We start from the raw sequence: 63223 nt of genomic DNA on the forward strand, positions 1-63223 counted from the left end.
TGAAGGGTATGAAATTCTAGAAGAACTAAGCTCGTTATAAGTCTGCACCATATTAGACGATTGACGCAGATAAAATTCCACCTAATTCCACGAATCACGCCTACAACCGTCAAAGAAACGGTTGCATTGCACCCAGAAAAACCAAAAAAAAAAGAAAAGAAAAGAGCACTTCTTTTTCCACAAAATCAGATATTATAGTAATTTTGTTTGGAAAATGGAAATGAAGCGAAGAACGTTCCAAGTTGCAAACAAGATTATTTTATTTCATGGGGCTGCTAAAGATGGGGTGTTGTCCCTGGTTCCGGTCTCGCTGCCAACAAGTTGCGGGCAGGGAATTAGTCTGTGGGGTCCACTTTCTGCAGGAAACCAAAAAAAAAAAAAAAAAAAAAGTTGGCCAAGAAACATTCTAAGTTCCTAACCAATATGGACCAGCCACAAGCAAAAAGAGGCAATAATATTTATTTAGACTTTCAAAAATTGTGAGATTTGCAGTCAAACAGGAAACAGCTAGCCAAGTGTTTTTCTTTTTTCTTATTATTATTATTTTTTTGGGTTTCATAAGGAAATCATCAGATTTCGCGGCGCACCAACGAAGGATGTTACATCAGGTACAGCACCGACATATAAAGTATAAACCGATAGGATTAGAGTTGGATACTTCTGTACACACTTATTTCTTGATGTCTTCTAATATTTTTGCAACCTATGATGATTTTTTTTGTTTTTTTTGCAAGAAAAAGAAGATAATTCTTTTTCTTTCTTTTTGTAAAAGTTAGAATGCATACGGGTGTTAACTGCTACTCTATGTATTTGGTAAAGAGTTTTGATAAAGTAGAATGGAGTGAGCACACAGACACCCTTTTTTTGGTTACATTTTTTCAAAATAAAAAATTGGAGCTTTGCACTTGACATGCCCATTTTGGGGTTAGTTGTGATCTTAACAAGGCCATTGATTAGGCAAATATTTGCCATATTCTTATCAATAAAATTCCAGGCTAGTTAATACATGATCTACCAATTTGAAGAATGCATGTTACCTTTTTCTACGTTACGTGTACAAGAGGCTGATGACACTTTGGTTTACTGGTTAAAGTTAAAACTCTAAAAGGGAGAGAGATGTGTTAGATAATTCAGGAATGTAAAGCATCCCAATTTAAATATTGAGGTCAAAATACAAGAATTAGAAGGCAAAAATAATTGACAAAATGTGCAATTTGTAACATTAACACGAAATTAATCTTGTTGATTGGGACATGAGATATGGTGGGAGCAGTGAAGGTAGGGGATAGCCAAATCAAACAAGCTCCCGTTACCTCATAAAATCCAATGGCCGCTATAGGTAAAGATTTGGATAGATATTGTTTATGCCTTAGGCCATGTTTGATAACCTTATTTTATAATTAAATTTAATGGATTCAAATTTTAATATGTTTAGATGTATTTAATAACTAAAAATTAAACATCTGAATTGATCGAGTGGTATTAAATTTTCTATACAAAATTTGCTCCTAATAATAAGTGATGAGCTATTCACTTGTTACTTAACTAGTTTTGTACCCATTCGTTGAACGGGAATTGTCTAAAAATAATAAATTATTTAGTGTAGTTCATAAAAATATTTGCATAAAATACAAACTTATTGTATAATCTATTTTAGCCTTTCTTAAATACATTGTTATTCAAAAATAGTCTTATAATGTAAATTTAAACATCTAATTCAGTGATTAATAAATTCAAAAATGCAAAAAAAAAAAAAATCGACAATATGATGACATTCAAAAACTTGAAAATAGGGAAGATCAAATCTTGGCTGATCTTCTGTAAACAAAAGAATGGCCAACCCGTTACCAAAACATCAATTTTGGTACTTAATATAAATGGCTTAAAGGTGAATGCGAAAAGAAAAGAAGCCGAATGAAATATTAATAAAAGATGAGAATTCAGAATCAATCAAGTCATAAGAACACAACAACCTTCTAAATCTGTTCATGGCTAATAGAAACCAAAACGAAAACATAAGATGTATTTTGCTATTAAGTCAAAAAACATAAAAAATCTAAATAGTCTGATGTATATTACATGACGTGAACTGCTGTATAACAATGAACTTGATGTCTTGCCATTTATGTAATCAGTGACATCTTCTTGTTCTTTAGAAACTTTCTACCAAAGTCTAAAAGAAAACATTGAAAACTGCACAAAATTTTTTTAACCCCAGAAACCTAGAAAATAAAAAAAAATTAATATGTTGTTGAAGATAATTAATAAATTGTCAAAGGCAATTAAAAAATCAGGTGAAAACACATAGCTCAAAAGGCCACTTTTAAATCACTAACCAAAAAAGCAATATGTGTTCTACTTGAATTGAAGAGTGAATCCATAAATTGAAATAACAAATTAATTACAAAAACCTTACCAGAAATAAAAACCAAACTGTAACTTTTGAAGACTTAGAAAATTCAAATTCAATGACCTAGTTATGAAGAAGGTGTAGGAAATTACAGACCACATACAGCGAGTATAAACAAAATCCAAATGCGGTTCTTGCATTGAAGGGAATAAAAACGAAGTTCCAAATCCGGTTCTTGCATTGAAGTAAAAAAAAAAAAAAAAACTTTCCAAAAACATTGTGAAAAAGTGTAAACATTTGCACTGCTTGATAAAGTGATGAGTAATAGATCGATAACCATATATATGAGTAAAAATGTAGAGCATTTTCGATAGCGATAATCTGATAAAAATAATTTAATATTTGAATTGATATTTCGAACTTTTGAGTTGAAGATGAGAGAGAGTTAAAAACATAATTCAAAATTATTTATACTAATCCCCATGAAATTTAGGCTTGACGATTAAGGTTAAGAAAAAAAAATGTGAGAGAATGGAAAAGATAATTATGAAAGGATTATCTAGAATTGTAAAGTCAAGAGAAAAAAGAGGGATAGAATAGCGTAGGTTATTAGGGGGTTAACTCATAGAGCGCGTTGCACCTACTTGCTATGTCAATAAACCACGTAGGAAAGAGATAAACTAAATGGATAAGGATGAGAATACGACTTTATTATATATATATATATATATATATATATATATATGATTGAAATTTTTTCTTTTCCATAAATTTCGTGCTATGCACTATGTCTTGATAACGCACTTAATAATAAAATTTATTAAGGATCCTATTAGGAAGCTACTTGTCGTCTCATTAAGCCACGTAGGAAAGAGAAAACATGAAGGGATAAGAATGAAGATACGACTTTATTATATATATATATGTGATGTGATGTGATATACAATCAAATATATCAAATTTAGTACTTAATAAATTAATAATTTAATGAATTCAAATTTCAAATTTTAAACTTCAATTTTATCAAATGTACCCTTACTCTTAGATTGAATGGTTGAAAATTTGTCACACCATTTCACCAACTTAAGCATTAAATGCACAATGAAAATGTAGCAAAATTTGAACCATTAGATCTAATATACCAGGTTTACCCAAGTTTTTGTCGCAGCTATATAGTGTACAATCCAGAGGCAAAGTAAATCAAGGTCCACAAGATTCAGATAGTCAAAATGAATTTTAAGAATTCCAAACATTTGGGAAATTAATGCTGCCTTTTGAGCAGAATCTGTATAATCAAAATCAAGAATTGTATACTTAGTGGTGGAGTCAGGACCTAAAGTAGCGGAGGGGGGGGGGGGGGGGGGGAGGGAGGGCAACCGTCTATTATTGGGCAACAATATTGGTTGTAGCTAGAATTGGTCAAAGTTTAAAACAACTATCTTGGTGGTATGAGTAATTACAAAATGCAAAACTGCGTAATTTCTCATATGATATGTAATGTATTATATTATTAATTGATAGTTAGCATAAAGTGAGTGATATTAAGAAATCTAGTGTGGCCAATAAATTTGTCAAACTATCTAAATTATCTAGTGAAATTCTCTTATATGTGTTTTCTTGAAAAGCAAAAATTAGAATTAGCATTTTCACTCATTTTATTGGTTCGGTGAATAACTAATATTAGTGTTTTACAAAATTATATGCATAATTAGTGATTATTAAATTGCAGTGTTTTCAATATCCAAACTAAGCTACACAATTACAAATCATCGAAGAGTGAGTTGATAAATCAACCAAATGAAAGAGTAACGACACAAGATAATTCAAATTTAGTAAGGAAAGAAATATTTTGTAATGCAGAAGTATTATAAGTGTATTTTTCTTGGTTCTTCTTTCCCCATAATTATCACTTTTCTCTCTTAAATACATTAAATATAATTGGCTATCCCTTCCATATTACTCTCAATCTAATATGGTATTATTTGACTTTTTTATACATGTATTATCTTCTTTCTTACTTTTTAGATTTTGCTTCACGTGTTTCTTATTATACATGGGATTTTGATTAATTTAAATTTTAGTAAGTACCCCTTTTTATTTTGTTCGAGAGGGTGCAATATACAAGTTTTGTTGTTTGAGGGGCTGCAAACTATTAAACTATAACTAGATTAAAATACAATTGATAATAGTTTTAAGGTATAAAAGAGGATTTTAATAATTTTTTTGGGGACAATTGTTCACCTTCAAATGTATATAGCTCCACCAATGCTTCTCGTACTTGATGCACGAGAGAGCTCTAAGAAACTCTCTTTGACCATTGGATCAAAGCTCAACGGTTAAAGAGATAATTTTCTAAAGAGATACATGTCTAGATGGCAAAAATAATTGGATTAATGAATATGACTTTTATGGGGTTGTTTTCTAAGCAAAATTCATAATGACAGGTAACTTTCGGATTGAAATGATTTAACGAGAGAGTGTTGACACTTCAGTCAGATATTTTATTATTCGGACAAAAGTAAGAAAATTAATCGAATGACAAAAATAAGCAGCATGACTATCAATAAGGACATTTTTGGTGTAATAGCATGCAGAATATTAATCCTTGAAATTTGAAAAAGAACATCAAATTTTGCTTCTTAGATGTCGAGGTAGGAAAGGAAAACATAATGCATCTTCTAAGAGATTTTATTTCTGTTTTGTACAAATCATTATGAAAAGCATCAACCTCACTGTTTTCAACCTCTTTACAAACACTGCCAAAATTGGACAACCACTTTTGAATATTGAGAACGTCTCTTGTTTATTTACAAAATATTGTTGTCCATGGAATATTTTCTTCATTTTTGTCATTTTGGGATTTATGGTTGATAAGATGTAATATTTTTGTTTTAGGCTAACAAAAAGAAAAAAAAATAAACGTTTCATGAGTCTCTCTCTCTCCCTTTCGTTTCTTTAGCCTTTTCGAGACAAAATTTCCCCCTCCAATAATATTAGTTGTACAATTCCTTTACTACTAAAACGTCAATCTCATCGAAATGAAATCATTCCTATCTCATACCTATTGATAAAGAAAAAAAAAAAAAACACACAGCCACTTCTTTGCTAGGATAGTTTTATGGTTTTATATTAGTTTGGATTGTTATTTATTAGGGTGGTACTAGAAAAACCTATAGCATATTTATTAGTAAATTTATGGGTTAATTACACTTTGTCCCTTGAACTCCAAATATATACACTTTACCTCTTATGGTCAACTTTTTGATAAGGTTAAGATGAAATTATATTTTTCATGACCAAAATATCCTTGGCTAATTCTTGAACACACATAATAATTGTAACATAATAAATACATATTTCTTTAATAGTTGCTAAATGCATCTAAACACAATTACGCCATAGATTTCGATCTTTTAACCTTAAAATGAATTAGATAATTCACAAAAAAGAAGTCTAACCAACTCAATGTATTTATCTCAATGCCAATAGTAATACTTATTTTAAACGAAATAAAATTATTTAGTACATTTGGAATGAAAATTATTTGCTTATATATATATATATATATATATATATATATATTTTGTTGTAGCACTTTTAACGTGTTTTATATGAAATAAAAATAGGATTAAAAATAAAAATGTATTGAAAAATGTATTAAAGAATTTTCATTTTTTAAAATGTAGAATGCAAACATAATACAAAGTAAGGTATTAATGTGATATAAAATTATCAAATAGTATTTATTGGCTCATGAAAATCTTTTGATAGGTGCAAAGTAAATAAAAAATATCAAAACTAATTCGTTTACAATTTAAAGGAAGGAAGATAAACAATGGAAAAATTTTGCAGATGTTTTAGGAACTTTTAAATTCTTTTTTTTTCTCCACAATACAATTTCTCAATTCTTTGGGATTATATCATCTTTTATTTTTTTAATTTTTTAAATCATATGACTTTGTATTTTTTTCTAATAAAATGTTTCATATTTCGATTAAAAGTATAGCATTATTCAAGAAGTATTATGTAAGGGCATTAATGTCCTCTTGTTACATTTTTGGATGGACAATTCATCATTAACATTTGGCTAATCAATGGAGGGGGTAAAGAATATATATTTAAAGTTTAAGGAGACAAAGTGTTATAACAATCAAGTTCAGGGGGACAAACTGTAATTAATCCTACATATATCTACGAAATGAAAAGGTGCTTACAAATCGTGTTTGAAATTGTCAAAAACATATTATCTCTAAAACATGCCAAACAAATGGAGCTCGCCAAAAAACCGTATTTTAATTAAATATCAAAAAGAGAAATCGAAGAATCAAAATACATCTGAAGGTATCAAATTCTAGAAGAACTAAACTAGTTATAAGCTGCACCATATAAGACGATTGACGCACAAAAAATTCCGCCAGCCACAGCCACGGCTGCCCTTTTGGTTGGTGCTGCCTAATTCCACGAATCACGCCTACAACTGTCAAAGAAGCAATTGCATTGCACCCAGAAAAAGCCAGAAAAGAAAAGAAAAAAAACACTTCCATTTCCACAAAATCATATATTATAGTAGTAGTTCGTTTGGAAATGAGGTGAAGAATCTTCGAAGTTGCAAGCAAGATTATTTTTCTTCCCATTGAAGTTGCCCAAGAGACATCTTAACCAATATGGCCTTCCCCTCCACAAGCAGAAATGTAACAATAATATATTTGTTTATGTTTAAAAAATTTGAAATTTGCAGCCAAACAGGACACACACAGCTAGCCAAGCCAAGTGTATTTATTTTTTATTTTTTGGTTTCGCAAGGAAATCGCAGCGCACCAACAGGGGACGTTACGTCAGGTACGCCACTGACATGTGAAGTATATATAAACCCATAGGATGAGAGTTGGATGTTTCTGTACTCTTATTTCTTCATTTATTTATGCAATTCTTTATTTCTTGACGTCTTCCAATATTTTTGCAACCTATGGTGATGTTTTTTCACAAGAAAATGAAGAGAATTCTTTTTCTTTCCTTTTGCAAAAGTTAGAGTGCATATGGGTGTTAACTAGTACCATATGTATTTGGTAAAGTATTTTTATAAAGTGGGATGGAGTGAACATATAGATACTATGTAGAAAGGTGGGCAAAAATTGTTGTGTTGAATACGTATCTTTCTGAGTCATATATATATAGTGTCATAAATATATATATATATGCGCGCGCGTGCACATATATAAACATATATTTTTTCTATTTTGTGTAGTGCACAGGATAAACATATAAAATATAAGGGGTATATATGTGTAAGTGTGCATGCATGTAAACGTACACACACATAGGGGAGAGATTTTTTCTATTTTGTGTAGGGCATAGGATAAGTATATAAAATATAAGGAGTGGATCCATTTCAAATTTTAAATATTGTCATTTACAACCTAAATTCAGGAAAATGGTGGATACAATAAAGAATCCAAAACGGATCATCTCCTTCAAGTCGCAAGTTACTTTCTACCACATCGTTTCAAATGAAATTTTAGCATAACATTTCTCTAATTTGGATTCAATTATGTAATTCGTTCAATTAGTGCATAGACATTGTACTATATACTCTTTTTATAAATATTTTTCTAAAAAAGTTTTAGTAAGACCTCTATCAAAAAATCCGTTTAACTTCTAAGGAATCATTAAAAATATTCATAATTTTTAAAAACAGTCATAATTACAAAAAAAAAAAAAAAGAAAGGCTCATGTCATTATTTGAATAAAATTGACAGTAAGGACCACATTTGATTATTATAGAAAATTTCAGCAAAACAATTTTAACAAGCGAAATGGAGCTCTGCAATTTGTAACTTTAACACGAAATTAATCTTGTTGATTGGGACATCGGATTGGGATCCAGCAGCAAAGGAAGGAGGACAATCCAATCAAGCAACCTCCCAATACGCCATAAATTACAAGGTCCAGAAGATTCGGATGGTCGAAATGGATTTTTGAGAATTCCAAACGTTTGGGAAATCAATACTGGCCTTTAGTTACAGCAGACATCTGTATGATCAAAATCAAGAAACTGCATTTGACGTTAACCAGCATTAATGCATCTCTCCTAAGAAAAAAAAAAAAAAAAAAAATCTGCGACATGCAAAGTTGAAAGTTGAAACAGCATGCATGCGTGGATCATATCAATCAGCCAACTCAGATTTTACTGCAAAGAAGTATACGTGTATGAGTTGAGGAATAGAAATGTTGTATAATCAAAGAGGTAATTTTCAAGAAAGAAAGATACATGTCTGGATGACAAAAATAGTTGGATTCATGAATATGACTTTTATGGGGTTGTTTTCTAAGCAAAATTCATGATGAGAGGCAACGCTTTCGGATTGAAATGATTTAATTTATGGAGGGTTGACACTTCAGTCAGATATTTTTGGTGTTATAGTATGCAGAATATTGATCCTTTAAATGGGAAAAAGATCATCAAATTTTGCTCCTTATGTAAAGATAAATTAGACAGCAAAGAGCACCTGCAAATGGGTTTTAGCTTGACAAAAATAAAATAAAATAAAATAAAATCATCTCATTTTGAATCAGTAAAACAAGTCCTGAATCACTTTCATTTTCTTATTTAGAATTGTCAGTTTACTTTAGAACTTATCTATTGGGCAAGTCAGGGTGTCAAAGACTTTTAATTAAGGGTTTCTTTGACGACGGGTGTCGTTGGACACTCGTTAACACATCAAAAATTCATTTGACCTATCATGTATATACACATATTAATAATTATTAATTTTTCTTACATTTATATATTGTCTTTCTTTAATCTTGCATACCCTCCATTGTATTTATTTGCTTTTCCTAATAATTTTATATTTTCAAAAATATAACTGTTAAAATATATTTTAATGAGTGCCTAATAGACACGCGTCTGACCCTTAAAATTAAAGGCCTCAACGCTTATATTTTCAATTTTCTTTTCAGTTATAATTTAACATTGGGTTTGTTTGGATAGCTTTATTATCCCAAATAATATTTCGTTTGCATAATAAACACATTTTTCAATCCACATTTTTATATTCCCAATCACCTTTTTATCTCACATACATCACATCACAAAAAGTGCTACAGTAATTATTCCAAATAATATTTCAAATTATTATTTTTCATTAGGTAGACACGTCGCCCAATTTCCTCCAATCGTCAAACATGAAATGTGAAAGACAATATCATGTTTTAAGGGATTTGAAAGGCAATTTAATATGTACCACAAACAACTAGCAATATTCCAAAAAAACCAAATATTGACTCCCTATTCAATTAATATATGCAGCCAAACCTCTTCAAATAACTAATAGCCCCTCTGGATTGGTATTTTCTATGCTTTAAAGTTTGGGATCTTTATTACAAATTTCGCCCTATATCAATTGATTTTTTCTTAAAAATTAATTACCAATAAATCCACAAAAACAAAAAAAATATTGAAAACAAAAAATATCGTCGTCTAGTTGCCATCATTTGATTTGGCTGTGACCTGTGACGATTGGTTTCGCTGCCACATCATGTGACCTGCCAACGTGGCAGATATTTTTTTAATTGAAAAGAAAGGACAACCTGGAAAAACGAACCGCTGGATCAGATTAGGATGACAAATCGGATATATCCAACGCCCGAAAGACTCAAAGAGTCAAGAGCCAAGTGGGATAAGAGCTTATAAAGTCGTTTCCGACTTCTAAAGGCCGTTTTATAAACTTTGTTTATTTGACCGTTTTGCCCCTTGCTGACGAGTTTGCTTATCTCTGTCCAAATGCCTCCGTCACCACTGATCGTTTACCTCAGTCAGCTTATCGGCATAAATTCAGCACCGGAAATAATCGAAAATCATCGGGGGTAAAAAAATGAAAGTAAGTCCAGAAGTTTGGAAATGAAGCACCCACGCGCAACTGAAGCACGTCCCATGCAGCATATGATTTTTTGCCCCTTTTGACCATAAAAGTAAGCAAATGAAAGCTGGATATGGATGCAGCTCCTACAGTAAGCATAAGAGATTATAAAATTACCAAAGCCAGAGTCATTAGCTGTAAGCAAATCTATAGAATCAATTGAAGATAAAATTTACTCAAAAAAAATCTATAGAATCAATTGAAAATAAAATTGCATCATATACAATAGGTTTCTTAAGAAATTATTTATTTAGAGTTCAACTATATTAGATTAAAATTTGAATAGGAAAAAATATAATTTTTGACTCGACAATTAGAAAGTAAAACCCTTAAAATACTGAGCACTGTTGGATTTAGTTTTTTTTTTAATGTGTAAAACACTTCAATTTTACTTATAGAATTAGTGTAGTTTAATAGTTAATGGTCTTTACTCCGAGTAGAAGAAAAAAGTGGGATTTTTTTCGGCTTTTCACATTCATTATTTGTCCTCAATTCTGGGGTTAAGGCATCTATTTGTATACACTTTTAATGACAGTCAAATTTAGTTTTAATACACGCACAGTAAAAACTAAAGTTAGATTAATATAGAAAACACAAACTATGCATTTTCAAAGTAGCAAAAATCTTATGGAATCTAACATAGAAAAAAAAAATCAAGAGTAGTACGAAATCAATTTTTAACCAAATAAATTTCATCAAAGAAAAACATGGATTTTTTATATGGTACACAAGCGACAATTCTGGTGCCTTTTCCTTATTTTTAGAAGCTCTTTTTACACTTTTTAACTTTTGAGTACTTTTCCGAGCTATATAATATTAAGCACTGTTGGATTTTTTTTTTGAGTGTATAAAATATCTAATTCTTACTTATAGAATCAGCATAACATGATAGTTAAAAGCCTTTGTTTTGAATAGAGTTGAGTTCTTATACATCAACACACCATTCCCTATTTTTCATTTCTATTCAATTAACTCAAAAAACAAAAAAGTTCTTAAAATTATAGTATTGTCTTCTTGTTAAATCCTAAATCAATTTCATCCACTAAAACTTTTTTCCTTTTATTCAATGAAGTTCTTATGTTTGAAATTTTCTTACCAAACACAAGATATGCATATGAAATCGCCCCACTGTAAATACAACTGTAATGATGTGAATATGATTTGAGTCCCGAATTGAAAAAAAAATTATTGTTCAGCTGAGTCCAATATAATATGGTTTTAACCTTTTACAAAGGGAAAGTGTAAACACGTGTGTAAAATAGCGCGTGGAGTGAGAGTCAAATTTGGGCTCGTGCTCGTTTTGGTTGCCGATGGGTCCTCAACCGCGCCTATAAATACCCCCACTCCGCGAATTGATCTCACCATTTCCACCTTCTAACATCATTCCTAAGTCCTGTAAAACTCTCTTAAACACACCAAATATTTAGGCAACCAAAAACTATATATATACATGATTCTGAGCATGAAGGAAAATCTAGCGGTGAAAGTTAACGGCGGCACCACCGCCGGAGAAATGCATGCAGCTACAGAGGTAACCGCCGACGTTCATATTATCACCTCCGGTGGAGTACGCATACCGGCGAATTCCGCCGTTCTTGTAAGTTTTAGTACATCTTAGAGGTTGAAATGATTCATTAACGCATTGATTCAAATCTTTCTCCTGTTAAATTATGCGAATTCTCATATTCGATGAATAACTGATTAATCTTATATGCAAGTAGCTACAAATTTTGGATTACGATGTGTGATTTTATCGCATTAATTTAAATTTCCGGATTTGGAAAGCATAAATGCTTTCAGTATTATTGCCTTAATTTTTTTTTTTGCTGATTTTGCATTTAATCAGAGATTTATTGGTTCTGGTGCAATTTTTTAAGTTTCGTTTATTCGTGTTAAAATAGGATTTACTATTTTTTCTGCTGCATTTTGCCTGGTAATGTTATTTAGATTATTAATCTAAGTACGAAATTCTCAGGCATCTGCTTCGCCGGTTCTGGAGAGCATAATAGATCGGCCAAGGAAGCACCGGAGCTCCGATAAAACCATTTCTATTCTCGGTGTCCCGGACGACGCCGTTTCCGTGTTCGTCCAGTATCTATACTCCTCCAAGTAAGTCCCCAAACCACACGCCAATAAATTTTCTATAATTTTATATTACTAGTATTCATTTCTTTCGCTAATTTATTATGGAATGCAAAAAAAAAAAAAAAAAATGAAAACGATAACTAAACCTTTCCCAACCATTACCGGTTAAAACAATTTTCACCAGAAATACAGAAATTAAATATCTTTGGCAAAAAGTTAAGCCGTCTAAGTCTGCACTGGAGGCCAAGAGGCACGTTTACAGCAGTTTGACGTCGCCTAATTTCTAGCAGTAACTTAGGATGAAGAAAAAAGGAGAACAAATATTCCTTGATTTTGGAATCATGGATTGTGAAATGATGATTTTGCCCCCGGGATGCTTCAGGTGTAGTGAGGAGCAGATGGAGAAGTATGGGATACATCTATTGGCTTTATCTCATGTGTATTTGGTGCCACAGCTGAAGCAGAGGTGTACCAAAGGGTTGGTGGAACGGTTGACTGTAGAGAATGTGGTGGATGTGCTTCAGTTGGCAAGGTTGTGCGATGCGCCTGATCTTTACCTCAAGTGTATGAAAATGCTGTCGAATAACTTCAAGTCTGTTGAACAGACTGAAGGATGGAAGTTTCTTCAAAACCATGATCCTTGGCTTGAGCTTGACATTTTACAGTTTATTGACGAAGCCGAATTGGTATGTGCTCTACCTATAACCTAGTAATTGCTGTTGGATAGTATCTTGTTAGAATCATATAGTAATCTGTAGCGAGTATATCCAGTGTTTTTTTTTAATGACATCCTTGTTGGTAAAAAGTATATGCTGCTGAATAAATGATGCGAAAATGATGTGTTAGGAATATAGATTAAGTCATAAAGGATACCTACGCTATTAAAAAGATGTCCTTTTTTGTGTTGAAGGGGATATTGATGAGAAAATGGAATATTGTCAACATAAAGAGCAAAAGACCTTTCTCAACTATCTTGTGGCCAATAAGACCTTGCGTAAAGGATAAGAAATTCATGTTAGATGATTTTTGTAACATTTTCAGCATGGTGGAATCTTATGTTTATCATAGTTATTAGAACAATGAACGCACGAGAAAAGGGATCAATTCTGTAAGGTAGTGGAAGTAGTTGAGCCAATAAGGAGAGAAAGTTACTGTACACAGAAAAGTTGACTTTGATATCCAACTCTTATGAATCTTAATGACTTGGTCAAATTACATGCAAGGGAAGATTCATTGGACAACGGACAAAAGGGAGGCGTGTTTTTTATTTCTATGAATATCATTTCCTGAGTAGTGATAGTAGTAATTGTGAGTATTGAAACTTCTTGTAACAGAGGAAAAAGAGGACTAGAAGGCATAGACAGGAGCAGAGCTTGTATTTACAGCTTTGTGAAGCAATGGAGTGTTTAGAGCATATATGTACAGAAGGGTGCACTAGTGTTGGACCTTGTGACAAGGAGCCTGGGAAAAACAAGGGGCCATGTAGCAAGTTTTCAACGTGTCAAGGTTTACAGCTTCTGATTAAACATTTTGCGACGTGTAAGAGAAGGGTGAATGGAGGATGTCTACGATGCAAAAGAATGTGGCAACTCCTGAGGTTACACTCCTCAATTTGCGAACAACCTGATGTATGCAGGGTTCCTCTGTGCAGGTAATAGAAGTCTTCATAATTGACTGTCTCCCACTATGTGGTTCATGTTCATTTATCTATAAAGCGGGTCCCATATTAAGTGTTCTGTCTCCTTTAGCTATCCCAACATGTTTACTGTGCTAAAGTTGGATCGAATTTGGTTTGAAAAACTGACAAAGCAATTGCTAGCTGTTTGTGGGATCCGCTCTTGTCCCTGTTTTGTTTTAGGTATTTGATTTCATGAATTCAACTGTCAGCTAAGGGTGGATTCTAATAGATATGGCATTCATCTTCGTGAAATAGATAATAGGATTGAGTAGAAAGAAACGTGATTGAGCCAGCGACTTGTACACTTCCTTGGAAGATTGAATAAGCTGACGTCTAGATATATTCACCAACTTGGTTTTGACATTTCGTTTAACCGTGTTGCTAATTAGCTTGATGGAAATTAGATGTTTAATGAATAATTCCATAATTTCTTGTCACTTTCATCTAAAAATTTCCTCTGAAATGTTATTAATATGTCTTTTAAGTCCGGCAGTAAATTGGACATTGATTTTTCTCCTGCGTTGTTCTCTTAGAACTTTCGGTAATCGCGTGTTGGTTGCTGCTTGATGGCGCTTTATAACTTGACCAGTTTATGTGCCTCTAGAAACATTATTGTTGTCCATCATTTGTTTACTAGGCAAAAAGACGTGGTCCACATGCATACTGAGCTAATTTCAATTAGTATGCATCATATAGTCACTGTTTCTGAGTATCTATCTATTTCAGTTTGATGTTTAACCAAGTAGCAAAACTTCATTGCATTACAGGCAATTCAAATTGAAGGCACAGCAAGAGAAGAAAGGTGAAGATGCGAGATGGAAATTACTGGTGAGAAAGGTAATTTCTGCGAAAGCATTATCTTCCTTGTCCCTGCCGAAGAGGAAGAGAGAAGAGGAACCAAGGCTGAACCTAAGCCATCCTGGAATGAGAAGCTTTACGCTATGAGATAAAATGTTGAATATTCAAAAGAAGGACAAGAGTATTTAGATTTGGTCCAGTCCAGATGGCAAATATTGCAAGTGATGGCGATTTTGTAAATTTACCTGCTCAACACCCTATTCTTTGTTTAGCAGTAGATGGGATGATCTTTAATGATGGGGTCAAATATCTCTCCTGTATGAAAGCTGCTGTCTATATGGTTGCGAGTGCCATTCTGTTCTGGCTTTGTCTTGTTTCAAATGGAATCCACCCTTTTCTTTTAACCTCGGCCTTTTCTCCGTCTCTATTTCGAACAACTGATTTGGGCAGAAATATGCGGTTGCGATAATCAGTACATATGAATCAATTAAGGTCTAAATAAGATGATTGCTAACGATGACTTTGGTGAAGGGTATCTAACTATCTATGTGAGAGGGTTCTCGAACTGGTTATGACCAAATAAATTTAGACAATTTCAGCACAACCCTTAATTCATGTCTTTTTGGTTAACTTGTTCGGTTGGTTGGGACTATTGGAGGCTTGAGAGTTTTAGACATTTGTGTCCAAATAAACAGCCGTCTGGGACACTAGAGCCTACTCATGGCTCCACCATTTTCTATATAATTTTTCTCCATCTGGGGTCCTTGCTTTTGTAGCCATTTTGTGAGTAGTCGTGAGGAATTCCTAATACAACTAACAGATCGAGCGGGCACGAAATGAAACACGACAGATTGCTCGCTCCTGATCAGTCGTTTATTCTGATCACCGTCAGGACCTACTTATCAGAACTGGTCATAGCGTATAATTAATATTCTTGTCAGGAAAAAAGGAAAAGGAGGAAGGGTTTGATAGTTTTAATGAAAATTTCCATACAAAAGTCTTACTATAGATTACTTTCATCCATACAAAAGGTACACTCAGATGGCAAATTCCTAGTTTTGTTACTAATATTGTTTCTTTAAGAAAAATGATATTTTTAAAAGAGGCTATTTCTAAAAGAAAATTGTTAATCGCATTTTGATTATCATTTTTATCATATGAGTTTTATTTGATCAGGCTACATGATAAAATAAATAATGAGAGTGTGATTAACAAAAAGGAAAGTACGATTAACATTTTCTTTTATGATATCAACTCATTAGTTTCATTTTTTTTTCTTTTATCTAGTTGAATCAAAGAGATTTAAGGTCTTCGCCGTAGTTAGCTGACGTCTCAATTGAACTGGCCTAATTTTAACATGGGATAATTTCAGAAACCTCCCTTAAGGTTTCTGACAATTTCACTTAGCTCCTCCAATTTTAGAAAATTACACTAACTTCCCTCGATTCAATAAAATGACTACAATACCCTCTACTTAATAGATAATTTACCACATATGTGGTATACAAAAGCCAAACCAAAAGTAAAAGAAAATATAAAAATCTGCAACAACTCGTCATCATCCCTAATCCTACTTTAATTAACATTAGTTTCTCTGTCTCTCTATTTTTTTCTATCTCTCATGATTCTCTCCTTCTTACCTATAACCCTACAGTCTCTTCCACCCATCAACTACACCTCCATGCAAACCTACCCGAAGTGTTTATTTCTTGTTTATTTCCTCTTTCTGTAATACGTAATTATCATCTCCCTTATTTATTTCTTCTCGTATTATAATTTGCATATATTAAAGAATCAAAATTTCTAAAATTACAAATTGAGGGAGCAAATGAAAATTTCATGGTCAAATTAGATGGAGATGATGAAAATGATTGTGATAGAGAGGGAAAAAAATGAAATTAATGGGCTATGGTTGGAAGGGAAAATTGGATAACTTTGGATTATGCTATTATGTCTATTACGCACTAGAATCTAATATCTTCATTTAGTTTCATTTTTGTTTGATTTACAAGTATTGGTAGTGGTTTGTCATAAAGATTAGTTTCTTTGTTCCTAACGCCATTGGACTATGGGGTTGCTCTTAGTATAGACATCAACAATGGTTGGCTAGGTCTTCTATTCAAGGAAGGTGATATGCGATAGGTGTTGGGTTCATAATTTGAAGTGTGAGATTAGTCAATAGACAAAATATAGTGTTAATTTGGGGCGGGAAGCTTTTGAGGGTATTTTAGTTGGTGGTGGTGGTTATGGTCTATTTGTAAAGTGATTCGAGTAGAGTTTGAGATTTTAATGATGTCAAAATTGATAGAATTTGGGGATTAAATTGAAGTGCAGTTTTGGTAAAATTTGAAATTTTAATGATACCAAAATTGATAGAATTTAGGAATTAAATTGGAGTTTGCTTGAACGGTTATGAGGTTTTGGATCTACAATTATCGTGGAAGCATGGCAAATTTGGATAAAAGTGTTTGTTACTTTTTTGTTTTGGTTAAATTGATCGCTAAATCTTTTTTTCACTTTCTTTTGATGTTATGATATTGCATAAGGGTATTTTAGGATACTTAAGTATAATTCTAGCCTAATGGGTCTATAATGTTACTTAAATAGTAAAAGCAAGGGAGGTCAGTGTAATTTTTTAAAATTGGGAGGAGTTGAGTGAAATTGTCAGAAACCTCAAGGGAGGTTTCTGAAATTATCCCTTTTAACATCCAAATCAATTTGTTCAGAATGTTCGGTTTTCGTCCAATTGCATCAATCGTGTAGAACATATCCGCGTCAAGATTTCCGACTCATCTGCAAACTTCATTTTCAGACGTAGCAATATGAAACGTTGATAATACAGCCCGAATTGTACTACGTGCTGGACCATTTCCACCACAGAGTAGGCTTGAGTCACATCAACTAGTGTTTTTCTTTTTGATTTTTTTTTGGATCCTTCAAGGAAAACAAAAAGGAAAAGGAAAGAGAAAGATAGAGGTATTTTTGACAACCCGTTTGGTGAATGAGTTTTTCGGATGTTTATCTAAAATTTTACTGTAACTTATTATAGAAGTAATTGTAGGAAAAATTTTTAAAGTGTGTAAATTTTTGAATATTTTGAAATTTATAGTTTAAAAATTTTGAAAATTTTTTTGAAATTACTGTAGTTAAAGTTGTTAAAAAACTTGTAGCAGATAAATTTGGACAAAAACTTGTTTGCCAAACAAACCTGAGTTTTAGCAGATAACTTGATTGAAATATATTTCGAGTTCGGCTTATTAAGGACATTTATAACTCCAGATCATAAGACCTCGTAAAACATTTTTTAGCTCGAGCTCGACTTCTTTTACAAATTATTTTGGAAAATGAATTATGTAAAAATTTGTAATTAAGATACAAAGACATTTTATACTCGAGTTATTTCAAGTTTTTGATTTACTTAGAAATAAATGGTAATTTTGCTCAAATATACGAAAGCACTGTCCAAATGGCATTTCTGCTTTTAATTCAATTAATTAGTTGGAAAACTCAGCTCAAGCTGAGGTATTTTTGAGCCGAAAAAAAACGGTTGGTGCTACTTCAAATCCAAGTCACATCATTAATTGGCTTTGCCCCACTTTTGCATTCATTGTGACAATAAATCTTCAAAACTGTCTCCTTTATTGTCAATGCCAGAGATAGCGTATCAATTTAATTATCAATTTAATTGGAATACTGCTGTTAGATGATCAGGATTCATGCTTTTGTGTCTAAACATTTTCCTCGTGTTATACATCCATCTGGCTGCTGCATGTGATGCTTCACTACTTAGATCAAAGCAATTATCTAGCTCAGCTGGCCACCCGTATGCATTTCCTGTTCAGGATTTCCTGAAACATTTTGGGATGTGGTTTAGTTTAGTTGAGTCCAGCCCTATCACCCTCCTCCCAACCCCTAGTATAGGACGTTGTATTAAAAAAAAAAAAGCAATTATTGGGGCCCATAATTGGCAAGGTTTTTTTTTTTTAGATGAATTTTTGAAGTTTGGAAAAATTAAAACCAAACAAAATACATTTTAATTAATTGTACCATTTATCCCCAAAAAAAAAGGGTAAAAAGCTATCTCAACTAAGGTCACGTTTGATAATCCAATTTAGCATTTAAATTTAATTGATTCAGATCTTATTGTGTTCATATGCGTTTGATAACAAAAAAATAGAACATCTGAATTAATTAAGTGGCACTGAATTTTCTAGGCAAAACTTGTCTCTAAAATTAAGTGATAGGTTATTCGCTTGTCACTGAATGTGATATATACTCAAATGTATCAAATTTAGTACTTAACAATTCAATAACTTAATAGATTCATACCTCAAATTTCAGTTTTATCAAACGCATGTAAGACAATAACATAACTAAATGAAATTATGGAAGAAAGTATTTGCTTGAAGGACTGATTCCATCTTGATAGCGAACCTTTTACTAGAGACCTGTATTAATTAAGACATATTTTATTAGGATAAATAAAGGTTTGGCTGATTATACTTTTAGTAATATATATTAATTCTTGATAAAGTTTTTACTTTTGAGGGTTAGCTCACAAGTCACATCTTCCTGTTCGTTTCTCTTATCCACTTAATACCTATACTAACTGTAATTAACAGTGCCATTTATACTTAACGCTTGTTAAGTTGTTTAATAATGTTGAACTATAAAATTTTTGACAAACTTGCACTGGCCAACATCACCAATCTTACCACTAAGCCACTCAAAACGTGGTTTAATGTGTAAAAATTCCATTTTAATATTCGATTGGTGACGTAGTCTTATTTAAGTAATCTAATCAAATATTAGGCACTTACTTTTTAATAATAAATTAATCCAAAATAATATTGCAATTTGAAATTGGCCATTTGATGTTTGCGTGCAAGCTGCATTAATTAAACAGTTTACATCGCAATCTTAAGAAGTAGAAAATATATTATTGTCTTCTTGAAAATAAATATATCATTTTTTTCTCGTATAGAACTTTGCTTAGGTAAACTTCGACTTCCAACACCAAACGGGACGTATAGCTCACAAGAAATTGAACGGATAAGTCAGTTTTTTTTTTGTTTTTTGGGTCAATTCCTTTACTTGCTGGACCAAAGGAGAAAAAGAAAGAGATGATTAATAAATTAATATTGACAAAGATAGAGATATCTTTTTTCTTTTTTGACTCATTCTTTTTTTTTAAAAAAAAAGTGGGAGGAAGCAAATGAGAAAGGAGAAAAAGACAGATGCGTAAAATGGGTATATTTGTTATTGGGAGGTATTTTCACGTGAGATTGAAACAGAAGATGAGGAAACGGTAAGAGTTGAAATTGAGAGAAAAAAAAAACAAATGATTTTGTGGTCTTGATTTTCTATAATGTATTTAAGAGTGAGACCACAATTTATACAAGGATTGAAAAATGTAGGAAAAAGTTGAATGGATTTTCCATAGTGCCTTAGCAGTTATTTCGTAGTAGGAAAATAAAAAAAGAATTAAAATATGATGTTTATGAAGGAAAAATCGAAACATAATTAAAAGTAAGATAGAAAGTGGAACAGAAAATGAGACAGAAAATTTGGGTGCATTACATGATTGAGGAACAGCAATAAAGTCAAGCAAATGACAATAATGGTTTGAAGTTTTATCATCAGTAACTCGATCTTGAAAAATGACCGGTCAAAGGAGAAAAGAAAAGAAATCCGAAAAGAAAAGAAAAAGAAATTGAAAGAAAGAACAACATTTTTTAATTCTATCTCCATAATTCATTGTGGAATATAATCAAAAACAAATTCAAAAATGAATTTTCAATTGTCGAAGAGGCCTTAATTTAGTAGTCAAAGTTGAGACCTTAAAATTTAAAGATTTTGGGTTCAAATCCATCTTTCTTCTCCCTGTTTCTTAAATCACTACTAGAAAAAAAAATTTTAAAAAAATTGTCAATTATTGTGAACCTAAAATAGTGTAGTACAGAGATCTACTAAGAAAGTTGATTAGAGAATAACAAGAAATGTGAACCAAATTTTGTGTTCCAAATGAGAAATGACCCAAGATTTTGTCAAAGGATATAGCATTCAATTGAATTAATATTAAACCAATTATAAGACCTATAACAGTATCCTCTCTCAATTTGACTTGAGATAAAAAAAAAAAAAAGAGGTTGTAATGACAAACCACACATATTTATTGAATTAATATTTACTTCTTTTTTTTTCCCTTTGTTTCAGTTAGACTAACTTCGAATTGTGGGAAAAGAAATTTAGAATCCGATAGTTGAATTTAAAAGCACAGCTTGTAAACACCCAAGAAATGGCCATTATGACTAAAGACTAAAACAGTGGAGAGCTTGCTTTGATTCTCATAATTTAGCTTAGTCAAAAGGGCTCAAATATTGTCAAAATCAAATGAGTTTAGGTTGATCTGGTTCTCACAATCCAGCTTAGCTTAATTTTATTTACAAAGAATGAAGGGCACAAATCTCGTCTTATCTTCTTTATCCTCAAGTGAGAGGTTAATGGGAGGCAAATAGACAATTTCTAACACATTGAAAAGGATGCCATAATTCATTACCACAGAAATAGGTGAATGCTCTTGTGATCATGATTCCAAAGTTGCAAAAACATCATTGAGAGGCCAAATTCGAAAAGATTAATGACTATATTTGCCCCAAAATCATTAAAGCACTTCCTCGTCAGGAATCTTCTTATGGCCCTACTTGGATCTACTTTATTTTTTTTTTTCTTCCAAAAGCATGTTTCTTGAAAGTACCTAGGACATCAAGAGTGGTGCAACAAGGGGATACATTGCATCATGACCAGGGGAAAATTTGAGACTGAAAACATTTTTTTTCTTAAGACTCTCTTTTGGGCTAATCCTGTCAAAATTGAACTATGAGATACTCCATAAGGATAAGTCGAGAACATAAGGCACAACATTTTGTAAGAATTCAAGGAGTATCTCATACTCTATTAAGTATGAAAACTAAAACCTAACCTTTTCTCCCCTTGCCTTTTTCTCCTTCTCATCCTTCTTTTTTATTTATTTATTTGTCCTGTTTGGATTGCAATTTTCTGAAATTTTTGTAAAATATGTACTGTAACGATTTGATATGTGTGAAGTAAAAAGGTAATTGAGAAATGTGTTTATGTAAAAAATTTTTGGTTGAGAATGGCTTTCCAAACAAGTTAAAAAAGGGAATTGCCATTGTGGTGTTCCATTGCTTGCATTTCCCATTGGTTGGTTGAATGAGGAATAAGATGGAAATTAACCAAAATTTCCATTGTGGTGTTGTGCTGTCAAGATTCTTTTGGTTTCATTAAAGAGCAGCACGGGTGCCGCATTTCTTGAAATCGTGCAACCATTAACCAGCCAAAGTTACACTCAATCAATTGAAAAACAAACAGCTTTAGAGGTGGCATGGGCAAGTAGAAGAAATATTTCCAACTTTGGCATAGCATGAGGGCAACTCTTTGAGATGTCCCATCCAATTCTTAGGCAGATACTTGCCCCTTGTTTTTGTTTACCAGAAACAGCAGTATTCAAGTACCTAGAAGAGAAAGATATATGATTTGTAGCCACACAGATCCTTTGTGGATTTCAATTAAAAAAAAAAAAACCAAATTAGAATGTTGTTCAAAATAAATCACAATGTCTGTGGCGATCATTGTTCTAAATCTAAATGGATGAATACAAAGTTGTTAAAACACTTTCAAAAATTATGCGTGCACATTTTCGACTTATTGCTGTAGGTCTTACAAATTAAATTAGAGTAAATCTTATATATCCTAACAGTGTATACACTAGCACCGTTTGATTCATGACATGTGTGTGAAAGTTAAATTTTATATAGTTATCATTCATCCAATGCTGACAGTGTATACGCTGTCACAGTAGAAAGATTAATCCATTAAATTAATGTGTTATTTTTACACAAATTCCAAATATCGCCTTAACAAATGTAATTCGATTGATTAACAAAAAACGTAACTTAATTGATAAAACACTTTACTTGTAATCGACGAATCTCAGTTTCAGGGCCCCACCGTTGAGTCCCTTCTAAAGGAAAAAGGAAGTGGAAAAAAAAGGCACAACATGTTATGTTATTATATACACGAGGATGTGTTTTTAGACTCAGTCTAAGATCTTATTGGAATCATTTTTCCTATAGGTTTGGGTCTCCTACCAAGAAGCAACTCAGATGTTTGCATGACATATTAATTACCGATATGCTATTATCTCCTTCCCCCCCCCCCCCCCCCCCCCCCCCCCCCCCCCCAGCCCCCCAAAACCTGGCATTATACTTCTGGCATTATACTTTTGGCTGTTGAACAGAAAAGTTTGTAACCAATACGCTGTGATCATTTTATTGAGTGGCTTAATAATGATGAATTTTTCTTCCTTTGTCCATCACACTTTGAGTGGATTGGATGGGCCAAAGCCTGATGCTGCTTCCATATTTCAGTGCTTCGGCTCAGAAGCACACATGGATTCCCGTAAAAGGGGCCAGAACTCGGCCCCAGCAAAAGAATTTTTTTTTTGGTTATTGTTTTTGTTTTTGTTCTGTAGAAGCAAAGAATTTCTAAAACCTCATATCAAGACGTCATTTAGAGTTTAAAATCTTTTATCCCTTTTAGCGGCTAATTTGAGCAAATCCTTCAATCGTAAAGAATTTAAATAAAAAAGTTACTAATAGCAGCTTTAATTTGTACAATGTGATTTTTAGTTTGAGCTTGTTGAATATAATTTGCCAACCACTAATTCTCAAGAGCCAAAAAGAATGATTTTTTTTTTTTATATACTGACAGTGTATGTAAGATTAATCTCAAAATGAAACAATAGTCATGCTAACAATATTGCGCTTTCTATCATCAATTTTTAATTGCACATTGATATAAGGTATTATAGGTTTTGTCATGCATTTGGTTAGGATTGGAGGCAAATCATATTGTTACAATTCAAACTTTTAATGCCGCAATAATTTTGGCTAAAAAGACAAGATTATCGCTCTCAAATTAAAATTGCTATAGCATTTTATTTGATTTGATCGAGCAAGTCTTGATTTAGTGATTAAAGTTGAAGTTTCAAGAATTACAGTCTTGGGTTCAAATACCTCTGTTGGTTCAAATACCCCTGCTTCATCCCCATTTTTTAGATCCCACCCTTTTCCTACTAAAAAAAAAAAAGAAAGACTTGAGAAAGGTAAATTCATTCTATTATCAAGAATTGCTGTGTCATCAAATTTTGAGTTCTGGATTAATCTTTCCTACACTGACAGTGTATACACTATCAGCATTAGATGAATGACAACTTTTGCACACATGTCATGAATCCAACGATGATAGTGTATACACCGTCAGTGTAGAAAAGATTTACTCGCATCGATTTATCATCCCGACGTGTGGTTGCTACTCCGCAGGCTAACAGATTTTAGCCCCGACACTTCATCGGACGGCCCAAAATTGCTATCACAGTACATTATAAGTAGTCCCACAAAATTGCTGGTCGGGCTCAAATTTGATTCCAGAATGCAAATCTTTGCACAAAGCGTCCGTTGTATATGGCATTAGCCCAAAACTGTTTAACTTTAGGGATAATTTTATAGACCCCCCTGAAGTTTCTGATAGTACCACTGACATCCCCCAAAGTTCTGAAAATATTCCTGATGTCCTTTTTTTTTTGGGGTAACAATTCTGCCCAAGTCATAATAAGCAACACTAAAAATCTGATTTGAGGAGTGAGAAGATTGTTTCATTCCACAAATGGCAATAATAATAATAAAAGGTGGGAAACAATGACCAATATTTTGACATAATTTGTAGTTTACCAGGCACCAGACTTATTTTACTTTACTTAGGGCAAATATTTGACATGATCAACAAGGAAATTTCCATGATTTAGACCTAAAAGTTCACAACTACTAACCCTCTTTGCTTTCTTGAACTACTAACCTTCTTTGCAAAGCAAGAATAATATTTTGTTAAAGTCTGACTTCTTCAATCACAACAAGATGCATGTTATTAGCACCATTTTTTGTGATGGAAATTTTTATTTATCATTACTGAGATATCAAAAATTGTTATTTTTGTTATTGAAGGGTAAGTTTTATATGTCCACATTTTTTTGTAATGCAATCTGTTTTACCCTTTTAATGTGATATAATTATATATTTTTAATTATGTTTTTCATTGTTCATCCCTTCTAATTTATATTTTCTTTGGATTGATAATATTCTCCTGTTGTCTTGTGATCAAGGGTTGAACTAATAGGGGGCCAATGAGGGCAGTTGGGTTCCCAAGTATTGAGATTTTTCTTTTTGCTCTTGGGAAATTTTGAGAACTTTCATCTAAAGTTTTTCTCTTGCCCCTCCTAGATTTTGATAAAGTTTCATTGCCCCCTTTACCTAGCTTTTGCTTTATGAAAACCTCAACCAATTACTCATCTTTAAGTATTTTCACTTGGGTATTTCATTAATCAATATATAAAGTTCAACTTGCTATTAATTGCATTAGGATTACATATAGACTCGTTAAAACTTTGTCTATTATGTTAAGAAAAATTAATTAAAGTTGAATTGCCTTCATCTTTCAATTAATTATTTCATTTTTGATATGCCAAATTAGAAATTGAAGTATTTGGTTTTACATATATATGATCCTTTATGTGTGAAGTTGAAAATAATAACTCTTCTTAAATGCATAAAACCAACACATACATCTAATTAGTAACATTATCTGTGTATTTTATAGTGACATTATGAGATATTATGGTTTTTCAAAATTTGATACTAGAGAATAGTTAAATATAATTTTTTTTCCCTTAAAATTGTAAGAATGAGAAGATAGAGAAATCAGTCAATAACTAATTCAAATTTCAAATCGGTAATGAATATGCAGCTTCCTTATTGTGTTTCATATAGTTTTTTGTTGTTTTGTTAAATAATATATAGTGATATAAAAGAAGATATTGATATAGAATTTAATTAAATTAATTAATTTTTTTTTTTACTTTAAGTTGTAATCTGACATCAAGATTAAAATATCTAAGCTATGCCACTACCTGTGATCATTGCAAATATCAGTCATGGATAATGTAAGGATTTAGTCATCCATCATTAGTTATATAAGATGAGAATGGTGTACATGGAAGGAAATGAAAGGAAATTCATCATTTCCTTCATCAAATACGTCTTCATACTTTCCCATATTACTACAACTACAAGACGAAGATAAAAAAATGCACAGAGGATCAACTGCCCATTGCAGAGCATCTTTGTACACAAAACAAGTGCTAATTGCTAGATGATGCGGTATCTGGCAAAGTTGGTTTTGGTATGGAAGTCTCGTGCTCTTTAATTGATCAGTTACCAAGCTTGAACTTAATTGCAGAATTCAAACAAAACAACGACAAAGATGGCTTCAAGTTACACAGTTCCACTCAAAGAAACAAAAAAGATACTTACAGAAATTAGGGGGAAAAGAAAGTTTAAAGCTTCACCTTACAGAATTCCAGCACAAATGAAGAACTAGTAATATACAGAGTTATGTAAAGTGATTTTTACCTGACTAAATGTGCTAACTTGTTTAATCTCTAGATTCAATGGATATTGCTAATGATCCTCTACTACTTGTGATGGTCTCAAATTCCTCAGCCATCTCGCGTGGAGCCAGGAAAGGTTTTGGAGGCATAGGCACAAGATCAGCATCTCCTTCAAGCATCTCAACGATTTTGTTCATCGCTGGTCGATCATCAGGCTTCATCTGTATGCACCACAAAGCTACCAGAATCATCTTCCTTTCTTCTGCATTGGCAAATGCCATGTCTATGTCCTGTCCTGCCTGTAATCGGTCATAAGCCCAAGAAGTGAAGTAAATCTGACTAACATGCTCGGCACCTGGATTTCTATTTTCCCTTCTGCTTGCCATTTCCATCAACAACATTCCAAAGCTATAAACATCAGCCTTGTATGAGACTCCTCCAATGTTCTTGTAGAACAACTCTGGAGCCGTGTACCCCATTGTCCCTCTTGCAGCAGGGAGGGATATGAAACTTTCATTGTTGGGATATAATTGAGCAAGCCCGAAATCAGATATCTTGGGATTATAATTCTCATCCAGAAGAATGTTATGGGGTTTGATACCAAAGTGTAGAATCCTCATGTCGCAGCCTCGATGTAGATAGTGAATCCCACGAGCCACCCCAAGAGCAATCTCAAACACTTTCTCATAGCTCAAGGAAACAGATTGTGACTGTCCCTTTGGGAAACTGTACTTGTCAAGAGAGCCATTGGGCATGAACTCATATACTAAAGCTCTTTTTGATCCTTCAGTGCAGAAACCAACAAGCTGCACCACATTTACATGGTGAATCCTTCCCATAGTAGCAACTTTGCTCACGAATTCTAGCTCACTAGTCGTGGTGTTTTCCATTATCTTCACTGCAACAAAAGGCCCACTGCGAAGTTTCCCTTTATACACAGATCCACAGCTGCCTTCACCCAGCTTCTCTCTGAAGTTCCCTGTCATTTTCCTGATCTCGCAGTAACTGTACTTAATTGGCATGAGGCTAGTTTGACTTTGAAGGAACTCTTCAATGGTTTCATCAGCTGATAAATGTCGTCTTCTCCATTTAAACACCACTAATACTGCTAAGCACGTAATTCCACATACAAATCTTAGTCCAAGTAGGGATCCTGCAGAGATAATATAGTGAGAAGACTTGGAGTTGGAGTGAAATAGGCTATAGCAAGGGATCAAGTTTTTACCTACAGAAATGAGCGCATAAAGTCCAATTATGGTACCCCAATACTCGAGTGTACCTGCATTTCTCAACGAAATAATGAGGTCAGAATCTTTAATTAATCATGTGATCTACCAAAGGAATTGCAGAACTTTAGCTTTCACACTGAAATTGCAATAGTTAAGGCAAAACATAAATTTTAGTCAGTCTATGGTAACTCTTTGAGCACATTCCAGTATTTGAATTCAACTAATCTATTGCCATGTTCTATATTAGGCATGCCTTTTTCAGTCAGCTTCTCTTAGCATCCAATGTCTAATCTGTTGCATATGTTCTGAATCGAAATGTGGATTACTGCTCATTGATCTAGACTGAAATGGACATCAGACTCTCAAACAACTCTAAGAGTACTTAATCAATACCCAATCCTCCTTGAAGCATCACTAGAGTTCACCAAACCAAGATCAGTTTGCAAAAACGACTCAGACGAAGTAGAGTGCGATTAGTAGTCCAAAAAATACTAATGCTCAAGCTTTTCTAGCTATTCAAGTTGCTTGAGCTCGGTGAGCGCCAACTAGACCTCAATTTTTGACAGACAAGCCTGCAATTAGCTCAATCCTTTGCATATTTAGTCAAAAGCATTATAAACCTACTCAGATCATAAGGAAACCAATTAAGAAAGAGGGAAATATTCCAATGGTACTTACAGCGTAATGGAAGTTCAGAAAGTGGTTCGTTTTCATAGCAATAATGGCGACAAGTAACAGTGTTATTTTCGACACTGCAGAAACCATGATGATCGGCTTCACATTCTTGACATAACACCCTGAACCACGAGAGCTCAAATCCATAAGCCAACAACTCATGAACACTCGCCAAAGAAGTTGTAATATGAATATCCTTCATGGGCCCGAACTTTGAGACCTTGGTGGACATCTCAACCCCACAAGACTCCTCCAAATCCGATATTCTGAAATCTTCCCCAACAGCAATGTATCTATGGACCCTGGAAGAGTTGGAAAATGCAGAACTACTCCCATTTCTGCAGAAAGTATTTTCCATATATCGCGAAGCATTTACAGGTTTTAAGCAGTTGATGTATACTACTGGGATGTTGTAATCATAGAGTTTGTCGTATACAGAAATTGGAAGATCGAGGTAATCAAAAGATGAATAAGTTGGGAAAGAGCAGGAATCGTTGTTGTCTACACCGGGGTCAACTGCTCGAATCGTGAAGTTTTCGTAAGTGATGGCCTGGACATGGAACTTCTTGGAATTTAAGGTTAGAATGGTGCGATTGTTTTGGCAGTCGAGTTCGTAGCTCGGGTCACCACAGTTCTTGGGATCGCCTTTTAGACGAAAAGGGTAAGATATATTATGGAGATTCCCACAGGAAGATGGAATGCAAGAATCAGGACTATGAATACTGCTCTGGGCTCTGGAGCTGCTGCTTTGAACTACGAGGCAAAACAATAGTAGAAGAGAGATACAGAAGCTTTGCTTTGACATATCTTGAAGGGCTACCAATGGACTGTAGAGTATAGTCAGAAATGGAGGGAGGAAGTTTTGATCTGGAAATTGTTTTATGGAGCTCTATGAAAATTTCAGGTATAATAATTAATACAGTTCAGTTCTGCTAAGCCAGTTCCATTGCTGTTAAGGAGCAATTTGGTCATCATTGACGGCTTGCTTTTCTTGCACAACCTCCGGGAACTTCCTCGATAGCTATTATTAGTGTTTGAAAATTGATGATTTAGGCGTAAACTGCTGATCCATCGGTCCCCACTTTAATTTTTATCTTTTTTTCTTGTGTTAAGAAAGAGCATAATTAATGATTACCATAAGATAAGATAATGGTCTCGCTCTTTATTTTCATATTCTTCCTTGATACCTTATATCTCTGACAAATCTCCCACGCTCCTAATTTGTCACAAAGATATCTTGCAATATACATAATTAGGGATGCTAATGAGAACCAGCCTTTAAAAGAACCACGCCTAAAGAAGCTTAGCTCATGCTATATAGAAGTAGTATCTATCATGCATTTTTTTGACATATTTAACTGGCATATACGTAAATAAACTGTGTATTTTTTTTTTTTTTGTCAAATGATAAACTGTGTATTTGTATGGTGGTTTATCTGCCAAATTTTATTTAACTACGTCATAAACGCGTTTTTCAATAATCTTTTATTTTTTCAATCATTTTTTAAAATCTCACGTGTATTATATAAAAAAAATGCTATAGTATTTTTTCAAAATATTATTCTAAATAATCTCCTATCCAAACACACTCAATACTTCACATTGCTATGTTTCCATTAAGAATTTGTTAGCTATTATTATCAAAATTTTCTTTCAGAACCATCTAAGATGATGAATGAAAGAAAAAGTTGAAGAGTCCTCATAAATAAGTCCTTATTGACCATTTAGATACTCTTCACGTGCCATTGTTAAAAGCGTAGTTGTTAGGATCGTGATTCGGATTGTAGGATCGTATAATCCTATGATACAGATTAAGGTTAATGATCCAGATCGTAAATAGGATTGAAATTTGGCTTTAAATTAGTAAGATTGATAGGATCGCGGTTCAGATCGTATGATTGTATGTTTTTACAATTCTACTATTTTCAAAAAATTAGGTAACGACCATATCTTTGTGTAGAAAACTCGAAATTGAGTGCTGTTTGTTGCGTTGTAAACTATATTAAAAGGGCTTTAAATCCATGTAAATAACCCACTCCTATTCCAAACTTACAAATTTTGATGAATCCTTAAATTTGACTCATATGTTTCACTAGAGTGAATAGATAATGATTTTTGCAATAGGTTATCACTTAAGGCTAGTGTTTGATGTCTTTATCATAATAAATTAATATGGTTTTGAGTCTTTAGGCTATAAATTTGAACCCAAAATACATGTTTTTTTGTGCATAAAGTCACTTCTCAAAATTTTTTTAAATTATTTGTCTATTTTATATCGATTTTTGAGTCAATTAAAATATAGTTGAAACATTTCGCTATATATGTAATATTTAATTATCCTATTATATAAAAAATGATGTAATAATCGATCAATGAATCATAATTAACTAAATGTATGGTGTTTAATTGTTTTATTAATCAGATGATTTATACACATATAAAGTCAACTTTTCTATGTATATTGTCCCATAATTGAATTTGTATTTAGAACAAGAAAGAACAAGTTGTTTAGTTTAATCAAAATACATTTTGAATATATTACAAGTAGTCCCAAATTTTTATGTAATTTTCAAATTGCCTTAAATACTTTATATAGCACAATTTTAACCCTGGTTGACAATATCATTATATTGATTGCACATGAATTACATTATATGTTACTATATTTGTGAATTTCAAATTTAAAAACTATAAATATGACAATTTATTACATTTTTGGTCGAATTTATTGGTTCTACGATCTGATCCTACCAACTAAAAATCGATTCTATATAAGATTCCAATTTTGAAAACCTTGGTTAAAAGCTAACTTTGTAGACATCAAGTTGCAAGGGTAGCTGTATGCAAGTTGACGAGGTGGATATATAAAATAATAAAAGTGATAATTTCAAAAAGGGATAATTTTGAAAACCTCCCTTGAAATTTTTGAGAGTCTCACATTCCTCTCCTGAGGTTTCCAAAATATCAGAAACTTCCCCTAAAACTAAATGGGCAATCTCGAATCCGACCTAATTCAAAAATAAAAATAATAAAAAATTGGAAGTTGGAGAGAGAAAACAACTTGATACCACAAATCCCCTTATTCTCTTGCATTAGTGAAGTTCCAGGAAAAGGACAAGTAATAACTTTCAATAGCAAATCAGCATATTTGTAGCCTCTCACTCGTTTGCAGAGTATAAATAAATGAGTTAAGTACACTGATTTGGGATCTTACTATATAAAGCAACCCAAGTCATAAAAGAAACATAGAATTAACTAAGAATAATTTGGTGGAGGCTTAGCAAACCAAGTCATACGAGAAGTAGAAAATTCGCTAAACATAATCTACTATACACAAACAACAACTATATCTGTGAGAACTCAAAAATTTTCACATTTGCTCAGCATTATTTTATTTCTTTGCCTATATTTTATACTTTCTTTGGAAATATTAAATTTTCTATGCATTTTTAGAAGTAAGTACAGTGTTAAAATCATTTTTCCTAGTATGAGTTAGTGTACGTTAATTTGAAATGCATTCTAGACGTGGGACCCGCTAGTGCGCTTAGTACGATAAACTTTTTGGCGATTAATTGAATTTTTTATTTGGAGATATTATTTTACAAGGTGCTAGGAGATAATTAGAGGTTAGTTAGATAGATTAACCATTGGAAGAAAGAAGATAAGTTTGAACCATTAAAAGTGCAAAGTGTCGCGATACGATTGGAAGTTGGACTTGCCTAACTTTCTTTACCTTTACTAAAACCTTAATTTTGACCAATTTTTGCTTCATTCTTTACCTTCTTGGCCGAGCTTCTTGAAGAGAAAAGCCAAGGGAGAAAACTTCATTTGCCAACTTCAATTTGCTTCAATCTTGAGTTCTAACCAAGTAAGTTGCAAAATACACCATCAAAGTTGCTAGATAAGGGGGATTAAAGCTTCTAGTGGAGGGATTTGTGAAAGGAAACCCTAAATTATCATCTTTATTGAGGTGTTAAGGTACTTTGCTTACAAACTTCCTCTTTGTTCATGCTAATGTCAAATTAGTGGTTTGTGGTGGTTAAATATGTTATTGTATGGAAGATTTTATGGTTTGAGGTAGAATTAGCTAAATTTCTGTTTTTTTTTTGGGAATTTTCTGTTTTTATATGATATTGGTTGGCCATGAATGATGGCTTGATATGGTGAGAAATGAAGCATTTGTGTGTTAGTTGTAGTTGTTTGCGGAAAATTTCAGACTTTGTGCGAAAATTCCAGCTTAGGGTTAGTAATCTGCCCTGATTTTGCACTACATATTCGTCCTTGAACGAGGCCGAATCAGCCTTTTCCCAAAACATGAAAGTTGTTGGTAATTGAGTTGTCTAGCTACCTGTAAAATTTCAGCTCAATTGGAGCACTGTAACATGTAAAATGACCAAAAAATCCTTGACTGCCCATGAGCCCTGTTCCGCGGACAGCTTTCTGTTTTCGTGGAGATTTTCATTTTTTGACCCTGAAAATGCATTATTTGGCTTTGGAGGTCTTCATAAGAAATGTAGGTATATGTCTTGGCTTCGAAACGCCATAATATTTGTTGCAATCCGATAAGTGTACCTTCAATTGTGGTTGTTATACCGAAAGATGTATTTTATCGCCTATAATTTGTATATGAAATTGTGGTTGTTTTGGAATGTGAGTTGGTGTTTGATTGTAGGATGGAAAGTAAAGAAAGTAAGGGGAGATGCTGTCCACTTGTTTTCTTGTAGTTTGAGTGCGTAAAAGTGAGATTTGACATGTGATTTGGTGATGCGTTGGACTTACTTTGCTTGGACATACTTAGGTCCACTTAATGGTGTTATTTGAGCTACCTTTCATTTGAACTTCTACATTTTTGCATGGTGAATGAGACAACCGTTTTAAGCATGATACTTATCTACAAATGTCAAGTTTTGCACTTCAAATGGTTACTCATTTCTTTCCGAAACAAAGAAGAATTGCCTAGGGTTTCTTGGCCGAAAACCTAATTTCATCACGCGAGGCTTTAGGTGTGAATTTAGGGTTTCTTTATTTTCCTTTTCTCGGCCGTAAAATCTACATGTATACTTTTTACTTTAAAACTCACATTTATATATTGTACTAGTAAGTATTCGGATTTTCTTTGACTTACTTAAACTCTTGATGGTTGAACTGTGATAGTTTCTCTTGGTTATTAGGGTTCCTTGGTGATTGAGGGTATTACCCGGAGGGTTCCTTTGGGCGTTATTTTGCGTAAATAGGTGAGTATTCCTTGTTTGTTATATTTTCATTGACTATGTGACTTGTTCTTGATTATATGACTTGTTATGAATGAATGATAACATGTTACAAGGTTTCAATGATTGCTTAAAATGAGTTTTCTAGGCGAGTATGTACTTTATCGCACTCGACCTAAATGAAATGTGAAATTTTCAATGATTGAATGATTATATGTGCATGAATGTAAGTCTCTTGGCTAAACTGGACCCTGCCCTTCGTTACTGATCGACTCGAGCCAGAAGCGGACTCGGTCGGGTGATTTAGTGACCCTGGGTGAACGTTGGGTATACTCGAGTATTACCTTGTAGTCTGTTGGAGCTTGGCCAACGTCCAGGAGGGGGTGAAATGAAATGAATGAACGAATGTCAATGTAAATGAAGGATTTTACTTATCAAAATGCATTTTCAAACGATTGGAGGAATAAAGAAATGAAAGGAGAATGAATGAACGAATGAATGAATGGCTCCATGTGAGCACGTATCCTTTTAATGAATGTTATTATTGTTTTATATTGTCATGTTTCTTGAATTACTTGCTATCTATGGTTAACGTATTGAACTCATTGTTTGTTTATGTGTTTGGAACCTCACCGAGCTTTTAGCTCATTCCGTTAGTTTTGTTTCCTTAACAGGGGATGCGAGCAAGGACGAGAGCTCTGTATAAACTAGTTTAGTCTAGTTTTTTGGATTCTTTTGTAATGGTTCTCGCTCTAACACTTGGCAAGGGTTGGATGTATGAGGATTGGGAACCTTTGTATATTTGAATTTTGTAATTCCTTTGGAGATAGGAATGTATATAAGTTTATGTTTTAAGTTTGAGATCGTTATTCGCTTGTTTTGTAAATTTTATCTTCAATTCCTTGAGGTGAATGACTGAGTCCCGGCAAGAGTTGGGCAGGCGGTCCACCGAACCTTTTGGTTCGGCTTAGGGTAAGGTGGGGCTGTCACAATATCAATATAGGCTACCAAGGAATATTGAAAAATTCCAAAATTCTTACAGACTAAACTGGTAGAGGTTTAAAGAACTCTTCAATTCTTAGACACAGGTGACAATCCAGAACTTTCTATGCCATGTATCAAGCTTTTTTGCCATATATCAAGAATGGCTTAAAGAGACTAATTGAAATCTTTCTAGGCCATATATCAATCACCAAGTGGCGCTTGAATTTGGTGCCATTTTGTTTATGGCATTTTAGATATTAATTAAAGGAATCTAAATTTAACTGTATTTATAACTAGCTTAACTAAATTTGTCTAGATAATTGCGAAATATCCGGCAACTTATGAGAGTATTTAAGTCTTTTCACCCATGATGATGTAAGAGATGGGACCCAATATTCTAGCGGGGGAGGTTTTTGATAAACCTCATGGAAGAGGAGTGAGACTGTCAGAAATCTCACGGGAGGTTTCTGAAATCATCCCTTTCAAAAATCTCCCCTAAAGTTTCCAATAATTTCAGTAAACTTTCTCAAGATTTTAAAAATTATACTTACCTCTTTGCTACCTAAAATGACAATATTAGTCTTACCATTTGAATAAATCTCCTTGTCGGGCATATATATAGAAAAAATGGGATTTATAATTATTTTTTCTTTTCCTTTTCTCTTCTTATTCCTCTTTTTTATAATTTATGAGTAAAATTACATAACTATAAACTATAAATATTGATTCTAGTCGCTATCATTATCAAATGTTGAACTATTGATTTTGTTTTTACAACTTTGAATGTGATCCAATTTTTTGTTTATCTTTCTTTTTCTTTGTATCAAAAGCAACAATAACTTAAAAAGAAATTGTCCAAAACTACTAATAATGATTGATAGTTCCAACAATTCAAAAATTTACAAACTCTAAAAGGATTATGTTAATATTTTCTTCTCCAACTTTGAGGGAATATATATACCCAATAAAACACTATGTATAGTAGCCTATCATATTGATAAAACTATTGTAATAATGGCTTGTTAAATAATAAATATAGGTATTGAAAATTTGATTATTTTTATATTTGTGCTATATATTTTACAATTATTTTGGAAAGTACTATAAATATTATAAACTGAGGACATTTTAGGATGTTCATTTATATTTTTGACCAAGTCTAAGGTTTGTTACTAAATGTGTCAAATTAAGGGAGGTGATTGTAATTTTTGAAACTTTAGGGGAGCTCAGTAAAATTATTAGAAACCTCAGGGGAGGTTAAAGCAATTATGCCAGAATAAGATCAATTCTCAAAATAAAGAGTCAAACATTTTGGCTAACGTGCGTGGATTGGTCCTACGCGTTTTCGTTTGTTTCCATTTTCCTGTCTTTCTACTTCTGCTAAGCAAGGCCCCTGTTGGTAATTGCATTGTCCAGATCAAAGTTAATGGTATTGCAATTTCTATATTGCTAAAATTCTTTGTCGATTCCAGGCACCGGATCCAAATTCCGAATCCAAGTATCACTTGAGCTACATCTCTACTGAGCCTAAAATTTAATCTTACCCTGTATTCTGACGAGAATCACTGGAAAGAAAATGCTAAAAAGACGCAGAGGAAGTGTTGGTAAAGCCATGGCTATGCTGCTTTTCGGCCTCATTTGGTTATCATTTCTTGCAGATGTAGGGATTGTAGCAGCCCAAGATGAATGCTTGCCCACCCGGTGCGGCAACGGCACAGAAATCCGGTTCCCCTTCTGGCTAAAAGGGCATCAGCCGGATCGTTGCGGCTATCCAGGCTTTGAGCTAACTTGCTCTCCCAGCAACGCCACAGAGATGGAGCTCCAGTACCCGATTACGGCTTCAACCAACAATATAGTGATCCCTTTACGCGTTACACTTGGGATTTATGAGATTGATTACAAATCCCAGGTGTTGACCAGTGATAGAATTACTGTTCCTGAATGCCTCCCCAGGCAGGTTCCTCAGGTGAATTCATCTGCCTCGCCATTCGGGGTAGTTAGTGTCTTCAGTATTGATGGCTTCAGTTTGTTTAATTGTTCTACTTCTTCCAACAACGGTACTAGAATTCATTCCAGAATTGGATCGCCTGTTCCTTGCCTTAGTTCCCCTGCATTCCAAGTCCTTTACTTGGATTCCATCTATAGTATTTCTGACTTTGCGCAGCCATCTTGTGTAAAGATGTACAACATTTCTTATGTTCCAAAAGCTGTGTTTACTGGGCAAGAGCAATATGAACATTATAGTCCTTATGATTATGTTCGTCTCAATTGGTCCAAACCATCTTGTGCAAATTGTGAGGCAAAAGGGGAGTATTGCAGCTTAAAGATCAATGGCACAAATGATGAAACGGAATGTGTTGACATTCCTATCCAGCCTGGGGATGGTACTTGTCTTCATCGTGTATACTTTTCCATTCATGCTTCAAACTAATTTGCCTTGATATGTCTATACAGATTAAGACACACTTGCGTCAACTATTTAAGTAGAATAAGATAGTTTATGTCATAATTTGTAGATATGTTGGCACTTTTAGTTCTTGGGTATCAACGCCATATGCAGAATGGTTTGACCAGTGTGTTGCCTGTTATGTTGCAGGTTCATCCAACAAAAAAGCAATAATTGCCGGTGTAACAGTAGCTGTGGTCGTTGTATTCACAGTTCTCCTTGTGTTGTCTGTCGTTTTCATATCGGAAAAAAGAAAGAAAGAGGAGCAGAAAAAGTTTGAGAAATTTCTGGAGGATTACAAAGCTCTGAGGCCTATAAGATTCTCTTATGCTGATATAAGAAAAATAACATGTCAATTTAAGGAGAAATTAGGCCAAGGAGGTTATGGAACAGTGTACAAAGGAAAGATCTCTGATGATACATTGGTTGCTGTTAAGGTCCTCAGCAATTTTAAAGGGAATGGCGAAGAATTCATCAATGAAGTAGGTACAATTGGCAGAATTCACCATATAAATGTGGTTCGGCTGGTGGGATTTTGTGCAGATGGCTACAGGCGGGCACTCGTGTATGAGTTCTTGCCAAATGATTCCCTCCATAAGTTCATATCTTCCGGGAAGCAGCTGGTTCGTTGGGAAATGCTGGAACAAATTGCCATTGGCATAGCCAAAGGGCTTGATTATCTTCATCAGGGATGCAATCAAAGAATTCTTCACTTTGATATTAAACCACATAATATCTTGCTAGATCAGAATTTTAGTCCTAAGGTTGCTGATTTTGGCCTGGCCAAATTATGTTCGAAGGAGCAAAGCATAGTGTTCGTGACTGCTGCCCGAGGGACAATAGGCTATATTTCACCTGAGATGTTCTCTAGAAACTATGGTAATGTATCTTACAAATCTGATGTTTATAGTTTCGGCATGTTGTTGCTTGATATGATTGGAGGAAGAAAGAACTTTCACGCTGGGGCAGATGATAGCAGTCAAATCTATTATCCAGAGTGGGTGTATAATCAACTGGAGAAAGGAGAAACCTTTTCAATCCAAATTGATGAAGAGAAAAACAGTAAAATATTCAAGAAATTGGCAATTGTGGGGCTTTGGTGCATTCAGTGGTATCCTGCTGACCGGCCTTCCATGAAAGCTGTGATTCAAATGCTGGAAGGAGAAAACTTGCCCATCATGCCGCCAAACCCTTTTGCTTCCTCAAAAGTTGGAAAGACTGATGGAAGCTTTTCCACTTGGGAGGGAGATAGCATTTCTGAAGCAATTGAGGGCAATTGTTAACCTTTTTTTTTTTTTTTTCCTGTGGTAGTATATCGTTTACTAATATTCAGCATATATCAAATACATTCAGGCTAGAAAATGCTGCTTTCTTCAGAAATGTTCCCACTTCTGCTGTTAGAATTGTTTCTGATAGTGTTAGTTTAATCATAGCTGTGGAATGTGGAGGCTCCCTGCAATGGAATTCAAGTGTTTTGGACCTTTGGTACTGTGTAATGGGTGTATAGATGAGGATTTACTGATGTACATACGGCTGTTGTGCCTTGATTAATAAAAAGTTACTTTGCTAAAAAAAAAAAGTCATCTTTTCAGTTCTTCGTTTACTCATAGCTAGTTTGGGAGTTTAGAATAGAAAAGAAAAGAAGAGAAAGGGTTAGAAAAGAAAAGAAAGGATGGGAAAGGTTAAGTTTCTATCTAAGTTGTTCGGGAGTTTTAAAAAATATCTAAGTTGTTTGGGAGTTTTAAAAAAGAAAAGAGGGTAAGTGGTTTTCTTTTGTTTGGAAGTTGAAAATAGATGAACAGAAAATATGTTCAAATAGGTTATTTTACAAAATTGTCCTTTTTGTAAATAAATGTGAATTAAGTAAGCTAAGGGACTCATCAGAAATTAAAAATTTTTGTATCATGATTTTGAAGGTAATATTGTCATATTGAAAAATTCACTTAAAGCACCGTCCCTTCCTTCCTTTTTCGCCCAACTTTGGGCGGAAAGTTTTCCAAATACACGAGAGAGAAGTGAAGTCTATCCAAATTCTTTCTTTTCCTTCTCTTTTTGGCTTTCAAATGATGGAAAAAATTTATAATCCTTTCAAAACCTTTCTTTTCTATCAATTTCCTTCCTCCCAAACTAGCTATCAGTCTCTGGAATCATTCATCTTAGCTGCAAACAACATCTGGGAACTGTTCACAGTAGTCACCACTTACCAACGAAATATGTAGCAACAGCCTATCTTGTTCAAACTCCATCTTCTGATTGTATCGCAGGCAAAGCCCAAAAGATTAGTTTTTTTCAGAATCATGTATTGTAGGAGCCACCTTGTTTTGGACCCCATGACATGGAGGAAACACGAGGCCATTTCCTCTTGTGCAGGTAATAGAACCCTTCATAATTGACTGTCTCCTCCTAAATGGTCCATATTCATTTGTATGCTGACAACCTTAGCTACCCTAACATGTTATTGAGCTAAAATTGGATCCAATTGGGTTCGATAAACAGATGAAGTGATTACTAGCTGTTTGTGGGATCTGCTTCTTCTTCATTTTCTGGTTTTAGGTATTAATCTGTTCTTCTTCTTCTTCTTCTTCTGCTTCTTTTTTTTTTGTGAGGATCCAATCTTTTGATCTCAGGAATGCTACTGCATCTATTCTAATGCAACTGTCGGATTAGAATGGATTGCAATGCATGTATTCAAGTTATCTTTGTGAAAGAGGTAAAAGGAGTCGGTAGAAAGAAAAGTTAAGAATGACACAATAATAGAGCCAACATTGACCTTGTAATTGTCCTGGTTGCCTGTTCTTCATCTGCCGCTCCAGAAGCATTGGGGGTTTACAGCCTTCTTTAACAAGAGGGTAAAATTGGTTTGATGAATGTTGAATTTAACTTCCTTTTAATTTAGAAACCTGCAATATAGCCTCTTATGATTTCGATTAAATTAAAAATTGGAAGAAAAGCGTTCAAATTAATTATCGTACGTGAAATGTCAATATTTCCTTTGTTATATGACCAAAAACACCTCTAAAAATATGACAAAAAAATACCTATAATAAAAATTTTTTGTATATATATTATTCAATAAAATATTTTAAAAACATATCAAAAATAGCTAATCCAAATCGAGTCACGGTGACATTAAGGAAGGCAAACGAGCCTTCTACAGTTCTACGTCTACATGGACACGACATCCGTACTACATTCATCAGAGTTAAATAAGCTAAAACCAAGGAGAGCACGTCCACTTTATTTATTTATTTATTTATTTTTATTTCTGTTTTTACTCGGTAAGAAGTAAGATCATTTTTTAACAGATGCTTCAAGGGATATTCTTATGCATATAACTTACCATTTCAATGCAGATTGACATTTATTTTTCTCTCTTTTATAATCAGTTTCCTAATTTAGCTTGATTTTGTTCAAAATGTTAACACCTCAATTAGTGGATGTGTTGGATACCTGTTACTCAAACTCTTATTTATAATATATACTCCCTCCATTCCTTATTAGATGACCTGAATAACTAATTCTCTTAGATTAAGAAAGTTGGTTATTTTCTAAAAGTCAACAAAAGATGTGTAATGGTAGAGCGTTGAGTTTAGTGTAAACTCTTTTGTTTTTCGAGTCACATTTTAGATTTCCAAAGTTGCTCTCGCAATCACTTAATTAACTTATGATATCTGATCATATGTTGCTTATATTGCTAACCATAACTAACTTTCAACCATAATCACTACAAACATTTTAACCACCAAGTACATCAAAATTTTATTTAAAAATTTTTAAAAGATCAAAGTTTATTCTTTTATTTATAAAAATTTTATACTAATTTGTTTCATATAAAAAAATGATTTTTCATAAATTGTGCACACATATCGAGTGCACCTTATCACCAGCATTAAATGAACATGGGACCTTTGTTGATATATATATATTTTTTTGTCAACACAGGGGTGTCCGGGTTAATCCTTACGGGGTCCGACTAATCCCCTGCGGCCCGGGTCTTGGTGCCCCAACCCGACCCAAGCACAGTAAGTGCGCGGAGGAATCTAGTAGCGCAGGGACTCGAACCTGGGACCTAGAGGTTTACCAGGAGGAGGTGCTGCCGCTGGACCATTCACGCGAGAGCTTGTTGGTATTCAGTAATACACTACTGTACTTTGCATCTCACTGAATTCATTGACCAGGTATTCCTTGACCAGGTTCATTTATGTCACTGCTCACGTTTCACCAGGATTTATTGTACTCCCTCCGTCTCATTTTGACAGTTCTATTTCTTTTTTCACACAATTTAAAAAAAAGTAGTTAACTTTGTTGGAAAAGTAAATTTATAGATTGCTATTTTTCTAAAATACCCTCACATTAAATATGGTGCAATTTTATGGGAACTTGAATTGATAGTAAAAAAAGAATCAACTCTCATTAAATGGGATAGGTTTATAGTAACAACTAATTATATTGAATAAGGGTATTTTAGGAAAATTAAAATACAACTATATTCTTCAATTGGAAAGTGGACAACAATTTGGGACAGATGAAAAAGAAATACAGACTATCAAAGTGGGAGGGAGGGAGTATGATGTGCACATATGGCTAAATCACAGAGACCTCCCTAAAAGATTGCTGTAATTGCAAAAACTCATCTTAAGATTATATTTGTGAAAGTAATCCTATAGTTTAAATTTCAACTTATAAAAGTACGAACGAAACTATTGTCATAGCATATGTTAGACAATATAACAAAGTTAAACAAAAGTGGTAGTTCGGATGACTAAAATAACACATACTCCTTCCGTCCCATTTTGATAGTCCCGTTTTCCTTTTTCGTCTGTTTCAATTGATAGTCCACTCTCCAATTGAAAAATATAGTTGTATTTTAATTTTTTTAAAATATCCTTATTTGATGTAAGTTGTTGTTACTATAAACCTATCTCATTTAATGAGAGTTGATTCTTTTTTACCATTAATTCAAGTTCCCATAAAGTTGTACTCTAATTAATGTGAGGGTATTTTAGAAAAATAGCTACCTAAATTGATTGTTCCAACAAAGTTAACTATTGTTTCTTAAAGGGAAAATGACCTGTTTCATCCCTTACATTTCGTAAAAATATTCTTTTCGTCTCTCACTTTTAAAATGAAGCAAATTCGTCCCTGACATTTAAAAATTAAAACTATTACATCCCTGAACCTAATTTTCAATCTGAATCAAACCATCTAATAACCCAGTAATAAATTTTGAAAATAGAATTGATAGATCATTCAGTCAACTTCATCATATTCATATGACATTTATTAATCCAAAAAAATAAAAATTATAACATAAAAGGTCATTCTTTGTTTTGGAATAGTAAAGTTTTTTTTTTTTGGATAAATCTTTTCATGCACCGTTAGTATATCTGCTTGCGAATCTAGATGTGTATCATAAATATAAAATTTGATGTTTAAATTTAAATTAAAATGATATGGCTGTACATAAAACCATCAGTGTATATAATGATAATGTAGAAAAGATTAATCTTTCTTTTTTATGTTATAATTTTTTATTTTTTATTTTTAGGTTCATTAAATTTTACATGAATATCAAGTTGAGTTAACCAAGTGATCTACCAATTACACCCCCAAAATTTGTAATCAGGTTGATTGGTGGTTTGATTCAGATTGAAATTTGGGTTCAAGGATGTAATAATTTTAGTTTTTAAATGTCAAGGACGAAATTGCTTCATTTTAAAAGTGAGGGATGAAAAGAATATTTTTGTGAAATGTTAAAGATGAAACCGATCATTTTCCCTTTCTTAAATTATGTGAAAAAAATCAGAACTATCAAAGTGGGACGGAAGGAGTATCACTCAAATTATCAGAGAATAGTCACTTCTTTTTTTTTTTTTTTGCCTTATCTCCGTGAGAGGTTGTGAATCTTACAAAAGAAAAATGAAATGACTTGAGAGTCCCAACCAATAAGTTAATAGTGATTGTCGCTTTCATATTGTGCATAAGGGGTTAAATGTGAGAGTCCTAACAATAATGAATTCTAAAAACAATTTTCAAGAATATAAACGTAAAAGACCAGAAATTGCATGCAATGATGCAGTGAAAATTGAAAATCTCCAATCCGGCAATCCCCCAAGTCTTCCCACAAAATATATTAGCCAACCATCACAAAAGTCTTCCCATTTCACAGTTCAGGAAAATGGCTTCAACCCAAGATGAACAAAACAACAAGTCAACCAACCGGGCATTGGAGCCGGATCTGGATATTCCAAACCAGCCTGGGCTTGAATTCGCCCAGTTTGCAGCCGGGTGCTTCTGGGGAGTGGAGCTGGCTTTCCAAAGACTGGAAGGTGTTGTGAAAACTGAAGTGGGTTATTCTCAGGGACACGTTGATAACCCGAATTACAAGTTGGTTTGTACCGGATCCACTAACCATGCTGAAGTGGTTCGGGTTCAGTTTGACCCTACTGTTTGCCCGTACACTAATTTGCTCTCTCTTTTCTGGGCTCGCCATAATCCCACCACTCTTAATCGCCAGGTTTCAAATGATTTGGCTTTCATATATATTTTTTTGTTTCATTTTCTGCTTTTTTTTTTTAATTTGTTTGTTAGTTAATTTTTATTTAATTAATTCATATGAATCCTTTATTTTAGTTGAAGAAAAAGTTAAATTCCAAATTTAGTAATTATTTTCTGGTTTCTGTTTCAATTATGGATTTTTGGGCAGTGAATTTGTTTGTCAGAGGGGATTGGAACGGGAAAAAAAGTTCTTTTTTTTATTATTATCTTGGAACGGAAAGTTTCTTTTTGTTGTTTTTTTTTTTGCAAATTTTTTTGGTTTGAGTTTGAAACGAATAAATTTGACATGGGTTTGTTTTGTTCTATCTTCATCTTAATTATCATTTGATGTGATAAAAAATTTATTCTTGGCTTGGGCAATGATATGACCCAAATTTCTTGATTGAGGTATTCTTCACTTTGGTGCATATAGAATTTAGTAAGGGGGAAAAAAGAAAAAAGGGAATGTGAATTATTAAATCTAACAACAAAGAATGAATATCTCATTTTGACCCCAATTAATTCGCATGATCAAAACAAGGGCTTAATTTTCAGGTAACTGCATTAACTGTTAACTAGGCGAATACAAAATCTATTATTAACTGTTAATGCATTAACTGCATCAACAAAATCTGTGGGAGATATTTTCTAAGTTGGTTTACGGATTTTGGGTATAGTGGTGGAGATTAGAGGCAATGTTGAGCAAGATGCGAACTTCTTATTATTGTTGCATGGCTCAACAGTTTCAAAAAAGGTTGCCATAGAATTCACTTGACGAGCTGTGTGTGCTACCAAGGAGCAAATAATCCTCCAATGTTATCTTGTTTTGCCTACCGGCGAGTAGGTAATCCTCAACCAACGCTTTCGTGTTCTGGGCATTTAGCTAATGCTTGTACAGTGTTATTAGGAAAGGGTACCTAAAGCCTATTTGAGTGAGCTCCCCTATGGAGATTGATTAGATACCCTTAAAAGAAATGCAGAGGATGTATTGATGTCACCTGTGAGCATGGTTCAAAGTTGCAGTCGCGGCTGTGGCTCGGACCTTTCCACATTGGTCTCGGCATATTAGTTGCGGTCTTGGCGAGACACAAATTTTTAAAATATTTAATATTCTAGAAATTGTGAATAATATAAAAAAAATATGATAAACAAAAATAATAAAAATTAGCAAAAATAATAAAAATTCAAGTTGACTTGGGGTGATTCGGGACGACTCGACTGTTTCTATCCGTCTCGGCGACGTCTCGGCCGAGTTCTCGGTGATCCTTTATCTTGGAGTCATCTCATTCCGGTATTGTATCGGAGAGCTTCGTTCCGATAACGACTCGACCGAGTTGTCTTGGACTCGGCCGAGTCTTTGAACCATGCTTGTGAGAAGAATTCTTGGGAGGGCCATTTTGGTAGTATATAGCAAATTGATTAGTGCTAACTGACTAGGAATTTGATGATGGTTTCTCAACAAATAAGTTGTTTTTTGGATTAAAATGTTCGACAGTGCATGTCTTGCTTGTATCTTTCAATTCGGTTGCACATCCTTCAGGTTGCTTAAGTTACTTTGCTGCTTGATCTCTGTTAGGGTGGTGATGTTGGCACACAATACCGGTCAGGAATATACTACTATAATGAGACCCAGGCTCAACTAGCAAAAGAATCACTAGAAGAGAAGCAGAAGGAATACAAGGACAAGAGGATTGTGACTGAAATTCTTCCTGCCAAGACATTTTACAGAGCCGAGGAGTACCACCAGCAATATCTTGAGAAGGGTGGAGGGAGAGGTAACAAACAGTCTGCTGCAAAAGGCTGTAATGACCCAATCCGATGCTATGGTTGATGCAGGAGACATTGCAGGCATCATACTCGAATAAGGCTGTGAAGTAACACATTTCGTGATATGTTGCATTTATGCGATTAGACTTTTAACTCTACTTCACATTGCATGCTTCTATTATAACGTAAATGCTTTCAGCTTCTAAGTTTAAACCTTTGGGTCAACCTGTGATGTTTATCATAATCACCTATTGTAGCAAAGCCTGAACTATCATATCTTGGCTGCTTGTACTATATATAATATGGAGATGTCTCTTGCAGAACAACCAATTTGTTGGATAAAGTTTTATTAAGATTTGTTTGATCCGACTTGTGGAGATTCTGTGAGAATAGGGATTGATCGTTTTATTTTCCAAAAAATAAAATAATGTCTATTTTCCGATGTAGTTCATCGATCAAGCACAAGGAAACAGTTGACACCAGCTATAGTATATTGAGATCATTAGTATCCTTTTGGTCATTATATTTAAAGGAGGGTATGAGTAATTCTTTTCATCTAAAGACAGGAAATGCTCTTATTCAGCAAATTCAGTCATGGCTTTTCTTGAAGGGAAATAAAAGATATAGACAAGAGATAAAATTTTTATTGACCCATCAGTGTTCTTTCAATCTCAATACATCAGTATCACAATCACAGTGGAATCAGTACGAAGCGATTTGAAGTTTCAAAGTTTTAAGAGTTGATGAGAACTGCAACTAGGAGAGGAAAGCAATATTATCACTAGCTTTTCACAGTAAAAGAAACTATGCTGTGTTTAGAGTTCATCCTTAATCTCAGATGCATCAGCAGCTCCAACAGGATTGCTGGAAGAGTTTTTGATCGGATATGAGGGTTCCATGGCTATACCACAAAGTCCCTCTTTATCATCTATCCCGCGCTGCATCCTGATGTAGCCTTTCTCTCCCCATTCAGTTCCCCAAGAATTCCTCACAATCCAATATTTGGTTCCATCAAGTGTAGTTCCGTAGCCTACAATTGCCACCCCATGATCCAGTTCTGTTCCACAGTCTCCAGTAAATACTCCCTGTCATCGGAAACCAACAAATGTTAGATATTAATCAGATAAAATCCATAAAACCTCTCGTTTTTCTGAGTCTCTTCTCGTTTGCTATAGATATGTGAGATGCATCTCTAAATGTGATCTTTGAGACCTGGTCTCAAAGTACTATGAAATGCTGATGGTCTATTATGTAAGATATATGATTAAAAAAGGTTTACCTCAGAGTAGAACTGAAAATCAGAACCACCAGCATCTATGGCGACAGAAACAGGTTGGTTGGCCGCTGCTTTCAGAAGTGCATCCTCATCATTGGGAGGTACATCTTCATATCCATCGATTGAAACTACTGGCTGATGCAACTGCAAATTGAAGCATTGTGTTAACGAAAAAATATATAAGATCAGGTACATCTCAAGCTAAGCTATCAAATTAGTTGCTTTACAATTCAATGCCACAAACTTTACCTTCCGCGTATCACATCTACCATCCGCTGCCTTGTAGGGATAGTTTTGCTCACTGGTGATACCTCCCTGTTTCTTGATGAATTGGAACGCTAAATCCATCAGGCCTCCATTGCAACCTTGATTATCTGTGTTGTCACAATCGACAAGTTCTTGCTCCGATAATGAAACTAGCTTCTTTGTTCTGATATAGTTTATTCCCTCAACTGAAACGACTGTTGAAAATGCCCAACAACTACCTGTAGTAACATCATCAAGAAAGAATATGCAATCTTAAGCATCATCATAACCAATTCCAGAGTTCAAATCTTAATTTGTAGCAATTTATAGACTGCATATATCAGGATATTTTTAACAGTAGTCTTACCACATTGGCCTTGATCCTTTATAGGAGTTACAGCACCTTTCTGCCTCCAATCAACAGAAGGTGGAGCACGATCATCGTTAGCATACATAAAAGTTCCATTGTCAGCTTTTTGTCCTCTGAGCAATCTGTGATGCTTAATCTTGGATCCAGCATAAAAGCTTCTGAATTCATGGTTAGTCAGGTCAGCAAACTTGTTAAGTTTCAACTTATAAGGTTTGTCCTTCTTGTTGAACTGATGGACATGGAGAACATTTGATTTGAACACGTTGAACCTCTTAAGCTTCTCATCAAGACTTGTGGAGTCTCTATGATGGCTTCTCCACCTCTCATACAAATCCCACAAACTCTCCTCAGTTTCTAACTCCTTTTCATGGAAGTCGAAACTCGATCCGATCTCAAGAACTAAAGCTAAAGAAAGAGCAACAAGCAAGAACTTCTTCATTTGCATTGAAATTGTACCTAGTGATCAACAAAGCGTGCAAGTTATGATATGGTAAGTAAGTGACTGCTTTGTTTATATAGAGAAATTGATCTAAGAGATAGAAGGAGGAGGTATGGTTGAACGAGATAAGCAAATATTCCTCAATGATATGGACTTAATTGATTCCTTATGGGTAAGAACAACCTAAAAATAATTGTGATACTATGGCCAAGAACTCATGATAGGGCAGCAGGAGAATGCTTAGTACAGAGATGGATGGAGGATTCCTATCCTATCCTATTCAGGTTGATTATACAAGCAAGGCCTTTTTATAAGTTCATATGGTTAGTAATTTAAACACTTTAAGCAAGGAAAGAAGAGAAAAAAGGCTGTTCAGGGAATGAGCAGTTGTGAACCTTGCATTGCGCGAGTAAACGGAATTCCTTCTCAACTGACTTCCAAGAATTGGGAACCTTTTTGGTCATAAAGTTTCCTTGTTCAAATTCTTGTGCTTTTCAACCTTTGCTAATGTCATAAGGGACTCAAGGGCCAAGGAAGGAGTTAAAATTTTGAGATTAATTTCCAAGGTGCAATTTCTATTTTCCAAACCATTCCTATAACTTTTCTAGTGAAAGCAATTCATTAAGTTTTGTCATTTGTGTGAATATATCATTTTTTTTTTCATTGACGTTGGTGTGAATTAGCTCAAAATTTGTTTCTATTGTCAAAGAATTTAAAAAGAAAGAAAAGAAAAAAAGCCCTTATGAAATAAGTATGGGGTAGTTGGGGTGGTGGACTTGGGGAAGCTAACACGCTATCATGTTGTGTGGTAGCGCAAGGGAAGGAGAGGTGACGAATATAGCGGTTAGTTACGTTGTTAGGGACTCTTATGCCACGCTTTCTTGCATAGTGGCGAAATAAAGCGTTATAAACTGCTACTTTTGCTTATCCGAATTCAGATATTTTTCTGCAACATTTTTCTCTAAAAAGAAATATGAACAATTCTTCTTTTGGGAACAAATTACATGACCATTTTTTTTTGGGCTTAGTTTCTCTTAGGTATAGGAGTTATTCCTATAAAGTTCTTCATTTTTCTTTCTTATTAAAAAATTATGGAATAACGAAAAATAAAATGATGGGAATAAGTGAAGTAAGAAAAGGAATGAAGAATGTAGAGTGAAAAGCTTAAAATATTTTGGCTGCCTTGGGAAAGGGTTATTTGAACAATTTGCTGGCCTTGTTCTTTATGGACTACTTGACTACGAAATATAAAAGAAATTATGTCTTAAAAGGGGAAAAAAATAAATTCTCCTCCAATTCCCCATCTAGAAATATGTTAACTGAAAAAATTAGTAAATTTTTTTGCATTTGGAAGTCTAAGTATTATCTATTTACCTCTAAATATTATAACAACATGATTGAAGTTGACCAAATTTTTTAATACATATTTATGTATTAATTTAGTGAAAATTAAAAACTATATTCTTAGACGTAGTATTTTGGGCACGAAAGTCGACTTGTTCTTAAGATAATCCGACTGATTAGGTCTGATAACTATTAACTAATCAAATGTAAACTCTAAAAATGTGGATCATCTAAAGAAAAGTGTCATACTTAGAAAATTGTTTTTTTTAAAAAAAAAATTAGAACTTTAATAACGAATACTCCAAGCCAAAAATCTAAGACTTAAGGCCTTAAGGGTATCCTATCCTTTGTCCTCTATCCATAATGTATTACTTTGTTTACTTCAACTGCACAAATAAAAAATGCAAACTTTGAGTTGATTTTCTTTGAAAAGATGAAGAGTCTTTAGTTTGATAAACAAGTTTTGCACTTAATAATGTCGTGCCCATGAATCCATTACCTTCGTGTTCTTTGTTGCGTTTGTCATGTTTCAACTGAAGCTTCTATCTGAGGATACCATGCAAAAAGATGGGATTACACCAAATTCCTCCCTCAGCTATGCATTAGGTTTTGCCAAAAAAAAAGAAAAAAGGGAACAAGTTGCTTGTAGGACTTCTTTAGCGTGAGGTATGCTGGGGGGGGGGGGGGGGGGCAGGTTTCCCAATCAAGAAGGGGCAAGAGTTAAACTTTTTCTCAGTTACATGTATTTCTATCTATAGGTCTGATGATTAATATGCTTTCCTTGGTAATGAAAGGTGCAAAGTAATATAATTAGTTGCTTGATTCATAAGTGACATTTCTTTGGTTTAGTGATAAGTGTAAGCTTAACTGCCAATTAATAATCAACCTGCTGTATTTGTTTAGGTAAAATATAGCTAGAGTTGTCAAAATAGGTGATTCGAACGGTTTGACCGGGTCATAATTGAACAATGAGTATAACTAGGTCAAACCATTTATACCCATATATATATATATATATATATATATATATATATATGGGTATAAATGATGGGTATACATTTAATGAATGGGTGTAGGTATATCATCCAATTATCATTTATGAGTCACTTAAAATTCTACTTATTTTTTTTCTATTTTTTCGCATGTTGTTTCACAAGAAATAATGGTATTTTGTTGTTATTAAATTGGTAAGAAATTCAAATTTATTTTCTTAATAATCATCAAAAGTTGAGTTTAAATGTATAATTATTTTTAAATTGGTATAAGTGAGTGAATCGAGTCAACCCACTATGCACCAATTAAATGAATTTAATTGGTTATCCATTTTGATCCATTCAAAATTAATGAACAACAAACTTAAAAAACCCAATTTATAATAAAAAAATTCTTTACACAGGAAGGGTAACGTACCTAACCCTTTCTCGATATTATGGTTACTCTATCACCAGTTGATCAACCAAGGAAAAATAAAAAAGTCAAACTCGGAAAAACGATATAATTCCGATAAGAAAGATAATTATACCAAGAATAGTGACGTAGAAACTGCATTGTGCTTGGGAGAAGAAACTTGACAAATGTACTCTCATATATATTCAGAACTAGGAATTTCAAACAATTTAAACTAAGCCGAATCCAATAACGTTGAAGAGGAATATTTTCCCCCTTTTTGTTTTTAGTGCTGATGCTATGAAAAGTTGGCTTTGACAGATTATGAATCTTTGTCGACAAGGCAAATTCCAATCAGAGTACACTAACTCATTAAAGTTGGCTTTACTTTAATGAGTGGTTTGAACAAGAAGGTAACAGCACCGGTGCATTGTGCTCAATATTAGCAAAAGATGCAACCATGGCAAGATCTCTGGTTGCTTGCAGATTGGCGTTCCAAGTTCAGTCGATTTCGGGAGTAGCTTTGGCAGTCATTTTGTCATTGGCACTGTCTTGGAGACTTGATCTTGTAGCTGTTGCAATACAAACAGCTGCCATCCGTGCCTTTTATCTCAAGGCCAAGATGATGACTAGCATGTCCAAGAAAATGTTGCAATCACAAAACAGAAGCAATGAGTTAGCAAGTGAGGCTGTTGGAAACCATAGAATTATTACAGCATTTTACTCTCAGGAAAAGGTGATGACATTGTTCAAAGAAGCACAGATAGGTACGACCGTTGATTATCCCTAATTAGGAAATACTCCTAGGCACGACCGTAGGAATTAATTTTCTAATTGCATTAAAAACTAGAAAAGCCTAACCCAAATTAATAACACGCTATGAGGGTTATTTAAATCAGATTGCATGTTCCCCTAGTGTAAGAAAACACTAGTTGCTACTAATATTAACCAATTAAACAATTACGGATTTAATTGATTAAATTGACAAGAGATTAAAAAATTAAATTGCACATCGGGCCCTTGATATCCAATTAACAAAATAATCCCATAAAAATTCAAATAGAAAACATGCAAATATTAATAAATTAAGAAACACATGAAAATTAATTAGATCTCACAGATATTTGGGACTGCGTCTTCGCGTTGATCCTTGACTAGAGGAGAAAATTAGTCATGCCTCATAAGAAAATCTCCATGCAATTTAATTGAATTCAAAGACATAAACACTCACTAATAATTTAGAATAAAACTTTGAATCTCCGTAGACTCTTTGAAGAAAAATTACATACCACACAACAAAAGAAGGAACAAGTTCCTTCTTACATAAAAGACTACCTATTCTCCTACGGAGCTTCTTTGGAGAGAAAACTAAAAACTAGTCTAATGTCTTCTAAATATATATATATATATGTATATATATATAAAATAACATTGTTAAAAAATATATATATATATAATAAAATTATTTTCTTTTTTTTTTAGCCTTCAATTATGTTTTTCTTTTAAAAAAAATATTCAAATTTTTGCATTAAAAAAAAATCATAAACATAAAAAAAAAATCAAAATACAATTACTTCCCTTCTTAACATTCGGTTTAGTTTTTCAGCAATTCAATTTCTGAATTAAAAAAAAAATGTAAGACCAAAAAACTATTTTTTTTTCTCTTTTCTTCTTTTTCTTTTCTTTCTTTCCTTTCTTCTTCTTCCCCGCTGCCCGCCTCTTCTTCTTCCTCGCGCACTCCGCCTTGCTCTCTCCTCCTTGTGCGACCTCCACCTGCGCGAGTCACCAGCTCCTCCCCCGACTTCCATCGCCGCCAACCCAGCTCACCGCAGCTCCTCCTGAGCTCCCGCAGCTACCAGCTCGCCATCGACAGCCAACCCAAGCGTCTGCCGTCGCCGCAGCCTCAGTTCAGCCCAGCCACGCCACGCCACCAGCTCTTCACCCTCCTTGAGCTAGCTCATCTCCGTTTCCCCACCTAGCTCGTCGACCTGCGCAAGCCACCACCAGTCCGCGTCCACCTCTGCTGCTGCTGCCAGCGCCGCCACCCCAGAGCTGTGCGCAGCTCCTCCTCCCTGTCCATAGCTGCCGCCGACTGCCGCCGACTGCCGCCTGAAGCCCACAGCAATCCAGCTTAACGCCATCTCCTCGTTGCTCGCACGCGTCGCACTACCAGCTTGCGTCGACCTCCTGCTGCTGTCACCAGCTCACCCAAGTGCCGCTCTCTCTTCCACTTCGCAAGCTCCGCTGTCCGACACCCAAGTCATCTCGACACCACCAGCTCCACCGTCTGCCAGCTTGAGCTAGCTCATGCTAGCTAGCGCGCCTCCACCTGCGCGCACCACACAAGCCAGCGACCTCCATCATCTCCCTCGCAAGCTGCTCACGCCACAACTCGCGCGACCATCGAGTGACACCCATAGCCGCCGCCGTCGGTAGTTGGGTAAATTTATGGTCTCTTAATTTTATTTCAATTTCTTGATATTGATGGGATTTAGATGATTGTGAATTTGTTGGGTAAAATTGTTTGATTGCATTTGTGTACTGGAACCAGTGGGTTGGGTTTCGTCTGCTTGATACCCTTATTGCACTTTTAGTTGAGTAATTTTCTGGGTTGGTTTGTTAAATTACTATTGCCGTTGGTTGACTCTAGGTACCTTGTTTGGGAAGCATTCGGTTTTGTGATTTCAATTACTAAGCTCATTGGAGCACTTGCTGCTATTTTGGGTTGTATTTTCTGCATTTAACTAACATTTGGACCGCCATTGCTTATTGTTTGTAATTGTTGCTTTGTCGAGGCTTTTGTCTAAACCTTGAGTGCCTCACGTTTCCATTTTCTTGATTGAGGTGGGCGTCTATGTTGCTTCATTACCTGTGAAGTGCACCAGTGGTACTGGTGTACGTATTGTGGCTACAATTGTTGGTTCTATTTGGTTGGCTGATGGTTTGAAAGCTAATTCCCTTTTGATTAAGTTGTTCACCAATTTCTGAACTACTGTTGATTCCCAACATCTGATTTCTTAAGTCACTTGCTAATTTTAGTAGGTTGAGTCCTATATTTGACTGTCCAATTGGTGACAGTTGTTGAGCTTTTGGGGTGAGCAATAAAAAAAAAAATATTTGTTATTCTCTGTGATTGTTGGAGGCCATCGATGTCATTTTCTTGTTGGTTCAATCTACTTGCTGTGCCAGGGTTCCTTGCATTGTTGACATTAGCTACATTTATTGGGCATTTGTTTGTTGCTTGGAGGCTGTTGTTCATTCATCTGGAGTGCTGTTTCTGCATCTGTTGGTCGCTTTAGTTTCCTGATTGGTTGGAGTGATAACTACCACCCATGGTGAAGCCACGGTTTTCCTCTAAGTCTAGAACACCTAGGACATCTCAAACACCCCAACCCACCATTCCCGCCTCTGACCCCTCGCACAACCCTTCTTCCTCTGGACGGAGGGCTCGCCTTGGGAGACAGAGAAGCGTCCATATTTCTGATCCTTCACATTTTGGTGGTAATTTGAACTTCACCAGAGCCGCCGACAAACAGCGATATGCTATTTGTTGCGAACGGCGAATTATTCCTTGCTGCTATCAGGACGCCGCCACCTTAAGTCTTTTGAATATACTAGTTGACTTTGACCGCTTGATTAATGCAATCGGGTGGCATCCCTACACATATATTGTTGACTGTCCGGCATTTATTGAGTTGGTTAGGGAGTTCTATACCACATTTGAGTTTAACATTTCCATTGGATACATAGTCTCTACCCCCAATGTCATTCATTTTCGATTAATGGGTCAAGAATTCCACCACTCCATTACTGATTTCAATCTAATCTTTGATTTTATTGATAGGGCCTACGCCAACTCTCGTGAGTATGCCGAGAGTGCTTGTGACTACGTAGAGCCCTTCTTCTCCCGCTATAGCTATTTTTGGAAAGAGATGTCCGTGGATCGTGATCCTTACGACCCTAGGAAGTCCAAGAGCTCTTATCTCAAGGACCCGGCTTCTCGATACATCTAGCGTTTCTTGGCTTATAGTTTCTCAGGCAGGCGAGATAGCTCGGACATTTTGTCTAAGTCAGAGTTTTTCTTTATTTGGTGCATGCATAATAATATAAAAGTTAATTTGGGGTGCTGGCTAGCTTCTCAATTCAAGTCTGTTTTGACTAAAAAGAAGCGCCCCTTGATTCTTGGATCATACATTACCCACTTGGCTATTAATTTGCATGTGCTTGATCTCTCTAACCATGATTTGCATGTAGCATGTCAAATGGAGCCCTTAGACATCCCTTGTTTACAGAAAATGGGCTTGGCTAGGGAGGGTGACAACGGGTGGGAGGTTCCACCACCGGGACCGTCTTGTATTCCCCCTCGTTCATCTTGTGCCCGTTCCTCCACTGCTATCGGTGACCCCGGCCCTTCGACCTCCGCTCCACCTCCTCCAACCCCAAGGGCTGATGACTGGCACCAACTCCAGATGCGAGTTCAGAAACTGGAGGCTCAGGTAACCAATATTGATGCGAATGTGCATAATATGGCGCAGAATTTGGCAGCGTTTATGCACCATGTGGGTGTTGAACCTCAATTTGCACCTAACCCACCGCTGTTTTGACGACTTAAGGGGAGTTTCGTTGCCCTTTTTCTTATTTTTACTGTTTAATTGTCACATTGAGGGCAATGTGTGCTTTAAGTGTGGGGGGAGATTTGAATTTGACTGGTGTTTCTTTAATTTGCTGCTTATCTTACTGTTGTCTTGATGAACAAATATGGCAACTCACTCTTCTATTGCTAGTTGTGATTTATTTTATGAATTTAGTTTAGGTGGTAAGTAAAAGCATGTTATCTTGGTGAATATCATGAGTTTAATGACTTGGTGCAAATTGTGGTTAACTTGTTTAGGCAATATAAATATTTTACTAGCAATTATTGTGTGAATTGGGCGATTGTTGATCTCAGTTCTCCATGTTAGGAGATGACGTAGGCTATGATCTTTAATTATCTGATATTTTGGTGCTTTAATTGTGATTAATAAAGGACTCTACTCCGCTAGTGTCGTCACCCAGTAACTGGGAGTTTTCACCACAAGTGTCGACTTTCGCGTCAAAAAGTGGCGATATCTATGAGTAGTTAGTCCTGAAACTGTGAAAAGTTGAGTAACTGGGCTCTTTCATCTAAAAATGTCAGAGTTCACGTCAAAAGACTTGAATAGCTTGGGACTGAGCATTTATCGAAAATAAATAAATAAATAAAAATAAAAGATTTCTCAAAAAAAAAAAGAAAAAAAAATGTGTAAGCTTATGATCATGTTGGCCTGCCGATCCTTGTTCTTCAATGTTGAGATTTTGGTTGTCAGTTGACCCAATTGCTAACTTTTGCTAGTTTAATATTTTGATTTCCTAGATGAGTTAGCCATGAATTGGACGAGTTTATGATTTCAGGAGCTAACCGGGAGAAATATGTCTTGACACTTAGCTACTAAAACTTGATTTTGGGATAAACGCAGCTTGGCAATAAATGAAATGAGAGTTAGCCATTGTTGAATTTAGTTGTTCTCATGCTTGAGGACAAGCATGATTTAAGTGTAGGGGGGATTGATAGGGTGTTAATTATTAGTAATTTTATTGTTAATTCTCCTCTTTATCCTTGCCAAATATTGCTTTAATTGTCAATATATATTTATATTTGGCATTTGGATATAATTTCAGAAAGTGGAGCAGAAAAGTGCTAAAAAAGGGAACCTTCTTGAGAAAATTTCTCCACACTTGAAAGCTTCTAAAAGCTTTACACAATTGGTCCAGTGAAGACCAACGTCCATTCCTTTGCTGATGAAGAAGAATTGAATTTCATATCTCAATTCAGCGGGGACCACGTATGGATTGATTTAGAAAGTTTGTCCTGCTTTTGGAAGATATATTCATTGGCCATGATGGACATGTGATAATTGGATGTAACTTTCCAATTGCTTCCTACGTAGCTAGTCCCTTAAGAGACTAGTGCTCCAATAAAATAAGAAGGCACGAGATTAGTGGGCTCATGGAAAAAAAGCTATGAAGACTAAATGCTTGCATTTATATTAGACTAGTTTTCTCTCCAAGGGGGGAAATTGGACGAGTGCAGAAGACATTAGACTAGTTTAGACTAGTTTAGTTTTCTCTCCAAAGAAGCTCCGTAGGAGAATAGGTAGTCTTTAGTTTTCTTTTGTTGTGTGGTATGTAATTTTTCTTCAAAGAGTCTACGGAGATTCGAAGTTTTATTCTAAATTATTAGCGAGTGTTTATGTCTTTGAATTCAATTAAATTGCGTGAAGATTTTCTTATGAGGCGTGGCTAATTTTCTCCTCTAGTCAAGGATCAACGCGAAGACGCAGTCCCAAATATCTGTAAGATCTAATTAATTTTCATGTGTTTCTTAATTTATTAATATTTGCATGTTTTCTATTTAAATTTTCATGGGATTATTTTGTTAATTGGATATCAAGGGCTCGATGTGCAATTTGATTTTTTAATCTCTTGTCAATTTAATCAATTAAATCAGTAATTGTTTAATTGGTTAATATTAGTGGCAACTAGTGTTTTCTTACACTAGGGGAACATGCAATCTGATTTAAATAACCATCGTAGCGTGTTATTAATTTGGATTAGGCTTTTCTAGTTTTTAATGCAATTAGAAAATTAATTCCTACGGTCGTGCCTTTTGAGTATTTCCTGATTAGGGATAATCAATGGTCGTACCTTGGTTATCAATAAATTAAGGAAAAGTTGGTCGTTAGAGTTTTTCGGCGACTATAACTAACCTATTAATTAAATTAAGTGAACCCCTGTGCATCAATGATCGGATGAATGGACTGTGTCTGCGTAGTTGTATCCTTGGCTAAAATTTATTTATTATTTATTTAATTGCCATTTACATTCGTATTAATTAATTATTTATTTTTGGTTAAATTGTTTAATTAATTTTAGTTTTAATCTGATAAAAATCCCCCGTGTCCCGAATTTGAAAAGAATCGAATTTTTTTTCCAATCCCTGTGGATTCGACCCTACTCACTACTATACACAGAAATAGTAGTGAGCAGGGTCGAATCCATAGGAATTGGAAAAAAAATTTGATTCTTTTCAAGTTCGGGACACGGGGGATTTTTATCAGATTAAAACTAAAAATAATTAAATAATTTAACCAAAAATAAATAAATAATTAATACGAATGTAAATGACAATTAAATAAATAATAAATAAATTCTAACCAAGGATACAACTACGCAGACACAGTCCATTCATCCGATCATTGATGCACAGAGGTTCACTTAATTTAATTAATAGGTTAGTTATAGTCGCCGAAAAGGTCTAACGACCAGTTTTTCCTTAATTTATTGATAACTAAGGTACGACCGTTGATTACCCTTAATCAGGAAATACTCCTAGGTACGACCGTATGAATTAATTTTCTAATTGCATTAAAAACTAGAAAAGCCTAACCCAAATTAATAACACGCTACGAGGGTTATTTAAATCAGATTGCATGTTCCCCTAGTGTAAAAAAACACTAGTTGCCACTAATATTAACCAATTAAACAATTACAGATTTAATTGATTAAATTGACAAGAGATTAAAAAATCAAATTGCACATCGGGCCCTTGATAACCAATTAACAAAATAATCCCATGAAAATTCAAATAGAAAACATGCAAATATTAATAAATTAAGAAACACATGAAAATTAATTAGATCTCACAGATATTTGGGACAGCGTCTTCGTGTTGATCCTTGACTAGAGGAGAAAATTAGCCACTCCTCATAAGAAAATCTCCACGCAATTTAATTGAATTCAAAGACATAAACACTCGCTAATAATTTAGAATAAAACTTTGAATCTCCGTAGACTCTTTGAAGAAAAATTACATATCACACAACAAAAGAAGGAACAAGTTCCTTCTTACATAAAAGACTACCTATTCTCCTACGGAGCTTCTTTGGAGAGAAAATTAAAAACTAGTCTAATGTCTTCTGCACTCGTCCGATTTCCCCCCTTGGAGAGAAAACTAGTCTAATATAAATGCAAGCATTTAGTCTTCATAGCTTTTTTTCCATGAACCCACTAATCTCGTGCCTTCTTATTTTATTGGAGCACTAGTCTCTTAAGGGACTAGCTACGTAGGAAGCAATTGGAAAGTTACATCCAATTATCACATGTCCATCATGGCCAATGAATATATCTTCCAAAAGCAGGACAAACTTTCTAAATCAATCCATACGTGGTCCCCGCTGAATTGAGATATGAAATTCAATTCTTCTTCATCAGCAAAGGAATGGACGTTGGTCTTCACTGGACCAATTGTGTAAAGCTTTTAGAAGCTTTCAAGTGTGGAGAAATTTTCTCAAGAAGGTTCCCTTTTTTAGCACTTTTCTGCTCCACTTTCTGAAATTATATCCAAATGCCAAATATAAATATATATTGACAATTAAAGCAATATTTGGCAAGGATAAAGAGGAGAATTAACAATAAAATTACTAACAATTAACATCCTATCAGGCCCCAAGAAAGAGAGTCGCAAACAATATTAGTATGCTGGTCTAGGACTATTCACCTCAGTGTTTCTTGTATCAACAAATGTGGCATTACTTTTCTGGGATGTAGGCAAACTCATTAACCGTGAAAAGATATCGTTCAAGTTTTTTTTTTGGCAGCATATTTCATCATGATGTGAGCGGGAAAAGTTATAGCAGAGGCTGGAAGCATGACAATGGATCTATCAAAAGGAACAGATGCACTGAAGTCATTCTTCATGATTTTGAAAAGGCTGACCAAGATGGAACTTGAGGATCCATATGCCATTATCCTTTCAAATTACATGGAAGAATAGAACTAAAAGACGTGGATTTCTTCTATTCAACAAGGCCAAAGCAGATGGTCTTAAACAATCTGAGTTTAACAATTGAAGCAGGGGAAGTGGTTGCTTTGGTCGGTCAAAGTGGCTCCAGAAAATCAACCATTATCAGAATGATTGAAAGATTCTATGACCCTGCAAAGGGGTCAGTTGAAATAGATGGAATTGATATAAGTCATATAATCTGAGAGCCTTGAGGTCACAGATTGCCTTGGTTGGTTAGGACCCTTGCCTTTTTGCAGGAACTATCCATGAAAACATCGCTTATGGAGCAGAAGGTGCGACTGAAGCTGAGGTTGCTGAGGCTGCAACTCTTGTAAATGCCCATGAATTCGTAAGGTTGGTTTATATGATACCATTTATCATTTGATCAATCTATTTCTTACTATTTTTTATGCTTACTGATTTCAATTAACAGTTCAATGCAGATGATTATCAAACATCCTGTGGAGAAAGAGGAGTGCAGTTATCAATATCATCAGGACAAAAGCAAAGGATAGCTATTGCTCGTGCAATGTTGAAAAGGCCAAGATTTTCCTGTTACATGAGGCAACAAGTGCATTGGATGTTAAATCAGAAAATCTTGTACTAGATGCCCTTGACAAGACCATGACTGGCAGGATTGTGTGATTGTGGCTCATAGACTATCTACAATTCAAAAGGCAAACAAAATTGCCAGAGAGGGTTCTGATGATCAATTGCTTGCAAAAGGAGAAAATAGGCCTATTATACACTAGTAAAACTCCAACACCAGGCTGCAGCCAAATAAAGAGCCACCTAGCTAGCTAGGCTGAGGAGGTCATGGTGAAAGAATCATCTGAATCGAGAAGTTGGGTGCTTTCGTTTCATAGTTACTTTTCAAGTTGAAGTAATATTCAAAACCAGCAAGGAGAAGAAAATTTTTAACTCTTTCAATAATTCCATACCATCTTGTAACTTTTGTCTACAAATTTTACCTATATATAACAAGCAAAGAACAAAATTTGTCAGTCTTAATTTAATCATTCATGTTTCATATTTGACAAATTTGTCTCACTATCTTTACAGAAAAAGAACATCCTTTTTATCTGTATCAATAGGCATGAATCCAATGAACCAAATGTGAGGAAGGCTTCGTTAAAATAATACTAGCCAACTCATGAATTATAATCAACTAGGAAAGAGCACGTGCATTTCACATGTATATTGTCGAACAAAACTTGTTTAACTTTTAAATTTATTCTTAAATTGCCTTTTCAATTAGGCAAACTACTTAATGGTTGATTAAAATTTTTTCTTTCATTATTTTCTATCTTAGTTTCTCTTGGATTTGTTCATATTCTTTTGTAATGTTTATCTTTTGGTTATAGTACAGTTAATTTTTTTTTTTGGTTATCAAGGAGAGCTAAGCAGCTCAATACATAAATACTAAATGGGGGGTGGTTACTCCTACAATATCCAAGTTCATCCATCTCTGAACTATATTCGGTGGGCTCTGTAAACGATACAACCCTAACTCCTTCTTGAGGCTATCTTTAGCTAAACAATCCGCACTATTGTTTCCTTCTCGCCAAATATGTGATATCCTTACCTTCCATTCCTTGTGTCTCCACTGATCAATTTGTTTTAGCAGGTTAGAGTAAGGGCACAAGTGAGGTGGCTTGTCTAGAAGCAAAATCGCAGCTTTTGAATCTGTCTCTACAATCACTCTCTTATGTCCATCTTCCCAGGTCAACTGTAGTCCATGTATGATTCCCCATAGCTCCGCAGCTATATTTGAAGCTACTCCCAAATTCACCTCAAACCCTCCTTTCCATATACCGAACTCATTTCTCATAATCCCTCCAACTCCAGCCACCTCTGGATTGCTTGTTGATGCCCCATCTACATTTACTTTGGTCCAACCCATTGGTGGTTTCACCTAGTGAATGAAGTGCCAATCCTTCCTGTGTGTATCTGTTTCGGTTAAAGTTGCTGTCTGTGCCTGTCTCACACGAGCCACAATCTGATTAGCCGAAACCTGCAACCTTGACCCCTCTCCTGTTATGTTAAAGTCATTCCTCGTCCTCCATACTGAATACACCATTTCTTGAAAAATAAATTGCCAGCATATATCATCATGGACTCTCAGCTTAACCATTCTCAGGTTCCAGTCCAACCATTCCCTATAATCCATGGTCATAAACTCCTCCTATCTATTTGGGTGAACTAGACTCTCCCATTTTCTTTGTACACTAGAGCAATCTCTTAGAGCATGCAATACCGATTCTCTCGCTCGTTTGCAGACAGGGCATTTGCCATCAACATGCAGGTGTCTTCTGTATTTTTCGGCATTGGTGATCAACCTTCCATGTCGAATTAACCATAACAAAAACTGCCATCTACCAGGTCCTTTCTGTTGCCAAATTTTATCCCAACCACGATCCATGCTTTCCCCCCAAGCGAATCTGAACATTCCACCTCATATGCTGATCGAGTTGAGAACCTTCCATTCGCCTCATATCCCCAACACACTACATCACCATTCTGCTCTCCTGGAATTACACATAAAGCTCTGATTTCTAACAAGCGCCGCTGCGGTAAATATTCCGAGAACTCGTTCCAATTCCAGCCCCTTGTGACGTCCTAATACCGAGTCACCATCCTGTCCATCACTTCCTCTGGTAACTCTTTCAACACATCATCCGATAAAGATGAATTCCCCACCCAATAATCTTTCCAGAAGCGAATACGCTCGCCATTCCCCAACCTCCATTTCAAACCTTTCCTAATCACTTCATTTCCAAGTCTTAGACTTCTCCAAACTTGTGAAGCGCCTGTTTTGGGAGGCGTTTCAAACCTTTGGAATTCCTCCTCACTACTATATTTATTTCAAAGGATTTCTATCCATAACGCTCCCTTTTGTTCGTGATATCTCCAATTGAATTTTGCAAGTAAGGATTTATTCACCTCTTTTAATCTTCGTATTCCTAAACCCTACTTGCCCCTAGCTTGGGTTACAATTCCCCAGCCTATGTGGTGCATGCCTCTCCTATCCTCTGTTCCATTCCAAAGGAAGTTCCTCACGCATTTCTCTAACTCATCCAACATAGAGGTGGGGATTGCCATTGTTTGCATGATGTAAGTTGGGAGTGCCGATAGCACTGTTTTTATCAAGGTCACTCTCGCTGCATATGACAAACACTTCTTCTTCCAGCTCGCAAGTTTACCCTGAACTTTATCTAATAAGCCCGAAAACATCTCTTTAGACACCCGATTATGGAGTAGTGGCATTCCCAATTACCGACCCAAATCGTGTGTGATCCTCATCCCTGTTTGGGCACTAATCTTCTTTACTATCCTTCTGGATATGTTCTTGGAACAAAACAAACTGGATTTAGCCACATTAACTTTCTACCCAGACATATTACAAAACTTTTGCATTACGTGAGCTATAACTTTAGCTTGCTCCACACTAGCTTCCGAAAATAAAATAAGGTCATCTGCAAACATCAGATGAGATAGTTTTGGACCTGTTCTGGAAGCTTGAATTGGTTTCCACCTGCCTACCCCTACTGCTTCATGTATCATGTGACTCAACCTCTCCATACAGAGCACAAATAAATATGGAGATAAAGGATCACCCTGTTTCAATCCCCTTAAGGGCCACATAATGTTTTTTCACAATTCTTTAGTTTGTACTTTTTTTCCAAGTATAGAAAGCGCCATGGAATGTAACCTGAGATACTTTTTTTACTAGTTATGAGCAGAAACTCAGTGGATTTAGGAAGAAAAATGGCTAAATCTAATGGGTTTAGGAGCTTGCCACCACTGCTTCTCCAACTATTTTTATTGACTTTTTTTCTTCCTCTTTCTTCTTCTCCTTTGAGGGTTTCTAACCCAAATTCTAAATACATCGTAATCCCCAAGTGAGTATAAGAGAACCGGATCCCATCATTTCATGTCCAAAATATAGTATAGATACAAATGTCATGACTGATAGTTGTTGTATAATGTTTTTGAACAAAAATGATACAGCATACAAGGACGTAATTCGTAGACAAAAATTCTTGTCGAAAATAGACTATCGACTAAGTTGGATTACAAAATTTTCACAAGGAACATCT

General features: G+C 34.6%; 6 protein-coding genes and 1 long non-coding RNA gene across 10 annotated transcripts; 5 read left to right on the plus strand and 2 right to left on the minus strand.

Moving 5' to 3' along the window:
* Nucleotides 1-11635: 11635 nt before the first annotated feature.
* Nucleotides 11636-15234, plus strand: LOC113742793 (BTB/POZ and TAZ domain-containing protein 1). The gene is made up of 5 exons (XM_027270755.2): nucleotides 11636-11866; nucleotides 12245-12378; nucleotides 12737-13040; nucleotides 13689-14005; nucleotides 14800-15234. The coding sequence occupies exons 1-5, from the start codon at nucleotides 11720-11722 to the stop codon at nucleotides 14975-14977; spliced, it is 1080 nt and encodes a 359-aa protein (XP_027126556.1). The 5' UTR covers nucleotides 11636-11719; the 3' UTR covers nucleotides 14978-15234.
* An 11048-nt stretch (nucleotides 15235-26282) lies between these two features.
* Nucleotides 26283-29139, minus strand: LOC113740688 (rust resistance kinase Lr10-like). The gene is made up of 3 exons (XM_027268221.2): nucleotides 28262-29139; nucleotides 27580-27633; nucleotides 26283-27507 (listed from the first exon to the last, which is right to left on the minus strand). Exons 1-3 carry the CDS (start codon nucleotides 29061-29063, stop codon nucleotides 26399-26401), a joined length of 1965 nt encoding a protein of 654 aa, XP_027124022.1. The 5' UTR covers nucleotides 29064-29139; the 3' UTR covers nucleotides 26283-26398.
* Nucleotides 29140-35800: 6661 nt separating this feature from the next.
* Nucleotides 35801-38469, plus strand: LOC113741156 (rust resistance kinase Lr10-like). The gene is made up of 2 exons (XM_027268632.2): nucleotides 35801-36836; nucleotides 37049-38469. The coding sequence occupies exons 1-2, from the start codon at nucleotides 36029-36031 to the stop codon at nucleotides 38179-38181; spliced, it is 1941 nt and encodes a 646-aa protein (XP_027124433.2). The 5' UTR covers nucleotides 35801-36028; the 3' UTR covers nucleotides 38182-38469.
* A 4461-nt stretch (nucleotides 38470-42930) lies between these two features.
* LOC113742782 (peptide methionine sulfoxide reductase-like) lies at nucleotides 42931-45528 on the plus strand. The gene is made up of 2 exons (XM_027270736.2): nucleotides 42931-43415; nucleotides 45012-45528. The coding sequence occupies exons 1-2, from the start codon at nucleotides 43077-43079 to the stop codon at nucleotides 45264-45266; spliced, it is 594 nt and encodes a 197-aa protein (XP_027126537.1). The 5' UTR covers nucleotides 42931-43076; the 3' UTR covers nucleotides 45267-45528.
* Nucleotides 45529-45826: 298 nt separating this feature from the next.
* LOC113742780 (vignain-like) lies at nucleotides 45827-47835 on the minus strand. The gene is made up of 4 exons (XM_027270735.2): nucleotides 47092-47835; nucleotides 46728-46963; nucleotides 46482-46622; nucleotides 45827-46287 (listed from the first exon to the last, which is right to left on the minus strand). The coding sequence occupies exons 1-4, from the start codon at nucleotides 47537-47539 to the stop codon at nucleotides 46018-46020; spliced, it is 1095 nt and encodes a 364-aa protein (XP_027126536.1). The 5' UTR covers nucleotides 47540-47835; the 3' UTR covers nucleotides 45827-46017.
* A 2888-nt stretch (nucleotides 47836-50723) lies between these two features.
* LOC113740689 (putative multidrug resistance protein) lies at nucleotides 50724-51053 on the plus strand. The gene has a single exon (XM_027268222.1). It carries the CDS (start codon nucleotides 50724-50726, stop codon nucleotides 51051-51053), a length of 330 nt encoding a protein of 109 aa, XP_027124023.1.
* Nucleotides 51054-51889: 836 nt separating this feature from the next.
* On the plus strand, nucleotides 51890-60134 carry LOC140006023 (uncharacterized). Of its 4 annotated transcripts, none has more exons than XR_011813574.1 (3): nucleotides 51890-52714; nucleotides 54556-59477; nucleotides 59557-60134. It is a non-coding gene; the product is annotated as an uncharacterized lncRNA (long non-coding RNA). The 4 variants fall into 4 exon arrangements; XR_011813576.1 differs by having other exon boundaries at nucleotides 51896-54759; nucleotides 55961-59477; XR_011813575.1 differs by having other exon boundaries at nucleotides 51896-52703.
* The last annotated feature ends 3089 nt before the right edge of the window (nucleotides 60135-63223 follow it).

Source organism: Coffea arabica, chromosome 4e (assembly GCF_036785885.1).
Source record: "Coffea arabica cultivar ET-39 chromosome 4e, Coffea Arabica ET-39 HiFi, whole genome shotgun sequence".
Lineage (NCBI taxonomy): Eukaryota > Viridiplantae > Streptophyta > Magnoliopsida > Gentianales > Rubiaceae > Coffea > Coffea arabica.

What these genes read in the sequence shown, in the direction of transcription:
- LOC113742780 (XM_027270735.2), bottom strand. Translation starts at nt 47,539, where the DNA reads ATGCAAATGAAGAAGTTCTTGCTTGTTGCTCTTTCTTTAGCTTTAGTT. An exon ending in GTAGATGTGATACGCGGAAG is followed by an intron (nt 46,623 to 46,727) that starts GTAAAGTTTGTG and finishes TTCAATTTGCAG; the next exon opens with TTGCATCAGCCAGTAGTTTC. An exon ending in ATTTTCAGTTCTACTCTGAG is followed by an intron (nt 46,288 to 46,481) that starts GTAAACCTTTTT and finishes TTCCGATGACAG; the next exon opens with GGAGTATTTACTGGAGACTG.
- LOC113742782 (XM_027270736.2), top strand. Translation starts at nt 43,077, where the DNA reads ATGGCTTCAACCCAAGATGAACAAAACAACAAGTCAACCAACCGGGCA. An exon ending in CCACCACTCTTAATCGCCAG is followed by an intron (nt 43,416 to 45,011) that starts GTTTCAAATGAT and finishes GATCTCTGTTAG; the next exon opens with GGTGGTGATGTTGGCACACA.
- LOC113740689 (XM_027268222.1), top strand. Translation starts at nt 50,724, where the DNA reads ATGGCAAGATCTCTGGTTGCTTGCAGATTGGCGTTCCAAGTTCAGTCG.
- LOC113741156 (XM_027268632.2), top strand. Translation starts at nt 36,029, where the DNA reads ATGCTAAAAAGACGCAGAGGAAGTGTTGGTAAAGCCATGGCTATGCTG. An exon ending in TCCTATCCAGCCTGGGGATG is followed by an intron (nt 36,837 to 37,048) that starts GTACTTGTCTTC and finishes GTTATGTTGCAG; the next exon opens with GTTCATCCAACAAAAAAGCA.
- LOC113742793 (XM_027270755.2), top strand. Translation starts at nt 11,720, where the DNA reads ATGATTCTGAGCATGAAGGAAAATCTAGCGGTGAAAGTTAACGGCGGC. An exon ending in TTATTGACGAAGCCGAATTG is followed by an intron (nt 13,041 to 13,688) that starts GTATGTGCTCTA and finishes TTCTTGTAACAG; the next exon opens with AGGAAAAAGAGGACTAGAAG. An exon ending in TGCAGGGTTCCTCTGTGCAG is followed by an intron (nt 14,006 to 14,799) that starts GTAATAGAAGTC and finishes ATTGCATTACAG; the next exon opens with GCAATTCAAATTGAAGGCAC.
- LOC113740688 (XM_027268221.2), bottom strand. Translation starts at nt 29,063, where the DNA reads ATGTCAAAGCAAAGCTTCTGTATCTCTCTTCTACTATTGTTTTGCCTC. An exon ending in TTCTGAACTTCCATTACGCT is followed by an intron (nt 27,634 to 28,261) that starts GTAAGTACCATT and finishes TGAGAAATGCAG; the next exon opens with GTACACTCGAGTATTGGGGT. An exon ending in TTATGCGCTCATTTCTGTAG is followed by an intron (nt 27,508 to 27,579) that starts GTAAAAACTTGA and finishes TTATCTCTGCAG; the next exon opens with GATCCCTACTTGGACTAAGA.